General features: G+C 44.9%; 1 protein-coding gene across 1 annotated transcript; it reads right to left on the minus strand.

Annotated features, from left to right (window-relative positions):
- Positions 1-26694: 26694 nt before the first annotated feature.
- Positions 26695-60134, minus strand: LOC143766403 (uncharacterized). The gene is made up of 7 exons (XM_077254069.1): positions 60078-60134; positions 49704-49832; positions 49395-49574; positions 49189-49312; positions 49008-49105; positions 48368-48458; positions 26695-28255 (listed from the first exon to the last, which is right to left on the minus strand). The coding sequence occupies exons 2-7, from the start codon at positions 49779-49781 to the stop codon at positions 27003-27005; spliced, it is 1824 nt and encodes a 607-aa protein (XP_077110184.1). The 5' UTR covers positions 49782-49832; positions 60078-60134; the 3' UTR covers positions 26695-27002.
- Between the last annotated feature and the right edge of the window lie 8368 nt (positions 60135-68502).

The raw sequence follows: 68502 nt of genomic DNA on the forward strand, positions 1-68502 counted from the left end.
GGTCGTAGTGCAACGCTTCCAAACTCAGGTCATCCTGCCTCCATCATTTTGACAACTTTCATCCTATTGTTCAGATGTTTCCGCATCCCTTGATTCAGCCTGTCTCATTCATTTCCTTTCAAGCCAGGACTAACATTGTTCACTTGTCTCAGCTGTTTGAGACAGTTTTGCTTTCTTAGCTTTTTGAATTAATTTGCCCAATAGATGGTGGTTTATTTGGGCGGCATTTAAAAAAAAAAAAACAGTTCTTAGTATTATGACCCTTAGTAATCACCTCACACTGATCAGAGATGTAATAGGTGAATCTATATATAAAGCAGGAAATGTGTCACTGCCTCACAGTCAGACTGTTCCAGTTGTCCATAGCAACCAATCACATCTCAGATTTCACTTTATATCAGTAGCTTTAATGCTGAAAGCTGCAGTGTGGTTGCTACAGGTAACCAGAATGATCTTACTGTGAGGCAATTTTCCTAAATGAGGCCCCAGTTACTTCTACAACAGAATTTGCTCTAATTACAGGCTTTAGATTGGCTTATCAGGTTGCCCACCTTAGCGAATATATGGTTGCTGCCCCTTTAAGAATGACTCTTTGGGCCCTCTCCTTCTAGATCTTTAAGACCTTTTGGGCAACAACTGTCGCATTCAATACACAGTCACCCATTTTATCCTTTATTTCTATAGAGTCTTAATTCTGAGGGCCAAATCTTGTGAAGGGGGATATTTTGAATTTTAATGTTTGCAGTATTTTTAGTCTGGTGTTAAAGACGGGCTGTGCAAAATTTTCCTAAAACCAGGTGAAAAATATAGTTTTGTGTCCCATGGGCTACTGCACACAGATTTTCTGCTATCTATATATATATATATATATATATATATATATATATATATATATATATATATATATATATATATATATATTATGAAAAAGAAAACTAAATACTGTAAAATAATAAATCTCATATGTTTCCCTTATTATCTCCACTAATTGTATTATTACACAGGATTTTTATGATGTTACATCTTCTCATTCAGGTCTCTACAATATCGGATCCTCTCAGTGAAGATCTTCTATATAAGAAAATTTTCCTGATTTACCCATCAAGGATGAATATGGACAGAGACAAGATGGCGGAGAGGATAATACACCTCACCCTAGAGATCCTCTTCCGGCTTACTGGAGAGGTGAGAGATTCTGATGATGTCACATTACATCATTCTTATCTATGGGAATAACAGATGGACAGAACTGGAGAGGTGAGGAGGACTCTGGAAATGTCTGTAGTGAGATTTATTAATGTGTCTCTCCATAACCAGGATTACACAGTGGTGAAGAAGACCTCTAGTGAGCGCTGTCAGGACCCTGTGTCTGAGGGATGGGGAAGACCCCTGAGCCCAATCACGGTGCCTCCACCTCACCCCCCTGTACATGAGGATATAAAAGACCAGAAGATTCTAGAACTCACCTACAAGATGATTGAGCTGCTGACTGGAGAGGTGACACTGCTGGGAATGCTGGGACATTATACAGTAACACTATGAAGGGTTCGGGGGATGACGGTATCATTGTATGTGTCAGGTTCCTATAAGGTGTCAGGATGTCACCGTCTATTTCTCCATGGAGGAGTGGAAGTATTTAGAAGGACACAAAGATCTGTACAAGGACGTCATGATGGAGGTTCCCCAGCCCCTCACATCACCAGGTAATAGACAGGACTAAATACACACGGTCTATAATTATCTGTATGTAAAGAATGAATTCAGTCCCTTGTATGTGTTCCCTCCAGATCTATCCAGTAAGAGGACCACACCAGAGAGATGTCCCCGTCCTCTTATTCCACAGAACTGTAAACAAGATCCCAATGTTCCTCAGGATCATCAGGTAGATGGAGAGAAGGTGTCATGAGATCGCCCCTATGATGTGTAAACGGCTGTGAAGGTCTTGTGCTCAGTGTTGTTTTATCCACCGGTATTATATGTTTTATACCTGTGTAATGAGAACGGTGGAGATGGCAGGATTAGAGCTGATCATAGATGTGACTTCTCCATCTGTCTGTGACTTTTACATTATTTGTTTCAGGGTGAAGATCTGACCCATTTTAATACTACAGAGACATATGTGAGGAGTGATGAGCGGTGTAAAGAGGAGATTCCTACATATGACTACCCAGGTGAGTAGTGACCACTAAATGCAGAGAAGTCACAGATTATTCTCGGTTACCGACTGTGGCTGCTTTATCGGTGTTGTAGTACGTCCGTACCACAATCACCATTTAGCTTTGGAACATGGCATATTCAATTACCCAAAACTGTTCAAATTACTTTGGGTATTGAAAGCCTTCTTCTACAGAACTTGCAACCTGGTGGATCCACCTACTCTATGGGTTTAGAAGATGCTGACCCTTACCTGCCCAGATCTGTAAACTACATAACCAAATGACAGCGTACGTGGAATGTGCTAACAAGTAAAAAAAAATCACTTGAAGAAAAATATTATGATGGGTCCTCTTTCACAATTCCGTCTTTCGGCTCCCGTCGAGATACGTCGATTTTTGAGAGTACAGGATCCTGCATTTTCTCATTGACTTATATTAGCGACGGATTGTGACAGATGGCCATACTTTTCATCCGTCATGCACTGGATCCTGCGTAAAAAAACGGTCTGTCGGGCAGAGAAAACATTCAAAAGAAACGTTTTTTCTGCACGTCAGAAAATCAGTCAGCAACGCATCCTGCGCTGCCCGTCACTGGCTACAATGGAAGCCTATGGGCGCAGGATGCGTTGCTGACTGTGCAAAGCAGGAATCCAGCGACGGATCCCGTCTTTTCAAACTGAGCATGCGTGGAAGAATTTCCCATCAGGGAAATTCTCTCTCGCTCTCTCTCTTTCTACTATTGATGCTGCCTATGCAGCATCAATAGTAACAAGATATAATGTTAAAAATAATAATAATAATAAAAATAAATCGCAATATTCTCACCTACCGGCGTCCCACGCAGTGTTATCGATGCTCCCGGCAGCTAGCATTCCTAGTAATACATTGCAAAATATCGCGAGAAGTCGCGGTCTGCGAGACCGCGACTTCTCGTGAGATTTCGCAATGTATTACTAGGAACGCTAACTGCTGGGAGCATCGGTAACGCTGCGCGGGACGCCGGTAGGTGAGAATATTGATTTTTTTTATTATTATTTTTAACCTGGTTTGTGTTGTGTATGCGTTTTCGCAGATGCATACACAACAGGTGCACATAGCTTCGACGGGTCCGTCAGAAAGACGGGCCCAGTGCACCTATCACATAAGTTTTGACACTATTTTGTTAATGTCCGTTGCTACGTCTCGGCGATGCAGTAGGACGGGAGAGTCCCGACGGAAATGTGAAAGAAGCCTAAGAGAAAGCGGAGAGTAATGATGCTGTTGGCTTCCTAGAACCCTGATATCTTATTGGATGAATCTACCTTCTCCCCCTTCTGTGCTGCTGAATGTGCTCATATGATCCCTACAAGAACAGGTCCAGTCTTTCTGGCCAAACTTTGCTTTTATGATTGACAACATTAAATGTGCAGTGAGGGCCAAGTGTGAATTTCTGTACAATAACAACAGAGTTTCCCTTTATACTGAATTTTCCATTTCTTTTTAAACGGACAAACTTCATGGATGATTGTGATAAACTACATATATCATGGCACAGGTGTAATGTTTTATATCGCTAAGCTGGGTGTGGCTGATGGCTGTAATATACATTTATTCATGCTTGCAGGAGATGTGTTGGCTCAAGCCCTGGTTTCATGGATTCACTCCACGTCATGAATTCCATTATGTTTTCCATCCTAAGGAATTCAGATTACTGCACAATCTCTCCTGAAATGGGGGCACTGATAAGGTTAGAATTTTTTTGTTTGTCATTTAAACTCATTGATGGTGATGTGTGTCAGGGCTCTTTATATCACTGAAAGCAATTGCAGATACCTGTGCAAATTAGTTTGGCAGGTGTGTCCAAATAAAGGCAAGACTACTTAAGAAAGCTGTTCCACATTATTAAGCAGCCTACATTTTTTGCCAAAATGGGAAAGAAAAAGGATGTGTCGGCTGCTGAGAAGCAACAAATTGTGGAGTATTTAGGTCAAGGCATGACAACAATCAACATTGCCAAGACATTTCATTGTGATCATCGCACAATCAAGAAGTATGTAGCTGATTCCCAGCACACACGTGTGCGTGCTGATAAGGAAAAATTGAGGACTCTTTCCAACAGGCAATTGCATAAGGTTAAAAGAGCAGCTGCAAAAATGCCTTGTCATAGCAGCAGACAAGTTTTTGAAGCTGCTGGTGCCTCCAACGTCCCCAGAACAACAAGATGCAGGGTCCTTCAGAAGTTTGCAGCTGTGCGTAAGCCATCCTGTCGACCACCTCTATCCACTGCAACATGCAGAAACGGCTCCAGTGGGCCAAACGATACATGAAGACTGACTTCCAAACTGTTTTGTCCACCGATGAGTGCCGTGCAACGCTCGATGGTCCAGATGGATGGAGAGGAGGATGGCTGGTTGAAGGACACCCCATGAAAACACAGCTAAGGCGCCAACAAGGAGGAGGTGGAGTAATGTTTTGGGCTGGAATCATGGGGAGAGAGATTGTCGGCCCCTTTATGATCCCTGAAGGGGTAAAGATGAACTCCATAATCTATGTGGAGTTTCTAAAACAACACTTCCTGCCATGGTTCAAGAGGAAGAACCGTGCTTTCCGCAGCAAGATCATTTTCATGCATGATAATGCACCGTCTCATGCTGCAAAAAACACATCTGCATCTCTGGCTGCTATGGGCATAAAAGAGGACAAACTTATGGTGTGGCCACCATCTTCCCCTGACCTCAACCCCATTGAGAACCTCTGGAGCATCATCAAAAGGAGTGTCTATGATGGCGGGAGGCAGTTCACATCTAAGCAACCGCTCTGGGAGGGTATTCTGTCCACATGCAAAACAATTGGAGCAAAAACCATCCAAAAACTGACAAATTCAATGGACGAGAGAGTTCAGAAGCTTCTTTGGAACAAGGGGTCCTATGTGCAAATGTAACATCACCTAGAATAAAGTTTTCACTTGAAAACTGTTTGATTTCATTTTGTAATAAGCTGATAATGCTTATAACTTCACAATTGACTATTTTTTTGTTCAAAATATAAAAAAAAGATTGAAAACTCTGCTGTGCATAATAATTTGGAACATGCATTTTGAGTGTTTATTTTTTTAAAAAAGATACTGTTTTCATAGGCAGTTTGTTCCAAAACATTGCAATTATACTAGAATAGTAGATGACTGGAAAATAACAATGACTGCAATTCAGATAGGTAATTTAGAGAAAATATGAGGAAATATTATTTGCATAATAATTTGTAACAATAATTCGTCAGCAGCGAGCGAAACGTGCGTTGGAGTGGTGTGTGCGGGGCAGTGGCATCCCTAACTGGTTAGTATTATAACACTTTTTGGCACCAGGTTACGGTATAATTGGCAGCATTGTGGTATAAATATAATCACATTATGGTGATGGATTTTTTTACTCACCTATTGATTGATTGAATTTCGTATGTTTTGTATAGAATTCAAATATTTTTTCATTGATTGCACTGTTGCACTTTATTATAATTGAATATTTGGTTATTATACACAAGGGGTTTTTGTATATATATATATATATATATATATATATATATATATATATATACATATATACTTTTACACATTTTCATTATATTATTTATTTATCAATATGGTTTATTTTTATCACATATTATATTATTAAAAATTATTTGCTGCATATTAATTTTATAGTATTTTATATACTAATCAGTTTGGATTTGCCCTGTCCTGCACATACAGGGTTTATAAAATTAATAAAATATTAAAAATCCACAGAAAACCTCAATTAAGGAGATAAATATATCTACATGTGTATTTTATGTGTTTTTAATAAAAGTCATTTATTCTAATTTTTTAATTTTTAATAAAGATTTCTATATATTTTTGGTGATATTATTGTGATTGTATTTGAATATAAATAAAATTATATTTTTATGAAATAATTTTTGGTCTGATTAAATTTTTTAAGGGTTTATCTTTATAGTTTTTTTCATTCGACCATACAAGGTGTTATCTCTGGTATCTTTTCTATATAGGTTTTAGTTGTACACTACTGTCTGGGCACATGGCAAGTTGAGAAGAGAAGGAGCGCCATTTAGCTATTTGACTGCAGATCTTTCTGAAATACTTTACAGTCCCAATGAATTGGGGCACTGTTCCTGGTCACCTGGCAGCCCCAAAAATGTCTACCACGAACAGGCTTGGTACTATCTACTCCTTTTCCAGATCCTGAAGATTGCCTTGCTCATCGTCTGTTAACTCCTATACATAATCTGGACTTACACAGAGACCTCTTGGTTTGAGCCACAGTGTTACGTGCTGTTCTGTGGTGTGAGAGGGAAGAAGAATAATCAGGTAGCTGGGTCATAACCAGAGGGGCAGAGATAATACAAAATGAGAAGACACAAGAGTAGGCCGTAAACGGTTAGGGATTACAAGAAGAAACAAACAAGCTGTGAGCTAAGCACAGAGGCCTGAACCAGAAGAGAACAAGGCTGTGTCTGGCAGCTTCCAGACTGGATGGCACTAGAGGTTCCAGGCTGGACAGGGCCTGTGCCACCCAGAGCTTCTGGTTCCAATGTTTCCTACATCACCAGCACCGTCTGCAGAATTAATAAGGTGGCTCCTGGTGACAGAAGCAGATGTTGCAGTAGCAGATCCCAGAGAAGATGGGACACACCATTTGCAGAATCCCTAATATAACAAAATGGCAGAAAACCAGAGCAGTAGATATCCTCATAAAGTGACTCCATTTTGGAAATTATAGCCCTCTCTGAATTAATCTATAGGGAGTAGTGAAAATCTTGACTCCACAGCCACTTTCCAGAAACTAGCATGCGGTGGACATTGGAGGGTGAAAATAGCACATTTGCCATCTTATTACCCAAAACCAAGTGCCCAGATTGTGCTTCAGGAAAGACATACACACCATAAATTAAGTGGCTTTCTCTCCCTGTAGTAAAGCCAAATACATGGATGCTAAATGTAAATTGAGCCAACTGCAAGGCTCTGAAGCGAGGAAGAGATTTGAATTTTGGGATAGCGGATATTGCTGGATAGGTTTGTGGAAGCCATGTTGCTTTTCAAGAGCATTTGAACCACTAATAATTTAGAAACCTCTGGTTTTCTATTGACACATGATGGACTTATTTCAGGGCTATTTTTTGTGAGGTGAGTAAAGTTTTATTGGCATAAGTTTTGCCTACATAACACTGTTGGGTGGATTTTTATTCTAAATTTGAGAGGCAGAATTAATAAACAGTTGAACACCATGCTCCACTGGTTCATGCTATCAGGTTTTCTATTAGACTGTGAACTGTCATTGTCTTGTGTGTAATTCTTTTTTTACATAACTTGCTAATTTTACAGACACTTTAACCCCTTTCTGACATCTGACGTACTATCCCGTCGAGGTGGGGTGGGCCCGTATGACCACCGACGGGATAGTACGTCATACGCGATCGGCCGCGCTCACAGGGGGAGCGCGGCCGATCGCGGACGGGTGTCAGCTGCATATCGCAGCTGACATCCGGCACTATGTGCCAGGAGCGGTCACGGACCGCCCCCGGCACATTAACCCCCGGCACACCGCGATCAAACATGATCGCGGTGTACCGGCGGTATAGGGAAGCATCGCGCAGAGAGGGGGCTCCCTGCGGGCTTCCCTGAGACCCCCGCAGCAACGCGATGTGATCGCGTTGCTCCGAGGGTCTCCTACCTCCCTCCTCGCCGCAGGTCCCGGATCCAAGATGGCCGCGGCATCCGGGTCCTGCAGGGAGGGAGGTGGCTTACCGAGTGCCTGCTCAGAGCAGGCACTGGTAAGCCTGCAGCCCTGCACAGCAGATCGCCGATCTGACAGAGTGCTGTGCACACTATCAGATCACCGATCTGTAATGTCCCCCCCTGGGACAAAGTAAAAAAGTAAAAAAAAAAATTTCCACATGTGTAAAAAAATAAATAAAAAATAAATTCCTAAATAAATAAAAAATATTATTCCCATAAATACATTTCTTTATCTAAATAAAAAAAAACAATAAAAGTACACATATTTAGTATCGCCGCATCCGTAACGACCCAACCTATAAAACTGTCCCACTAGTTAACCCCTTCAGTAAACACCGTGAGAAAAAAAATAAAAAAACGAGGCAAAAAACAACGCTTTATTACCATACCGCCGAACAAAAAGTGGAATAACACGCGATCAAAAAGACAGATATAAATAACCATGGTACCTCTGAAAACGTCATCTTGTCCTGCAAAAAAACGAGCCACCATACAGCATCATCAGCAAAAAAATAAAAAAGTTATAGTCCTGAGAATAAAGCGATACCAAAATAATTATTTTTTCTATAAAATAGCTTTTATCGTATAAAAGCGCCAAAACATAAAAAAATGATATAAATGAGGTATCGCTGTAATCGTACTGACCCAAAGAATAAAACTGCTTTATCAATTTTACCAAACGCGGAACGGTATAAACGCCTCCCCCAAAAGAAATTCATGAATAGCTGGTTTTTGATCATTCTGCCTCACAAAAATCAGAATAAAAAGCGATCAAAAAATGTCATGTGCCCGAAAATGTTACCAATAAAAACATCAAAACGTAACCTTTAATAAGAATAAGTAAAAACTAGGGTCCTAAAAAGACATATATTGACAGTGAAACATGGTGCTCATGTGAACCAGTGCTCAAGATAAAAAATTGGAACAGTCTTACCAATTTGGACGGACAAATGGAGGAAATGTCTCAGTTTCGGTAAGGAAGGTGGCTCCACTTATAGACAGGTAATAATCAAGCAAGGGTAGGGACCAATGTTTTCTGTCTTCCCTGTAACCCCTTTAATAACTCCTGCCCTCACAAGGACAGGCCCCAAGTGAACCCTGCTGTGGGCCCCCACCAACCATGTAAACCTAATTATATCTCTTCTCCCTACGCGTTTCAACTCCTGTCCAGGAGAATCATCAGGGGAGTTATATATAAGGAGTACCGCTAGGTCCCCTTAAAAGTCCATAGAACAAAGTCCATTAAGGTCCATACTGGTCCGTTTATACATCGGGTCCCGCAGTGGCTGGGAGTACCGGTGAAATTCAGCAAATGGTAGCTGTGTCCGCAAACATTGGCATTTATCTGGATGATATCCTCAGACCCTTCGTGCTATCTCTCCCCTCATATGTCAGAGACACGATGGACCTACTCCGGAAATTGGAGGGTATTTCTTTGGAACCTGGTACAATGCTTGCTAGCATTGATGTCGAGGCTCTGTACTCATCAATCCCGCATAATTGCGGGATTGAGGGGGTACGTCACTTTCTGAGCACCAGGGGTTGTCAATTTAGTGCCCACAATCGGTTCATCTTGACCCTCCTCGAGTTTGTACTCACTAACAATTATTTTACATTTGATGGCAAGACCTTCCACCAGCTCAGGGGCACCGCAATGGGGAATCCCTGTGCGCCCACCTATGCAAACTTGTTCCTGGGCTGGTGGGAGGACTGTATTGCCTTCTCTGAGTTACACAGCAATTACCTGGCCCACATTGATCTGTGGGTCAGGTATATTGATGACATTTTTGTCCTATGGAGAGGGACGAGAGATAATTTTGAGGAATTCATTATCTCTCTGAATAACAATGATGTGGGTCTCAGGTTTACATGTGACATACGAGAGACACAATTGCCTTTCTTGGATGTATTGATCTCCAAATCAGAGGATGGAGATCATTTGGAGAGCACCATTTACAGGAAACCTACGGCAATCAACTCCCTACTGAGATGGGATAGTAATCATCCCTATTCTCTCAAGAAGGGCATCCCAAAGGGCCAGTATCTGAGACTGCGGCGAAATTGCTCGAGCAAAAAAGATTTCCTAGTCATGGCGGATGATTTAAGACGGAGATTCTTAGCTAGGGGATACCCCGATCGTATTTTACGAGAAGCATTTCGACATGCCATCCGACAGGAGAGGGAAAACCTTTTAATACCGAGAAGGGAGGAAGTTGAATCTCGTAAGGTGACAAGATTAATTTGCACCTATGATAACGGCGCACCATCAGTGAAAAATATTATACGTAAACATTGGGGCATTCTAAAAATGGATGAGGATCTGGGAGATACGTTGGGAAATGAACCGGTCATTACTTATCGAAGGGCGAAAACGCTAGGCGACAGACTGGTACATAGCCACTTCAGTACACCCAAGGAGACGAGCTGGCTTCCCCAAAGACCAGCAGGGTGCTTTAGATGTGGCGGGTGCATAGCATGCGAATCATTATGCACTGGAAAAGAGTTCTTTAATGAAAATACACAACAGACATTTAAATTAAAGAAATTCATTAACTGTAAAAGCACAGGCGTCATTTATAGAGCCATCTGTCGATGTGGGGTCACCTATGTGGGGAAGACGATAAGAGAACTAAGAAGAAGAGTGGGTGAACACCTAGGTGACATACGAAATAAAAGAGATACCCCAATTGCCAAACATGTCAACAGTATGCATGGGGGAGACCTCAAGGCCATACGGTTTATGGGGATCGACAGAATTGACATGCCAGCTAGAGGTGGCGACCTTGATAGAATGTTACTTCAGAGAGAGGCCAGCTGGATTTTTACGCTCGATACCTGTTCTCCTCAGGGCCTGAATGAACAGATTAATTTTGGGTGCTTTTTATAGAATAATGCTTCTTGTCTTCAACCCAAATAATGGGCTGGAGTTTTTTGCAGCACATCTTTAGGGCCATGTTTTGCTATATATTTGGTGTGGCTAACTACTGCTACATATACACACATGTGACTTTATCTACATGTAGCTACAGTTTTGTGTCCTGACCTACGTCATGGGAACAGCCAAAGGAAACAAAATAAGTCAATTTTATTTCATCACATAGTAAGGGAGCCACTGCCTCCCGCTATTGTCACCCCCAAGATCAATACTTACGTGGATCCCACTTGGGATAATTAGTCCATGTTATATCTTATAGGGGGTATTCTGTCATGGGTACCTAATTTTTCACTAAGTATATTCTCTGATCGAATACAGGCCCCCATTTCCTCTCTTCCCCTTCTTCCCCTCCTCCCTCCCCCTCCCCGCCCTTGCCCTCTACTCCCCCCCTTTGCTCTGCCTATACTCTTACCAGCTATGTGTCTGGCTATATATGTTTATGCGGATAGGATATGGTATACCTATTGATAATTATACATGTGAGTATGGACTGATATAAACATTATGGCCATGAACTGTGGGCGTTGCTCTGTGCCGCAGCATATCTAACATGGTGCCGCCCTATTAGTCAGTTGTATTTTACATATATGCTGGTTTACATCAACAGGTCATTTATATGGGCAGTTATCAGGAGGGAGATTTGCATCACAGCGTGGGTAACACAGGGAGCCACAATAATAACATCGTGGCATTCATGTCCCCTGTTATGGACGGGGGAAACCAAAAATATGGTGGGTGGAAATGACGTCTTTTCTAATATGGCGCCGTAATGTCCGGCAAAGTATCTGTGTCTCTTGTGAGGGATTTGGGATCCAAAAAGATGGTGGGCGGAAATGACGCCCCTTAAAATGGCGTCGCAACTTCCGGTAAGGGGTATCGTAGCGGCCGGAACCACTATTTGGCCGGTGAGGCGGATAACACAGCTGAGGACTGGTATGTAACGTTATCTCTCCTCTGATTAGAGGAACATTGTGTACAGATGTGAGTGTAAGGTATATAAGGGGGACGTTCTGATCAGTATCTTGAGGATTTACTTGCGGACACAGCTACCATTTGCTGAATTTCACCGGTACTCCCAGCCACTGCGGGACCCGATGTATAAACGGACCAGTATGGACCTTAATGGACTTTGTTCTATGGACTTTTAAGGGGACCTAGCGGTACTCCTTATATATAACTCCCCTGATGATTCTCCTGGACAGGAGTTGAAACGCGTAGGGAGAAGAGATATAATTAGGTTTACATGGTTGGTGGGGGCCCACAGCAGGGTTCACTTGGGGCCTGTCTTTGTGAGGGCAGGAGTTATTAAAGGGGTTACAGGGAAGACAGAAAACATTGGTCCCTACCCTTGCTTGATTATTACCTGTCTATAAGTGGAGCCACCTTCCTTACCGAAACTGAGACATTTCCTCCATTTGTCCGTCCAAATTGGTAAGACTGTTCCAATTTTTTATCTTGAGCACTGGTTCACATGAGCACCATGTTTCACTGTCAATATATGTCTTTTTAGGACCCTAGTTTTTACTTATTCTTATTAAAGGTTACGTTTTAATGTTAATGAACATCCTCCATAGCTATTTGCACATTTAATTCTGAGGGTTTAGATACGGCTAGCTTCATTGCAGGCCTTTGCTACTTTTCAATAAAAACATCAACTCGTCCCGCAAAAAACAAGACCTCACATGACTCTGTGGACTCAAATATGGAAAAATTATAGCTTTCAAAATGTGGTAACGCAAAAAATATTTTTTGCAATAAAAAGCGTCTTTCAGTGTGTGACGGCTGCCAATCATAAAAATCCGCTAAATAACCAGCTAGAAAAGTAAATCAAACCCCCCTTCATCACCCCCTTAGTTAGGGAAAAATAAAAAAAAATTTATTTATTTCCATTTTCCCATTAGGGCTAGGGTTAGGGCTAGGGCTAGGGTTATTGCTAGGGTTAGGGCTAGGGTTAGGGCTAGGGTTATTGCTAGGGTTAGGGCTAGGGTTATTGCTAGGGTTATTGCTAGGGTTAGGGCTAGGGTTAGGGCTAGGGTTATTGCTAATGTTAGGGTTAGGGCTAGGGTTAAGGCTACAGTTAGGGTTGGGGCTAAAGTTAGGGTTAGGATTTGGATTACATTTACGGTTGGGAATAGGGTTGGGATTAGGGTTAGGGGCGTGTCAGGGTTAGGAGTGTGGTTAGGGTTACCGTTGGGATTAGGGTAAGGGGTGTGTTTGGATTAGGGTTTCAGTTATAATTGGGGGTTTCCACTGTTTAGGCATATCAGGGGCTCTCCAAACGGGACATGGCATCCGATCTCAATTCCAGACAATTCTGCGTTGAAAAAGTAAAACAGTGCTCCTTCCCTTCAGAGCTCTCCCGTGTACACAAACAGGGGTTTACCCCAACATATGGGGTATCGGCGTACTCAGGACAAATTGGACAACATCTTTTGGGGTCCAATTTCTCCTGTTACCCTTGGGAAAATACAAAACTGGGGGCTAAAAAATAAGTTTTGTGGGAAAAAAAAGATTTTTTATTTTCACGGCTCTGCGTTGTAAACTGTAGTGATACACTTGGGGGTTCAAAGTTTTCACAACACATCTAGATAAGTTCCTTAGGGGGTCTAATTTACAACATGGGGTCACTTGTGGGGGTTTCTACTGTTTAGGTACATCAGGGGCTCTGCAAATGCAACGTGACGCCTGCAGACCAATCCATCTAAGTCTGCATTCCAAACGGCGCTCCTTCCCTTCCGAGCTCTGCCATGCGCCCAAACAGTGGTTTACCCCCACATATGGGGTATCAGCGTACACAGGACAAATTGGACAACAACTTTTGGGGTCCTATTTATCCTGTTACCCTTGTGAAAATACAAAACTGGGGGCTAAAAAATCATTTTTGTGAAAAAATTTTTTTTTATTTTCACGGCTCTGCGTTATAAACTGTAGTGAAACACTTGGGGGTTCAAAGCTCTCAAAACACATCTAGATAAGTTCCTTAGGGGGTCTACTTTCCAAAATGGTGTCACTTGTCGGGGGTTTTAATGTTTAGGCACATCAGGGGCTCTCCAAACGCAACATCGCGTCCCATCTCAATTCCAGTCAATTTTGCATTGAAAAGTCAAATGGCGCTCCTTCCCTTCCGAGCTCTGCCCTGTGCCCAAACAATGGTTTACACCCACATATGGGGTATCGTTGTACTCAGGACAAATTGCACAACAACTTTTGTGGTCTAATTTCTTCTCCTACCCTTGGGAAAATAAAAAAATTGGGGCGAAAATATCATTTTTGTGAAAAAATGATTTTTTATTTTTACGGCTCTGCATTATAAACTTCTGTGAAGCACTTGTTGGGTCAAAGTGCTCACCACACATCTAGATAAGTTCCTTAGGGGGTCTACTTTCCAAAATGGTGTCAGTTGTGGGGGGTTTCAATGTTTAGGCACATCAGGGGCTCTCCAAACCCAACATGGCGTCCCATGTCAATTCCAGTCAATTTTGCATTGAAAAGTCAAATGGCGATCCTTCCCTTCCGAGCTCTGCCATGCACCCAAACAATGGTTTACACCCACATATGGGGTATCAGCGTACTCAGGACAAATTGTACAACTTTTGGGGTCCATTTTCTCCTGTTACCCTTGGTAAAATAAAACAAATTGGAGCTGAAATAAATTTTGTGTGAAAAAAAGTTAAATGTTCATTTTTATTTAAACATTCCAAAAATTCCTGTGAAACACCTGAAGGGTTAATAAATTTCTTGAATGTGGTTTTGAGCACCTTGAGGGGTGCAGTTATTAGAATAGTGTAACACTTGGGTATTTTCTGTCATATAGACCCCTCAAAATGACTTCAAATGAGATGTGGTCCCTGAAAAAAAATGGTGTTGTAAAAATGAGAAATTGCTGGTCAACTTTTAACCCTTATAACTCAATAACAAAAAAAAAATTTGGTTCCAAAATTGTGCTGATGTAAAGTAGACATGTGGAAAATGTTACTTATTAAGTATTTTGCGTGACATATGTCTGTGATTTAAGGGCATGAAAATTCAAAGTTGGAAAATTGCAAAATTTTCAAAATTTTCGCCAAATATCCATTTTTTTAACAAATAAACGCAAGTTATATCGAAGAAATTTTACCACTATCATGAAGTACAATATGTCACGAGAAAACAGTGTCAGAATCGCCAAGATCCGTTGAAGCGTTCCAGAGTTATAATCTCATAAAGGGACAGTGGTCAGAATTGTAAAAATTGGCCTGGTCATTAACGTGCAAACCACCCTTGGGGGTGAAGGGGTTAAGTAGAAATGTAAAAAAATATAAAATTCAACGATATTTTATTCCAAAATAATAATTAGTTTTATTCTTGCCAGATGACTGTACCAGGAGATCAGAGGGACAGCTGACATGTTCAATTTTTAAATCAGATGATGTTGAGATCCCACAGGATACAGTTGAAGTGAATACCATGACTCCAGATCTATCATTATCCCTTTATAGCAAAGACCTGTCATCTGATCCTTTGAAACAGGTCCTGTCTTCTGATTTATTACCGACTACTAAGGAAAATCAAAGTCACAAAATAAGCATTAAAAAACAAATTGCTCCAAAAGCAAGAAAGTCATTTTCACCTTTAGAATATGCAAATAGTTTTCCCCTTGAAAACTCTTTTCTTAAACATCAAAAAATTCAAACAGCAGAGAATAGATTTTCTTGTCCCAAGTGTGGGAAATGTTTTAACCATAAATCAGATTTTGTTAAGCACCAGAGAACTCACATAGGGGAGAAGCCTTTTGCGTGTGCACAATGTGGGAAATGCTTTAACCAGAAGTGCAATCTTGTTGTACACCAAAGATTTCACACAGGGAAGAAGCCTTTTTCATGTTCAGAATGTGGGAAATGTTTTAACCAGAAATCAGATTTTGTTAAGCAAAAGAGAATTCACACTGGAGAGAAGCCTTTTTCCTGTTAAGAATGTGGAAAGTTTTTTAACCGGAAAGCAAATCTAAATATTCATCAAAGAACCCACACACGGTGGAGAAGCATTTTTTCTGTTCAGAATGCGGGAAATATTTTACAAATGAATCAAATTTTGTTAAGCACCAGACAACCCACACAGGGGAGAAGTGTTTTTCCTGTTCAGAATGCGGAAAATGTTTTAACCGTAAAGTGAATCTTAATACCCATCAGAGGAGTCACACAGGGGAGAAACCTTTTTCCTGTTCAGAATGTGGTAAAGGTTTTAACCGGAAATCGAATCTTAATAGACACCAGCGTACCCACACAGGGAAGAAGCCTTTTTCATGTGCTTAATGTGTGAAATGTTTTATCCAGAAATTAATTGTTAATAAACATCAGAGACGTCGCACAGGGAAAAAGTATTTTTCATGTTCAGAATTTGGAAAATGTTTTAACTGAACATTGTATCTTCTTAAAGGGTTTGCCACTACTAGGACAACCTCTTGTCATTCCTCATGTTTAGCCTGGTAAAAATAAAAGCACTCATGCTCACCTTCCTTGCCAATGCCATTGAATCAGTTTCCGTACTCCCGTTCCCGAGGTTCATGAGGTTGTTACATCGCATAAGCACTGCGCCCAATCAGCACCAGCCTCACTGTTCCCACCTTCAGACGTGTTGAACATCAACAGGAAGCCAGGGGTTTGGCTGCTCTCCAATTTCATATTAATGTTCATTTTGCCCAAAGGTGGGGACTCTGACACCATCACTGATTCGGCACAGGGCTCACATGACATAACAACCTCACATGAGCCCTAGGAGTGCAAGTGGCAACACAGCTGAAACGCTGCTGGTATGGAAGGTTTGAATAATTGTTTTTTTTCAACAGGATCAAGCATGAGGAATGAGAAGTGGTTGTACAAGTAGTGAACACCCCTTCTAAACATCAAAAATCCCACACAGCGAAGCCATTATTATACCTAGAGTATGAAAAATGAATTACTGGAAAATTGTATGTTGCTGTCAGGTAGAAACTATACCGTATTTTTCAGACTATAAAACGCACCCAGGTTTTACTGTAGAGGTGGAAAATAGGGAAAAAATATTTGAAGCAAAAAAAGTGGTAAAATATTTAGTAACATAAATAACATACTATTATATGTGGTGTTATTATATATAATAGTATGTTATTATGTTGGAAGCTACGGGCAGAAGATGGTGCTGCGGCACCAGTGTGGTGTCTGTAAAGTACTATATGAAGACACTGGAGGGTGAGTATAAGAATGGGGGCACAGGGCTTATATTTTCCAGCACTGAAAACAAATACTGGAGTGCTGCTTTGAGATCCCATTGGAGAATTATAACTCCCAGCATGTCCTGCAGATGCTATGGCATGCTGGGAGTTAGAGTTCACCACAGGAGTGGCAGAGTGCTTTATTGTGTGTTGTAGTGACTAACCTTTTAATTGTGGCAGCCAGCGACGCTGTGGTGAGGTGAAAAGCTGGAGCATCCCATCACTGCACACACAGAGCTCTCCCTCTTGTTGCCTCTCCACAGCACAGGTCATAACAGGAAGCTTGCAGATTCTAGTACGGTGTCTGAAGGACCTGTGATGACATCAGAAGAGGGAGAGCTCTGTGCTGCCATGTGATGCTCCAGCCCACCCACTTCCTGACATCACACAGGTCCTTATGCCTCAGCATCCAGCACAGCCAGGCTGGTATGCGGCAATCTAGTCTCCCCCTGCCGCTGAAGGAATCCAGCGCTGAGGAAACCATGTGTGTCGCTGCTTAAGTGAAGGATTATTCAATGGCTGCTCCCAGCTCACTGCTTAGCTGACAGGTGGGCGGGGAAGCGGCTAATGAATATTCACTGCACTTTAATCATCAGCATCAGTGGTTTCCCCAGCACTGCAGCCAGGCAGCAGGGACATTTTTCTGCCTCCTGTGACTGGAATCACAGTGGATCCCACTGGCGCTACCACCTCCCCATATAGTACATCCGGACCATAAGACGCACCCACACTTTCCTCCCAAATTGGGAGGAAAAAAAGTGCGTCTTATGGTCCGAAAAATACGGTATATGTTATTGACAAATTGTACAAAAACACATAACAGACAGTCATATAATTTGATGAGAAATTATTACTTTACGACTTACTGAATTTTTTGTACTATAAGACACACTTTTAGCAAGAAAATATCTTCCTAATAAGTGAGTGTGTGTTTATACGCTGAAGGCAGCTTCCTGTGACAGAGGAGAACAATGATCACTGAGAGAACTGATCTCTCTCCTCCAGCCCCACATTTATCTAACTAGTGCAAAGCAGAAAGAAGAGGAAAGTACTGGGACCTGCAGAGTCTGTATGCCCTCAGTGATCAGCTGAAGAACCTTCCACCCGACTAGCTCAAGAACCTGTCAGATCATGTTATCAATCACATGACCTGTAAGGAACTGCAAAATGGGATAATGTATATGTAGTGTATGTGTATGTAAATGTGCATATTTAGCACAGTTGGGTGTATGTAAATATGAATATGTGGCAGAGCTGTGTATATTAGCATATGCATAAACAATCAAGCAAAATGTTGTGAACCAGCTAGAAATGCATTAGACCTACAAATATGATACACAACTAGGGTAATAGAAAGTATTTTATATTTATAATTATAAATCATAACACGAGAAGGGGGAAACAGGAGGGGAAACCCCAAAAGGTGGAAAATAGTACAGGGGGTGCGGGGTAAGTATATGCACAAATTAATAGTGATAAATCACCATAACAAAAATACATACATGATCCAAATAAATATATGATACTGAATAAATCCAGAATATTATGCCTATCTAGCCCAATAAATGAGTAAATAAATAATTGTAATATGGTTAGAAAGGAAAAAAAATATTAGAGTGCATCATGTAAGAGGATCAGTATAGGTAAATGTACAAGGACACCGTTCTCTCCTGGTTCTCCTCCTGTCTCTCTGACCGCTCCTTCACTGTATCTTTTGCTGGTTCCTCCTCCTCTCACCTTCCCCTTACTGTTGTGGTTCCTCAAGGATCAGTCCTAGGCCCCCTCCTCTTCTCTTTGTATACTGCCCCTATTGGACAAACAATCAGTAGATTTGGTTTCCAATACCATCTCTATGCTGATGACACCCAATTATACACTTCTCCCGATATCATGCCTGCCATTTTAGAAAACCCCAGTAATTGTCTTATCGCTGTCTTTAACATCATGTCCTCCCTCTATCTGAAACTGAACCTGTCAAAAACTGAACTCTTTCCCTCTACTAACCTACCTTTGCCATCTCCGTGTGTGGTTCCACCATTACTCCCAAGCAACATGCCCGCTGCCTTGGGGTCATACTTGATTCCAAGCTTTCATTCACCCCCCACATCCAATCACTGGCTCGCTTTTCTTATCTTCATCTCAAAAACATTTCTAGAATTTGCCCTTTTCTTACTTTCCACTCTGCAAAAACTCTCACTGTTTCTCATTCATTCTCGTCTGGACTATTGTAACTCTCTTAATCGGCCTCCCTCTTACCAAACTCTCCCCGCTCCAATCTGTCCTGAATGTTGCAGCCAGGATCATATTCCTCACCAACCGTTACACTGATGCCTCTACCCTGTGCCAGTCATTACACTGGTTACTCATCTACTCCAGAATCCAGTACAAAACTATTACCCTCATCCACAAAGCACTCCATGGCTCAGCACCACCCTACATCTCCTCCCTGGTCTCTGTATACCACCCTACCTGTGCTCTCCGTTCTGCTAATGACCTCAGGTTAGCATCCTCAATGATCAGAACCTCCCTCTCACGTCTCCAAGACTTTTCATGTTCTTTGCCAATTCTTTGGAATGCACTACCCAGGTTAATACAATTAATCCCCAATTCCCACAGTTTTAAGCATGCCTTAAAAACGCATTTGTTCAAACTGGCCTACCGCCTCAACGCATTATCCTAACTATCCCTGTGTGGCCCATTCAAAAAACTTAAACCATAACCAGGTTCCTCGCATCATGTTCTCATACACTTCATGCAGTTAATAGCCCTCTGTGTCTGTACTGCTACATACTTAGGCTGATAACTGGTTCATGCAGCTTTATATAAACACCCGATCCTTACACTATTGCTGGTCCGAACAACTAAAGCAATTGTTACCATCCGCCTCTCGTGTCTCCCCTATTTCCTCATAGTTTGTAAGCTTGCGAGCAGGGCCCTCACTCCTCTTGGTATCTTTTTTGAACTGATTTTTTTATACTGTAATGTCTATTGTCTGTGCAAATCCTCAATAATTGTAAAGCGCTGCGGAATACGTTGGCGCTATATAAATAAAATTATTATTATTATCATATGTGCAAAGTAGAAAAATAACAGGGTCAGCTGCTGGAATAATATTTTTTTGTATATGCCATAAGACAATGGGATACAAATTCATTGATCCAGTAAGTATTGCTGCCACAAGTGTAAAAAATAAATTAATGTATAAGACAACAGAAGTGTTATTAAAAGAGTCATCGTAGTCAAGAACTAGTGGGTGAAGAACTGTGCGGCTCTGCAGGTGAAGGTCGGTGCTTAAGGCTCCATTATTCTCTATGAGGAGTGCGGCTCTGCGGGTGGAGGTCGGTGCTGGAGGCTCCATTATTCTCTATGAGGAGTGCGGCTCTGCGGGTGGAGGTCGGTGCTGGAGGCTCCATTATCATCTGTGTGGAGTGTGGCTCTGCGGGTGGAGGTCGGTGCTGGAGGCTCCATTATTCTCTATGTGGAATGCGGCTCTGCGGGTGGAGGTCGGTTCTGGAGGCTCCATTATTCTCTATGTGGAGTGTGGCTCTGCGGGTGGAGGTCGGTGCTGGAGGCTCCATTATTCTCTATGTGGAATGCTGCTCTGCGGGTGGAGGTCAGTGCTGGAGGCTCCATTATTCTCTGTGTGGAGTGCAGCTCTGCGGGTGAAGGTCAGTGCTGGAGGCTCCATTATTCTCTATGTGGAGTGCAGCTCTGTGGGTGGAGGTAGGTGCTGGAGGCTCTATTATTCTCTGTGGAGTGCGGGTGGAGGTCGGTGCTGGAGGCTCCATTATTCTCTGTGTAGAGTGCGGCTCTGCGGGTGGAGGTCGGTGCTGGAGGCTCCATTATTCTCTATGTGGAGTGTGGCTCTGCGGGTGGAGGTCGGTGCTGGAGGCTCCATTATTCTCTATGTGGAGTGCTGCTCTGCGGGTGGAGGTCGGTGCTGGAGGCTCCATTGTTCTCTATGTGGAGTGCGGCTCTGCAAGTGGAGTGCGGTGCTGGAGGCCCCATTATTCTCTATGTGGAGGGCAGCTCTTCGGGTGTGGGTAACATAGTAGGGTTGAAGGAAGACTTTAAGGCCATCTAGTTCAACCCATAGCCTAACCTAACATGCCCTAACATGTTGATCCAGAGGAAGGCAACAAAATCCCATGTGGCAAAGAGTAAGCTCCACATTGGGGGAAAAAATTCCTTCCTGACTCCACAATCAGACTAGTTCCCTGGATCAAAGCCCTATCAAGGAATCTAGTATATACTGTATAAACTGTAACATTATACTTTATAAGAAAGGTATCCAGTCCCCTCTTAAATTTAAGTAATGAATCACTCATTACAACATCATACGGCAGAGAGTTCCATAGTCTCACTGCTCTTACAGTAAAGAATCTGCATCTGTTATTATGCTTAAACCTTCTTTCCTCCAGACGTAGAGGATGCCCCCTTGACCCCGTCTCAGGTCTATGATTAAATAGATCATCAGAAAGGTCTTTGTACTGTCCCCTCATATATTTATGCATTGTAATAAGATCACCCCTTAGCCTTTGTTTTTCCAAACTAAATAGCCCCAAGTGTAATAACCTATCTTGGTATTGCAGACCCCCCAGTCCTCTAAAAACCTTGGTCGCTCTTCTCTGCACCCGATCCAGTTCAGCTATGTCTTTCTTATACACCGGAGACCAGAACTGTGCACAGTATTCTAAGTGTGGTCGAACTAGTGACTTGTATAGAGGTAAAATTATGTTCTCCTCATGAGCATCTATGCCTCTTTTAATGCATCCCATTATTTTACTTGCCTTTGTAGCAGCTGCTGACACTGGCCACTAAATGTGAGTTTGTCATCCACCCAGGTCTTTTTCATTGACGGTTTTGCCCAGAGTTGTAGAATTAAGCACATAGTTATACATCTTATTTCTTCTGCCCAAGTGCATGACCTTACATTTATCCCCATTAAAGCTCATTTGCCATTTATCAGCCCAAGCTTCTAGTTTACATAAATCCTCCTGTAATATAAAATTGTCCTCCTCTGTATTGATTACCCTGCAGAGTTTAGTGTCATCTGCAAATATTTAAATTCTGCTCTGTATGCCCCCTACAATGTCATTAATAAATATGTTAAAAAGAAGAGGGCCCAATACTGACCCCTGTGGTACCCCACTGCTAACCGCTACCCAGTCCGAGTGTGCTCCATTAATAACCACCCTTTGTTTCCTATCCCTGAGCCAGCTCTTAACCCACTTACATATTTTCCCCTATCCCCATTATTCTCATGTTATGTATCAACCTTTTGTGTGGCACCGTATCAAAAGCTTTTGAAAAGTCCATTGTCAGGACTCTGAACATTTTTTACCTTTTGTGCATTACTGCCCTTTTCCAACATGGCATCTTTGGTCTCATGTGCACTTGTCTTCCTGCAATAAAACTCCACCTCAGCCTTCAGTCTGTGCTAGATTATTCTGCTTTGCATCCAGCTCCTGATTACTCCCTGGCCTTACACCTGCACCTGTGAACCTGTGTTGGAGATCCTGCCACTCTGCTCTGAGTTCCTGCTGCATACACCAGTGTTCAGTAATCCTCCTTCATCTGCTGCTCATGTTACTTCCATCTGCATTTGCTGGACATGTAAGCTGTTTCTGCTCTGCAAAACCTGAGACTATTAACCAGGCCTCCCTGGTTGAGCTAAGATATGATTTGAACTGCCTAATAGCATATCTATCTGTGTCTGGACTAAGTCAAGGATCTATTCGTGTCAAGTTTCCTCAAGAATAACTGTGCTTCATAGACTTTCTGTTTGTTTGCATCTACCTCTGAAGTTTCCTATTGACTCCTAAGCTGCGTTTATTATTTGCACCAAGTGTTATGGACTTGAGTTTCTCTCTGCACCTGCTTGAATCACCGCGTGATAATATAAACTTTACCACTTATAAAACTGTGTCATGTTGTCTTGTTCCACGCAAAGAGTCTCCTGAATTATCCCCTATAATTATTACATCCATATACACTACATCCACTGGGTTCCCTTGGTCCAGTCCGGAACTTACCTCTTCATAGAAATTGATCAGATTAGTCTGACAGGAATGGTCCCTAGTAAACCCATGCTGATATTGGGTCATGAGGTTATTCCTCTTCAGATACTCCAGTATAGCATCTCTTAGAATGCCCTCCAGGATTTTACCCACAGTAGAGGTTAAGCTTACTGGCTTATAATTTCCGAGTTCAGTTCTTGTCCCCTTTTTGAATATTGGCACCACATTTGCTATATGCCAGTCCTGTGGTAAAGACCCTGTTATTACGGAGTCTTTAAAGATTAAAAATAATGGTCTATCAATGACTGTGCTTAATTCCTACAGTACTCGGGGGTGTATCCCATCCGGGCCCGGAGATTTATCAATTTTAGTGATTTTTAGACGCCGCCGTACTTCCTGCTGGGTTAAGCAGGTGAAATTTAATGGTGAATTTTTGTTATCACTGATCATATTGTCTGCCATGGATTTTTCTTGTGTAAATACTGATGAAAAAGTCATTTAGCATATTGGCTTTTTCCTCATCCTCATCCACCATTTCACCTAGAGCATTTTTAAGGGGGCCAACACTTTCATTTTTTTAGTTTCTTACTGTTTATGTAGTTAAAGAATATTTTGGGATTATTTTTACTCTCTCTGGCAATGAGTCTCTCTGTCTCAATCTTTGCTGCCTTGATTAGCTTTCTACAGCATTTGTTTAAATTTCTGTATTTATTTAATGCCTCATTATTATTAATTTATATAGCACCATTAATTCCATGGTGCTGTACATGAGAAAGGGGTTACATACAGAGTTATAGATATCATTTACAGTAAACAAATTTACAATGACAGACTGGTACAGAGGGGAGAGGACCCTGTCCTTGCGGACTTACATTCTCTGGGATAATGGGGAAGAGACAGGTCAGGGGTGCTACAGCTTTGGTGGTGGTGAGGTGGCAGCACTGGTGGTGGTGACGCAGCAGCTCTGGTGGTGGTGAGGTGGCAGCTCAGGTGGTGGTGAGGCAGCAGAATGGCTATTGCAGGCTGTAGGCTTTCCTGAAGAGATGGGTGTTCAGGTTCTGTCTGAAGGATCTGTGGGTGGTGGATAATAATCGAACGTGTTGAAGCGTGGAATTCCAGAGGATGGGGGATATTAGTGAGAAATCTTGGAGGCAGTTGTGCGAGGAACGAATAAGTGTGGAGGAGAGATTATTTCAGAGATATAGGGAGGGGACAGGTTGTGGATGGCTTTGTAGATCAGTGTTAGCAGTTTGAACTGGATTCGTTGGGGAATTGGGAGCCAGTGGAGGGATTTGCAGGGGGGAGAAGCAGGGGAGTAGCGAGGAGAGAGGTGGTTTAGCCGGACAGCAGAGTTGAGGACAGACTGGAGCGGTGTAAGAGCGTTAGTGGGGAGGCCAGAGATGGGTGTTGCAGTAATCGAGGCGGGAGATGATGAGGGCATGAACAAGAGTTTTGGTAGATTGTGGGCTGGGGAAGGGACAGATTCTGGCAAGATTTTTGAGTTTGAGGCGACAGGAGGTGGCAAGAGTTTGGACGGGAGGTTTGAAGGACAGGGCAGAGTCGAGAGTTACCCGGAGGAAGCGCATTTCAGGGGCGGGAGAGAGAGTGATGCCGTTTACCATAATAGACAGATCAGGTAGGGGGATGTGCGAGATGGGGAAAGATGATGAGTTTGATTTTGTCTATACTGAGTTTTAGGAAGCCTCATCACTACATGCTTGCTTTAAACCTCTAAGGGTATGGGGCACACGTTGCAGATTTGCCTCAGGAATTTTTTGTGCGGATTCTGCATCTCTTGGCAGAAAACGCAGGTGCGCACTTGATGCGTTTTTTATGCGTATTTTGTGCAGATTTCATGCGCTTTTACCCCTGCGGATTTCTATAATGGAATGGGTACAAAAACGCTGCAGATCCGCACAAACAATTGACATGTTCCTACTTTTGATCCGCAGCATGTTCTGTACGGAATTTTCCGCACCTTTAGCACAGCAATTTTTTGGCCATTGATTTACATTGTACTGTAAATCACTTGCGGATGTGCAGCATTTCAGGGCGGAAAAACACGCGGCGGATCCGCAGTAAATCCGCAACGTGTACACATAGCCTAAATGCTTTCTTTTTGTCTCTTAGGCCATGTTCACACGTTGCGGATTTTACCGCGGATCTGCAGCAGTTTCCCATGTTATTTACAGTACCATGTAAACCTATGGAAAACCCAATCCGCTGTGCACATGCTGCGGAAAAAAAACATGCGGAAACGCAGCATGTCAATTCTTTGTGCAGATTTGCAGTGTTTCTGCACCCATTGACTTGCATTGAGTCGGGCACATCCGCAGCAAAACGGCAGATGTAAAAAAGATCTGCGGTTTAGCTGCGGATGAAATGCGTGTAGTTTATGTATCTGATAAAACACTGGAGCTCTTTTCTCTGGATCATTAAGTCCTCTGACATTAAATGAGAACATTTTCAGTTATGCCATATTATATGGAAAAACAGGGGAAAAGAAAAAAAGAATAGATTAAGAGCAAGATGGAAGTACAGATGTTAGATAGTAAAGTCTACCTCTCAGCGTCTAAGAGGTATAGATTATGAATATATCGAATACAAGGAAACTGCGAAACAAGCAGATCCCAATGCAAGTCCATAACTGGGGGTTGTCTTTACAGGTGTAAGTCAAACTTTAGTTCTAAGGATGCTATTAAGGGAAACCATGGAATATAAAGCGAGTAAAGTAATACAGCCGGATATTACAGTAATATAATGTGAACTCAACTTACTGTATATGCCATTCTAAAATATGAACTAAGACATTCTATATAGTGGGAGAGAGGAACATAAAACTCTATTTAGCTATATCTAATTATATGCTTCAAGAAATAAGTAATAATCTGCAAACTGTCTCTCTCATCAAGGAAGACTAGATTCATTTATGAATTCCTTTCCAGTCTAGGTGCATCGTCATCAAGTTCTTGATCTATTGAGCTTTTTCTGCAATGTGCTGGAACTCTCTGTGGCAAAGGTGGAGTAGGTGGCCAGACAATATGGATTCTGGGAATGTCCAGGGCATCACAGAATGGTCTCATGTCGCTTGGATCTTTGAAAGTATACAGCTGGTATGGGCACCACCAGAAGTATATCAGGTCATTTTCCTAGAGGGCATCAAGTAGTGGTTTCAGCACCCTTCCTTTAGCAAGTGTCTTTCAGGATAGATCTGTGAGCAATTGTATGCATTTTCCATTTGAATCAAAATGGGTCATGTTTGCGTAGTGTACAGAGCGCCCTGTCAATTTCCAGCGTCTTATCAATAGGATCAACAAAGATATTATTGAATAATGTCCACAGTGTTGGCATAATCGCTTGTGTATTGATGTTTTCAGGTATTCCCCTTATCTGATATTATTGTGATTTTCTTGGTCATCGACCCTATAAAGCACAATGTTTACTTGCTGGCTGTGAAGATCCAGTGTTTGTTTAAGAGCATTATGATGGTCCACACTTTGTATGACATCATCCTCTAATCTCTGTAACTTGTCAGTAAGCTGTGACATGGAATGCGAGTCCCGAAACCGTTGGAACAGAGCCGTAATGGAACACAAGAACAAGTGTTTTTATTTTAACGAGGCCAAACATGAGGAATGACAAAGGGTTGTTCTAGTAGTGGATTATCCCTTTAAGAAAATACAATTTTTGGTTAAAACATTTCCAACATTCAGAAGATGAAAAAAGCTTTGCCTGTGTGTGACCTTTTGGAAGTTTATTAAAAGTTGATTTCCGTGTAAAACATTTCCCACATTAAGAACATAAAAAATCCTTTTCCCCTTTGTGAATTCTTTGACTAATATGTAGATTATTTCTTCACAAAACATTTCTCACATTCTGAACAATAAAAACACTCCTACACTATGTGGGTTCTCTCGTGCCTATCAAGGTCTGCTTTTCGGTTAAAACATTTCTCACATTCTGAACATGAAAAAGGCTTCTCTCCTGTGTGAGTTCTCTGGTGCATAATAAGATGCCATTTCTGGGTAAAACATTTCCCACATTCTGAACAGCAAAAAGGCTTCTCTCCTGTGTGAGTTTTCTGGTGCTTATCAAAATCTGATTTCTGGTTAAAACTTTTCCCACATTCTGAACATGAAAAAGGTTTCTCCCCTGTGTGAGTTATTTGGTGAATAACAAGACCCCGTTTATGGTTAAAACATTTCCCACATTCTGAACAGCAAAAAGGCTTCTCCCCAGTGTGAGTCCTCTGGTGTATAACAACATTTGATTTCCGTTTAAAACATTTCCCACATTCTGAACATGAAAAAGGCTTCTCCCCTGTGTGAATTCTCATGTGTATAACACATTCTGATTTCTGCTTAAAACATTTGCCACATTCTGAACATGAAAAAGGCTTCTCCCCTGTGTGAGTTCTCCAGTGGCTATCAAGATGCGCTTTCCTGTTAAAACATTTCCCACATTCTGAACATGAAAAAGGCTTCTCCTCTGTGTGAGTTCTCTGGTGGCTATCAAGATGCGCTTTACTGTTAAAACATTTCCCACATTCTGAACATAAAAAAGGCTTCTCCCCTGTGTGAGTTCTTTGATGTCTAACAAGAATCCATTTCTGGTTAAAACATTTCCCACATTCTGAACATGAAAAAGGCTTCTCCCCTGTGTGAGTTCTTTGATGTGTAAAAAGAGTTGATTTATCTCGAAAACATTTAAAACATTCTGAACATGAAAAAGACGTCTCCTCTGTGTGAGTTCTTTGGTGGCTATCAAGATGCGCTTTCTGGTTAAAATATTTCCCACACTTGGAACAAGAAAAGCTGTTCTTCGCTGTGTGAATTTTATGATGTTTAAGAAAAGACTTTTCGAGGGGAAAACTATTTCCATATTCTGAACGTGAAAATGGCTTCTTTGCTTTAGAAGCAATGTATTTTTTAATGCTTCTTTTATTACTTTGATTTTCCTTAGTAGTCGGTAATGAATCAGAAGACAAGACCTGTTTCAAAGGATCAGATGACAGATCTTTGTTGTGAAGGGATGATGGTATATCTGGAGTAATGGAATCCACTTCAGTAGTATCCTGTGGGATCTCAAGATCATCTGATTTATAAATTGAAGATTTCAGCTGTACCTCCGATTTCCTGGTACAGACATCTGCCAAAAATAAAACCAATATTTAGTTTTGAATAAAATATCCTTAAATTATATATTTTTGAACATTTCTACTCACACTATCAGTAAAAATAGCAAGTTATGTAATAATGTTAAATTATTCACCAAGGCAATGATAGTTCTCAGTCTAATAGAAAACTTCATAGGATGAACCAGTAGATCGTGGTGTTCAACTGTTTGTTATTTCTGCCTCCCAAATATGCTAAATAGCTACCAAACAATGATATGTGCTGTCCTGATCTGGCTGTACATCACTACAAGGACACTCTGAGAAGTACCCTTCACCAAGTAGCTCCCCTGAACCTCAGAACCTTCAAACACAGAGTAAAAAAGCCCTGACGACTCACATCGCAAACCCAATTTCTCCAGCGAAGCTCTAGGTGTGCTGAACGCTTATGGAGGAAAACTCGCACACCAGAAGACTTCATCCACTTCCAATTTTTGTTAAGAACCTATAATTCTGCCCTTCACCTCACCAAACAGACCTATTACACCACCCTGATCTCCTCACTATCCAAAAACCCCAAGAAACTTTTTGACACCTTTCACTCACTCCTCAGGCCAAAAGCACAAGCCCCTATCACAGACATTTGTGCTGACAACCTGGCCTCCCACTATATAGATAAAATAGATAATATCCATCAAGAAATCCGCTCCCAGCCACCAAGTGCAGTGACTCCCATCCCTCTCTGCATTACCCCTGGCTCACTCTCCACATTTGATCCCATCACAGAAGAAGTCTCCAAGCTTCTCTCTTCCTCTCGTCCGACTACATGCACTACTAACCCCATTCCCTCACATCACCTCCAGTCTCTCTCTCCAGTCATCACAACTCACCTAACTACAATCTTTAATCTCTCCCTATTCTGTCGTTTTCCCCTCCTCCTTCAAACACTCTATTACTCCATTGTTAAAGAAACCCGCCCTCGACCCATCCTGCACAAACAACTACAGACCAATCTCCCCTTCATCTCTAAACTCTTGGAGCACCTGATCTGCTCCAGCCTTACCCGTTAGTTCTCCACTCTTTCCCTCCTAGACGCTTCACAGTCCGGTTTCCACCCCTACATTCGACAGAAACTGCACTCATCAAAGTGACCAACGACTTTCTGACAGCAAAATGTAATGGTGACAACTAGTGTTGAGCATTCCGATACCGCAAGTATCGGGTATCGTCCGATACTTGCGGTATCGGAATTCCGATACCGGGATTCCGATACTTGCCGCGTATCGGATACCGGAATCGGAAGTTCCCAGATTCAAACTGCACAAATTCAGCCAATGACAATGATTTCAAGTGTGGGCACATCCTGTTCAGCATGGAGGGCATGAAACTACTGGCATGGCTGTGATTGGCTGCTGAAATGATGTCATGATGCAGTTTAAAAGTCGCTGGCGCCATTTTTCGCTCACTCTGCTGTGAATTCAGTTAGTGACAGGACGCTGTTTGCTGACTGAGGGCCAGTTTAGAGATAGCGATTTGCTTTTTTGTGCTTTTCAAAGGCTAATTTAGCAACCGCTGTGTTCACCTACTATTCACCTTGCTTTTGCCTTGTAGCGCTGTTTTCACAGCGATCTGCAAGGTCTCTGTGTGTGTGTGTGTGTGAGTGCAGCCCACTCTCTAGTCTGAGTGCAGCCACATAGGCCATCCATAGGTGGTTGTATTCAGTTCAGGGAGGGTGGTTCATTGCCTCATACTGTTCTTTGTTTGTCTTTTTTTTTTTTTTTTTTTTGAAGTAGTGCAGGCTGCTGCACATTTTTTCAAAAAATTCCTATTAGTGTCTTTCCACCCGTCTCCAGCTAATTTGTGGAAAAACACTACATAGGATAACGTAGAGGAGGGTTTTTGGGCCTTGCAGCGCCGTTTACGGCTGTCTGCACGGTCTCCGTGTGACTGCAGCTCGCCCTGTAGTCTGTTTTCAGCCATAGCCTGGTTGTCTCCAGCTCAGGGTTGTTCACTGCGTCATACCGTTAAATCAATTTTCCTTTTCTTTTAAGTAGTGCAGGCTGCTGCACATTTTTTTCAAAAAATTCCTATTAGTGTCTTTCCACCCGTCTCCAGCTAATTTGTGGAAAAACACTACATAGGATAACGTAGAGGAGGGTTTTTGGGCCTTGCAGCGCCGTTTACGGCTGTCTGCACGGTCTCCGTGTGACTGCAGCTCGCCCTGTAGTCTGTTTTCAGCCATAGCCTGGTTGTCTCCAGCTCAGGGTTGTTCACTGCATCATACCGTTAAATCAATTTTCCTTTTCTTTTAAGTAGTGCAGGCTGCTGCACATTTTTTTCAAAAAATTCCTATTAGTGTCTTTCCACCCGTCTCCAGCTAATTTGTGGAAAAACACTACATAGGATAACGTAGAGAAGGGTTTTTGGGCCTTGCAGCGCCGTTTACGGCTGTCTGCACGGTCTCCGTGTGACAGCAGCTCGCCCTGTAGTCTGTTTTCAGCCATAGCCTGGTTGTCTCCAGCTCAGGGTTGTTCACTGCGTCATACCGTTAAATCAATTTTCCTTTTCTTTTAAGTAGTGCAGGCTGCTGCACATTTTTTTCAAAAAATTCCTATTAGTGTCTTTCCACCCGTCTCCAGCTAATTTGTGGAAAAACACTACATAGGATAACGTAGAGGAGGGTTTTTGGGCCTTGCAGCGCCGTTTACGGCTGACTGCAGCTCTCTCTGTTGCCAGTTCAGCCCCCCCCAAAAAAATAAATAATAAAGTTCACCAAACACACCAGTGACACCACTTTACATTTGTGTAGGCCACATTAGCTCATATTAAAGTCTAGTCCACACTTTAGCAAATTAGTGTTTCTTATACCTGTTAGGAGTTGTTCAGGAATAAGCACACAAAGCCGTTAGTACTTTTCTGCTTATCTTTATCTGTCAACCACGATGAAGAAGGCAGTGAGTAAGGCACGTGGGCGTGGGCGCGGAGCAGGGAGGGGACGTGGGGATTCTGTGCCTGCTGCGGGCACCGGTGACTCATCAGCACCCACTTTCACAAGGGAACAGTCGTTCATGCGCAGCTTTGTCGCAGAGCGCCGTACACCGCTGCTGCGTGAAGACCAAATTGAAGCCGTTGTGGGATGGATGGCAGCTAATGCATCAACGTCAATTAGTGCCACATCCTCTCAGACACAGAGCACTGGAGAGCAGCCATCTGTCTCTTCACCACCTGCAAAATTGCCCAGGCAGACAGAGATCCCAGGACAGGAGCCGTCTCTACTTCTGTTCTCTGAATCATCTCTTGGCTTGGAAACAGGGGGCCAGCCAAGCAGCATTGGAGAAATGGAAGAAGAGGCAGGGTGCAGTGATGCCCAACAGCTTTTTCTCTCTTCCTCTGAAGAGGCGGGTGGGCCAGTGCCTCCGGTCACTACATCGCAGGCCGCATCCGCTGATGATGACACTCAGGTGCCACTTACTGGTGCGTGCTCTGCTGCTGAGACTACCCGGGAGGAGCAGTTGGGGGCAGAGGGTAGTGTAGATGATGAGGTCCTTGACCCATCTTGGCGTGAGGGACAGGAAGGTGGTGGGAGCAGCTCTGAGGAAGAGATTCCCCGTACGGCCCAAAGAGGGAGAGGGAGGGGGAAGACTGCGGATCCTGCAGCCTCCGCTTTGGCACCCGTTAGGAGCATGTCTCTTCCAAAAGCCAAAAGGGGCGCTCCCAAGACTTGCAGTGCCTGGTCCTTTTTTGACACAGTTGCAGATGACATTTGCTATGTCAAATGCAAGGTGTGTCATCACAAAGTAAAAAGAGGTCGAAATGTCGGCAACCTCAATACCTCCAACATGTGGAAACATGTGCGCAACAGGCACGCGGCGGAGTTACAAAAACACACTGAAGAGCTAGGCCAAACAACAGCGGCAGCTACCACCTCTTCAGCTCGTGTTGCCTCTTCCTCCAGCTCACACGCAGCTGGTTCGGCTTCCTCCCAGGATCGCCGTGGAAGAACCTCTGGCCCTGTTGTCCAGAGACCCGCTGTAATTCCACCCGCAGCACCACTTTCCCAGTCATCCACACACTCCCAGCCCAGTCTACAGCCATCGGTAGAACAGGCATGGGAGAAAAGGCGGCCTTTCTCGTCAAACCACCCACGAGCACAGGCTCTGACTACAGGCATTGCCAAACTGCTGTCACTGGAAATGCTGTCATTCAGGCTGGTGGAGACTGACAGCTTCCGTGACTTTATGTCATTGGCAGTCCCACAGTACAATGTGCCCAGCCGCTTTTATTTCAGCAGGCAAGCCGTCCCTGCCCTGCACAAGCATGTAGAGGGACACATAAAACACGCGCTACTGAACGCCGTCAGTAGCAAGGTCCACCTCACCACCGATGCGTGGACCAGTCAACATGGACAGGGGCGATACCTTTCCCTCACTGCCCATTGGGTTAATGTCGTTGAGCCGGGTACAGACCGTGCGAGTGGCGCAGGATGTGTCCTGCCCACTCCAAGGATTGCAGGAATCCATTCTGTACGCATTGACTCCTCCTCTTACACCAGTTCCTCAGAATCATCGCTGCAGGAGCCGTCACGGTCCACCACCACATGGACCCGTGATGAACGTTTACCTGTTACGACCGACATGAGCACAGCCGTGGCCAAACGTCAACAGGCCGTCTTGAAATTAATTTATTTGGGGAATCGAAGCCACACAGCGCAGGAGCTCTGGAATGCCATCAAGCAGGAGAGCGATGTGTGGTTTGTCCCAGCGAATCTCCAACCAGGCATGGTAGTGTGTGATAATGGCCGCAATCTGGTGGCAGCTCTGGGCCTCGGCAACCTCACTCACATCCCATGTCTGGCACATGTGCTCAATTTGGTCGTGCAGAGTTTTTTGAGGGACTATCCGGATCTTGATGCGCTGCTGCACAAGGTCCGCCTAGAGTGTGCTCACTTGCGGCGTTCCAGCACGGCAAAAGCGCGCATTGCGGTCTCCAGCGCCGACACCACCTGCCGGAACATCGCATCATATGTGACCTACCTACCAGGTGGAATTCCACGTTACATATGTTGGAGCGGTTGTGTGAGCAGCAGCAAGCTGTAATGGAGTACCAGCTGTATCAGGCGCAAAGAAGTCGCACTCAGCGCTGTACAGACTTCACAACCACAGAGTGGGCCACTATGAATGACGTCTGCCAGGTTTTGCGTCCCTTTGATTATTCCACGCGGATGGCGAGTGCAGATGATGCACTAGTCAGCATGACTGTCCCCCTTATCTGCCTGCTTGAAAAATCACTGCAAGCGCTAAGGGATGATGTTGTGGAAGAGGTGGAGGATGAGGATTCACCACTTCCATCATCTTCTGGACAGTCAGCGCCACGTGGTTCCTCACAAACGCGTAGGCAGGGGACAGTTTGTGAGGAGGATGAGGAGGAGTCAATGGAGGAGGAAGACATCCGTCCAGAGGAGGGAGTTACACAATCGTCCAGTACTCAGTGTGTACAGCGAGGGTGGGGTGATGACGAGCGGGCAGAGATCACGCCTCCAGCAGGGGACAGCGTTTCTTGGGCAGTTGGCAGTCTGCAGCACATGGTGGATTACATGCTGCAGTGCCTGAGAAACAACCGCCGCATCGCCCACATTCTCAACATGTCTGAGTATTGGGTGTTCACCCTCCTCGATCCTCGCTACCGGGACAATGTAGAAAGCCTCATCACACCTTTTAAACGGGAGCGAAAAATGCGGGAGTACCAAGACACACTGGTGAATTCCATCATCTTCTCCATTCCAAGTGAGAGAAGTGCTGCTAGTGCATTCCAAAGCAGCTCAGTGCGTCCAGTCAGTGGTGGAGGCTCTGCACAAAGAGGGAGCAGAAGCAGTGCCTCTGCCCAAGGCAAGACCAGTATGGTTCCTCCTCCTCCTGTCCCTGGGCTCCAACACCGCTAGTTGTTGCCTGGTAGTGCTGTACGCACAGTCCCAACAGTCCCTCCTCTGTTATTGGGGTTCAGTAACGCCTGCTGTTCCCCTGCTGTGTGTGTGGCAATCCCTCCTATCTCCTCCACCTCCTCCTCCTCCTGTCCCTGGGCTCCAACACCGCTAGTTGTTGCCTGGTAGTGCTGTACGCACAGTCCCAACAGTCCCTCCTCTGTTATTGGGGTTCAGTAACGCCTGCTGTTCCCCTGCTGTGTGTGTGGCAATCCCTCCTAGCTCCTCCACCTCCTCCTCCTCCTGTCCCTGGGCTCCAACACCGCTAGTTGTTGCCTGGTAGTGCTGTACGAACAGTCCCAACAGTCCCTCCTCTGTTATTGGGGTTCAGTAACGCCTGCTGTTCCCCTGCTGTGTGTGTGGCAATCCCTCCTATCTCCTCCACCTCCTCCTCCTCCTGTCCCTGGGCTCCAACACCGCTAGTTGTTGCCTGGTAGTGCTGTACGCACAGTCCCAACAGTCCCTCCTCTGTTATTGGGGTTCAGTAACGCCTGCTGTTCCACTGCTGTGTGTGTGGCAATCCCTCCTATCTCCTCCACCTCCTCCTCCTCCTGTCCCTGGGCTCCAACACCGCTAGTTGTTGCCTGGTAGTGCTGTACGCACAGTCCCAACAGTCCCTCCTCTGTTATTGGGGTTCAGTAACGCCTGCTGTTCCCCTGCTGTGTGTGTGGCAATCCCTCCTAGCTCCTCCACCTCCTCCTCCTCCTGTCCCTGGGCTCCAACACCGCTAGTTGCTGTCCAGAAGTGCTGTCCGCACAGTCCCAACAGTCGCTCCTCTGTAATTGGGGTTCAGTAACGTCAGCTGTTCCCCTGCTGTGTGTGTGGCAATCCCTCCTAGCTCCTCCACCTCCTCCTCCTCCTGTCCCTGGGCTCCAACACCGCTAGTTGCTGTCCTGAAGTGCTGTACGCACAGTCCCAACAGTCCCTCCTCCGTTATTGGGGTTCAGTAACGCCTGCTGTTCCCCTGCTGTGTGTGGCAATCCCTCCTAGCTCCTCCACCTCCTCCTGTCCCTGGGCTCCAACACCGCTAGTTGCTGTCCTGAAGTGCTGTACGCACAGTCCCAACAGTCCCTCCTCCGTTATTGGGGTTCAGTAACGCCTGCTGTTCCCCTGCTGTGTGTGTGGCAATCCCTCCTATCTCCTCCACCTCCTCCTGCTGCTGTCCCTGGGCTCCAACACCGCTAGTTGCTGTCCAGAAGTGCTGTCCGCACAGTCCCAACAGTCGCTCCTCTGTAATTGGGGTTCAGTAACGTCAGCTGTTCCCCTGCTGTGTGTGTGGCAATCCCTCCTAGCTCCTCCACCTCCTCCTCCTCCTGTCCCTGGGCTCCAACACCGCTAGTTGCTGTCCTGAAGTGCTGTACTCACAGTCCCAACAGTCCCTCCTCCGTTATTGTGGTTCAGTAACGCCTGCTGTTCCCCTGCTGTGTGTGTGGCAATCCCTCCTATCTCCTCCACCTCCTCCTGCTGCTGTCCCTGGGCTCCAACACCGCTAGTTGCTGTCCAGAAGTGCTGTCCGCACAGTCCCAACAGTCGCTCCTCTGTAATTGGGGTTCAGTAACGTCAGCTGTTCCCCTGCTGTGTGTGTGGCAATCCCTCCTAGCTCCTCCACCTCCTCCTCCTCCTGTCCCTGGGCTCCAACACCGCTAGTTGCTGTCCTGAAGTGCTGTACGCACAGTCCCAACAGTCCCTCCTCCGTTATTGGGGTTCAGTAACGCCTGCTGTTCCCCTGCTGTGTGTGTGGCAATCCCTCCTATCTCCTCCACCTCCTCCTGCTGCTGTCCCTGGGCTCCAACACCGCTAGTTGCTGTCCAGAAGTGCTGTCCGCACAGTCCCAACAGTCGCTCCTCTGTAATTGGGGTTCAGTAACGTCAGCTGTTCCCCTGCTGTGTGTGTGGCAATCCCTCCTAGCTCCTCCACCTCCTCCTCCTCCTGTCCCTGGGCTCCAACACCGCTAGTTGCTGTCCTGAAGTGCTGTACGCACAGTCCCAACAGTCCCTCCTCCGTTATTGGGGTTCAGTAACGCCTGCTGTTCCCCTGCTGTGTGTGTGGCAATCCCTCCTAGCTCCTCCACCTCCTCCTCCTCCTGTCCCTGGGCTCCAACACCGCTAGTTGCTGTCCTGAAGTGCTGTACGCACAGTCCCAACAGTCCCTCCTCCGTTATTGGGGTTCAGTAACGCCTGCTGTTCCCCTGCTGTGTGTGTGGCAATCCCTCCTAGCTCCTCCACCTCCTCCTCCTCCTGTCCCTGGGCTCCAACACCGCTAGTTGCTGTCCTGAAGTGCTGTACGCACAGTCCCAACAGTCCCTCCTCCGTTATTGGGGTTCAGTAACGCCGGCTGTTCCCCTGCTGTGTGTGTGGCAATCCCTCCTATCTCCTCCACCTCCTCCTCCTCCTGCCCCTGGGCTCCAACACCGCTAGTTGCTGTCCAGAAGTGCTGTACGCACAGAGCCAAACACCTCGCCAATGTGTTAGTGGGGTTCAGCACCGCCAGCTGTTCCCCTGCTGTGTATACGGCAACGTGTTATGCGACCGCCACGCAGGCACAACAAGTAAAATTTAAGGGAACCTGTCCCCCCCCCCCCAGGCGTTTGTTACTGAAGGAGCCACCTTGTGCAGCAGTAATGATGCAAAGGGAAAAAGTGCCTCTTTTCGTGGTGCTCCTTGTACATGCTGAACCTAACACTTATGAAATGTGTCCCCTCACACCGTTAAACCGTCCGGTAGGTGGAACTTTCCTTTGTCATGTGACGCAGCACAGCCGTCATACTTACCCCCTTGGCGCCGTGTGCCGCCTCCTCAGCGTTATTTGAATCTGTCCAAGAGCCTGCGCTGTTAGGTTAGCCCTTGGCCATGCACACATTTTGCGCTGCCCGTCTTCTGACATCATTTGGTGTCAGGCTGGCTGCGCCTGTGCGGCCGCGCTGGCCGAGAGCCCGCCTCGCAGTTTCGTCTAATGTAATCCCACCGCGGGCCTGGGATCCGTGGCCATACGCAGTGCATATCCTCGCCTCTCGCTCCCCTCCCTACGGCTTCTTCAGACTGTGCGGTGTCAGCTGATCCGTAATAGCATGCCACGGCCGTGACACCGCACAGTCTGAAGAAGCCGTAGGGAGGGGAGCGAGAGGCGAGGATATGCACTGCGCATGGCCACGGATCCCAGGCCCGCGGTGGGATTACATTAGACGAAACTGCGAGGCGGGCTCTCGGCCAGCGCGGCCGCACAGGCGCAGCCAGCCTGACACCAAATGATGTCAGAAGACGGGCAGCGCAAAATGTGTGCATGGCCAAGGGCTAACCTAACAGCGCAGGCTCCGGGACAGATTCAAACAACGCTGAGGAGGCGGCGCACGGCGCCAAGGGGGTAAGAATGACGCCTGTGCTGCGTCACATGACAAAGGAAAGTTCCACCTACCGGACGGTTTAACGGTGTGAGGGGACACATTTCATAAGTGTTAGGTTCAGCATGTGCAAGGACCATAATTAAAAGAGCTAAGTTTACCATTTCCAGCATTAGTGCTGTACACGATGGCTCTTTCAGCTACAAACGCCTGGGGGGGGGTTAAAGGTTCCCTTTCAACTTGCTCCAGTGCAGGCTTCGGCCTACACTCCACTCCCCCTGCTTCTCCTGCTGACCCTGGGCTCCAACAAACCGCCAGTTGGGGCCCAGATGTGCTAGCTGCACAGAGAAAAACACCAGCCAATGTGTCAGTGGGGTCCAGCACCGCCAGCTGTTCCCCTGCTGTGTAGCCGGCAAAGTGTCCTGCGACCGCCACGCAGACACAAGAACTGAAATTGAAGGTAACCTGTCCCCCCTCCCCCAGGTGTTTCTATGTTTTACAGCCACCTTGCACGGCAGTAATGCTGCATGTGTGCAAGGTGGCTCGGAAAATTATTCTCCTTGCCCATGGGGAACTGAACACGTCTAAAATGTGTCCTCTGTGACCATTTAACCGTCCCGGAGGTGTGACTTTCCTTTGTAATGACACGCTGCAACCCCCTTGGTAGCGCTGCCCGTCTTCTGGCATCATTGTTTGGCTGGCTGCGCCTCTGCGGCCGCCCTGACCCACACAACGCCCCTCGGTGTCTTATTTATTGGGACTGCGAGGGTGTGATTGATGGGCATGAGCAGTGCCTATGTTCGCCTGTCCTTCATCTCCTTCCGCCTTCTTCAGACTGTGCGGCTTCATGGCCGTGGCATGCGATAAGGGATCAGCTGACGCCGCACAGTCTGAAGCGGGTGTAAGGACCCGAGTGTGAGAGGCGAACATATGTACTGCGCCAGGCCATGAATCCCAGCCCCGAAGTGTTTTAACTATGTAAAGACACTGCGGGCCTGGGATTCATGGTCATCGCAAAGCGCAACGGCCGACATTAAATGAGGTCAGAAGATGGGCAGCGATAACAGCGCAAGGCCAAGGGATAACACGACAGCGCAGACTCCTGTACAGCAAATAACGACGCTCAGGAGGCCGCGCCCAGCACCAAGGTGGGATTCTTGACATCTGTGCTGCGTCTCATTACGAAGGGAACTCTCGCCTCCAACACAGTTTGACTGTATAAAGGGCTAAATGTTATACGTGTTTCATTCAGCGTGTGCAAGGAGAAAAACTAAAAGAGCAACCTTTGACTTGTGCAGCACTACTGCTGCATAAGCTGTGGCTCTTCTAGTTTGTAACCCCTGAGGGGGGGTTAAAGGTTACTTTTGAAATCGGTTCAATTAGGCTTCGGCCTACACTCTGCTCCACCAGTAGAGCCCGGGCTCCAACAACGCTAGTTGCTGTCCGTAAGTGCTGGCTGCACAGAGCCAAACACACCTCGCCAATGTGTCAGTGGGGTCCAGCAACGCCAGCTGTTCCCCTGCTGTGTAGCCGGCAACGTGTCCTGCGACCGCCACGCAGGCACAACAGACCCAAAGCTGCCGCCAGTGCAGGCTTCGGCCTACACTCCCCTCCCCCTGCTCCTCCTCCTCCTCCTCCTGCTCCTCCTCCTCCTGCTGACCCTGGGCTCTAACAAACCGCCAGTTGGGGCCCAGATGTGCTAGCTGCACAGAGAAAAACACCAGCCAATGTGTCAGTGGGGTCCAGCACCGCCAGCTGTTCCCCTGCTGTGTAGCCGGCAACGTGTCCTGCGACCGCCACGCAGACACAAGAACTGAAATTGAAGGGAACCTGTCCCCCCTCCCCCAGGTGTTTCTATGTTTTACAGCCACCTTGTACGGCAGTAATGCTGCATGTGTGCAAGGTGGCTCGGAAACTTATTCTCCTCGCCCATGGGGAACTGAACAACACGTCTAAAATGAGTCCTCTGAGACCATTAAAACGTCCCTCAGGTGTGATTTTCCTTTGTATTGACACGCAACAAGCTCCTTGGGAGCGCTGCCCGTCTTCTGGCATCATTGTTTGGCTGGCTGCGCCTCTGCGGCCGCCTTGCCCCACACAACGCCCCTCGGTGTCTTATTTATTTTGACTGCGAGGGTGTGATTGACGGGCATGAACGGTGCATTTCTTCGCCTATCCCTCATCTCCTTCCGCCTTCTTCGGACTGTGCGGCTTCATGGCCGTGGCATGCGATAAGGGATCAGCTGACGCCGCATAGTCTGAAGCAGGTGTAAGAACCCAAGCGAGAGGCGAACATATGTACTGCGCCAGGCCGTGAATCCCAGCCCCGCAGTGTTTAAACTATGTAAAGACACTGCGGGGCTGGGATTCATGGGCATCGCGAACCGCACCGGCCGACATCAAATGTTGTCAGAGGACGGGCAGCGCTAACAGCGCAAGGCCAAGGGATAACACGACAGCGCAGACTCCTGTGCAACAAATAATGATGCTCAGGAGGCCGCGCAAAGCACCAAGGTGGCATTTTTGTCAGCTGTGCTGCGTCGAATTACGAAGGGAACTCACGCCTCCAACACAGTTTGACTGTATAAAGGGCTAAATGTTATACGTGTTCCATTCCGCGTGTGCAAGGAGAAAAATTATTAGAGCAACCTTTGACTTGTGCAGCACTTCTGCTGCCTAAGCTGTGGCTCTTCTAGTTTGTAACCCCTGAGGGGGGGTTAAAGGTTACTTTTGAAATCGGTTCAATTAGGCTTCGGCCTACACTCTGCTCCACCAGCAGAGCCCGGGCTCCAACAACGCTAGTTGCTGTCCGGAAGTGCTGGCTGCACAGAGCCAAACACACCTCGCCAATGTGTCAGTGGGGTCCAGCAACGCCAGCTGTTCCCCTGCTGTGTAGCCGGCAACGTGTCCTGCGACCGCCACGCAGACACAACAGACCCAAAGCTGCCGCCAGTGCAGGCTTCGGCCTACACTCCCCTCCCCCTGCTCCTCCTCCTGCTGCTCCTCCTCCTGCTGACCCTGGGCTCTAACAAACCGCCAGTTGGGGCCCAGATGTGCTAGCTGCACAGAGAAAAACACCAGCCAATGTGTCAGTGGGGTCCAGCACCGCCAGCTGTTCCCCTGCTGTGTAGCCGGCAACGTGTCCTGCGACCGCCACGCAGACACAAGAACTGAAATTGAAGGGAACCTGTCCCCCCTCCCCCAGGTGTTTCTATGTGTTACAGCCACCTTGTACAGCGGTAATGCTGCATGTGTGCAAGGTGGCTCGGAAACTTATTCTCCTTGCCCATGGGGAACTGAACACGTCTAAAATGTGTCCTCTGTGACCATTTAACCGTCCCGGAGGTGTGACTTTCCTTTGTAATGACACGCTGCAACCCCCTTGGTAGCGCCGCCCGTCTTCTGGCATCATTGTTTGGCTGGCTGCGCCTCTGCGGCCGCCCTGACCCACACAACGCCCCTCGGTGTCTTATTTATTTGGACTGCGAGGGTGTGATTGATGGGCATGAGCAGTGCCTATGTTCGCCTGTCCCTCATCTCCTTCCGCCTTCTTCAGACTGTGCGGCTTCATGGCCGTGGCATGCGATAAGGGATCAGCTGACGCCGCACAGTCTGAAGCGGGTGTAAGGACCCGAGTGTGAGAGGCGAACATATGTACTGCGCCAGGCCATGAATCCCAGCCCCGCAGTGTTTTAACTATGTAAAGACACTGCGGGGCTGGGATTCATGGTCATCGCAAAGCACAACGGCCGACATTAAATGAGGTCAGAAGATGGGCAGCGATAACAGCGCAAGGCCAAGGGATAACACGACAGCGCAGACTCCTGTACAGCAAATAACGACGCTCAGGAGGCCGCGCCCAGCACCAAGGTGGGATTCTTGACATCTGTGCTGCGTCTCATTACGAAGGGAACTCTCGCCTCCAACACAGTTTGACTGTATAAAGGGCTAAATGTTATACGTGTTTCATTCAGCGTGTGCAAGGAGAAAAATTAAAAGAGCAACCTTTGACTTGTGCAGCACTACTGCTGCCTAAGCTGTGGCTCTTCTAGTTTGTAACCCCTGAGGGGGGGTTAAAGGTTACTTTTGAAATCGGTTCAATTAGGCTTCGGCCTACACTCTGCTCCACCTGCAGAGCCCGGGCTCCAACACCGCTAGTTGCTGTCCGGAAGTGCTGGCTGCACAGAGCCAAACACACCTCGCCAATGTGTCAGTGCGGTCCAGCACCGCCAGCTGTTCCCCTGCTGTGTAGCCGGCAACGTGTCCTGCGACCGCCACGCAGACACAACAGACCCAAAGCTGCCGCCAGTGCAGGCTTCGGCCTACACTCCCCTCCCCCTGCTCCTCCTCCTGCTGCTCCTCCTCCTGCTGACCCTGGGCTCTAACAAACCGCCAGTTGGGGCCCAGATGTGCTAGCTGCACAGAGAAAAACACCAGCCAATGTGTCAGTGGGGTCCAGCACCGCCAGCTGTTCCCCTGCTGTGTAGCCGGCAACGTGTCCTGCGACCGCCACGCAGACACAAGAACTGAAATTGAAGGGAACCTGTCCCCCCTCCCCCAGGTGTTTCTATGTGTTACAGCCACCTTGTACAGCGGTAATGCTGCATGTGTGCAAGGTGGCTCGGAAACTTATTCTCCTTGCCCATGGGGAACTGAACACGTCTAAAATGTGTCCTCTGTGACCATTTAACCGTCCCAGAGGTGTGACTTTCCTTTGTAATGACATGCTGCAACCCCCTTGGTAGCGCCGCCCGTCTTCTGGCATCATTGTTTGGCTGGCTGCGCCTCTGCGGCCGCCCTGACCCACACAACGCCCCTCGGTGTCTTATTTATTTGGACTGCGAGGGTGTGATTGATGGGCATGAGCAGTGCCTATGCTCGCCTGTCCCTCATCTCCTTCCGCCTGCTTCAGACTGTGCGGCTTCATGGCCGTGGCATGCGATAAGGGATCAGCTGACGCCGCACAGTCTGAAGCGGGTGTAAGGACCCGAGTGTGAGAGGCGAACATATGTACTGCGCCAGGCCATGAATCCCAGCCCCGCAGTGTTTTAACTATGTAAAGACACTGCGGGGCTGGGATTCATGGTCATCGCAAAGCGCAACGGCCGACATTAAATGAGGTCAGAAGATGGGCAGCGATAACAGCGCAAGGCCAAGGGATAACACGACAGCGCAGACTCCTGTACAGCAAATAACGACGCTCAGGAGGCCGCGCCCAGCACCAAGGTGGGATTCTTGACATCTGTGCTGCGTCTCATTACGAAGGGAACTCTCGCCTCCAACACAGTTTGACTGTATAAAGGGCTAAATGTTATACGTGTTTCATTCAGCGTGTGCAAGGAGAAAAATTAAAAGAGCAACCTTTGACTTGTGCAGCACTACTGCTGCCTAAGCTGTGGCTCTTCTAGTTTGTAACCCCTGAGGGGGGGTTAAAGGTTACTTTTGAAATCGGTTCAATTAGGCTTCGGCCTACACTCTGCTCCACCTGCAGAGCCCGGGCTCCAACACCGCTAGTTGCTGTCCGGAAGTGCTGGCTGCACAGAGCCAAACACACCTCGCCAATGTGTCAGTGGGGTCCAGCACCGCCAGCTGTTCCCCTGCTGTGTAGCCGGCAACGTGTCCTGCGACCGCCACGCAGACACAACAGACCCAAAGCTGCCGCCAGTGCAGGCTTCGGCCTACACTCCCCTCCCCCTGCTCCTCCTCCTGCTGCTCCTCCTCCTGCTGACCCTGGGCTCTAACAAACCGCCAGTTGGGGCTCTAGGAAGACAAGCTTGAATAGGTCCCCATCCTGGTTCCAGTACCGTCAGCTGGTTCTCGGCAGTGTCTTTTGCTCTTGTACCTTCTGCTCCCCATCCTGGTTCCAGTACCGTCAGCTGGTTCCGGGCAGAGCCTTTGGCTTAGGTGCCTCCCTCTGGGTATCCGAGTTCCACCAACGTCAGGTGGTCCTTGGTAGTGCTTTCAGGCACGGGTACCTCCTGCTTAGTAACCGGGTTCCAGTAATGTCAGCTGGTCCTCGGTAGTTCCATTGGCTCTTGGACCTTCGGCTACCCATCCGGGTTCCAGTACCGTCAGCTGGTTCTCGGCAGTGTCTTTTGCTCTTGTACCTTCTGCTCCCCATCCTGGTTCCAGTACCGTCAGCTGGTTCCGGGCAGAGCCTTTGGCTTAGGTGCCTCCCTCTGGGTATCCGAGTTCCACCAACGTCAGGTGGTCCTTGGTAGTGCTTTCAGGCACGGGTACCTCCTGCTTAGTAACCGGGTTCCAGTAACGTCAGCTGGTCCACGGTAGTTCCATTGGCTCTTGGACCTTCGGGTAGCCATCCGAGTTCCAGTTCCATCAGCTGTTTCTCGGCATTTTCTCAGCCTTCTTGTACCTTCTGCTACATTTCCAAGTTCAAGACCCTAAAGACGATGACCCGGGAGACCACCCCTAAGATGATGACGACACCAGAGACGACAACCACCGAGATGACGACGACCCTGGAGACGATGACCCTGAAGACGACCCCGATGACGACGACCCCGGAGACGACGACCCTGGAGACGACGACGACCTGGAAGACCGAGAAGCAGAAGAACAAGAGGCTGCAGAACAAAGAGCAGAAGAACATTAAGCATAAGACTAAATATCAGAGCAAAAGATATTATCTAAATTATAAGCAGAAGAAGACTAAGCAGTGTATGGGGGTGAGTCCGTTCCTCCTCGTGGTGCCCCTGGATAAAGCCTGATGCTGCAGGCCAAACTGAACGCGGACAAATGTAACTCTTTTGTGACAGGCAGAACGGAAGGTGTAATCTTCAAACTTTTATAGATAACAACTACGGGAATGCCTGTCACAAATAAGAATATGATGAAGAAGTTAAATACAAAAAAGATAATAGTTAAATAAAAAGAATATGAACAATGTAAAAAAAAAAAAAATTATACGTAGAAGAAGATGAAGAATAAGATGAATAAGGTGATGATAGTTGATGTCAAAGAAGCTGATGATGAGGATAATGAAGAAGAAAGTGTGGGAGAAGTAAAAAAGAAGGTGAAGGACGTGGAAGTAGTGAAACATCAATATCTGACAAAATAAAAAAAAAAAATTGTCAAAATCTTTCTAACGCCGAACGTCATAAAAAAAAAAAAAAAAAACTGCTATTCTATTTGTTTGGGCTAAACCTCTGTGCCTTTAATGTCTCCGCCACGTCCCCCAATACATCCTACATTATTCTTAGTTGTTTTCCTTCATGTAGAATGAACCTACAAGTTTATAAAGGGTTTATTTTAATTCCGATATTTTCGTCCCATTGACTTGCATTGGGATCGGGTATCGGTATCGGATTAGATCCGATATTTTGACGGTATCGGCCGATACTTTCCGATACCGATACTTTCCGATATCGGAAAGTATCGCTCAACACTAGTGACAACTCTCTGCTCATTCTTCTCAACCTTTCTGCAGCTTTCGACACTGTTGATCACCCTTTCTTACTCTCTAGGCTCCAGTCACTAGGCATTAAGGACACTGCTCTCTTCTGTTCTCTTCCTATCTTTCTGACTGCTCCTTCAGTGTTCTGTTTGCTGGCTCCACTTCATCTCCTCTTCCTCTCAGTGTTGGGGGAGCCTCAGGGCTCAGTCCTTGGCCCTCTTCTCTTCTCCCTCTACATGGCCCCCATTGGACATACCATCAGCAGATTTGGCTTATAGTACCATCTTTATGCTGATGACAACTTTACACGCCATCCCCTGACCTTACCCCACTGTACTACAGAATGCCAGTGACTGTCCGCAGTCTCCAACATCATGTCCACTCACTATCTGAAACTCAACCTTTCCAAAACCGAACTTTTACTCCCTACTTCTAGCCTCCCAAAATCTGACATTTCCCTCTCTGTGGGCGGCACCATAATAACGCCCCGGCAGCAGGGGCGCTGCCTGGGTGTTATGTTTGACACCAATCTCTCTTTCACCTCCCATATACAATCTCTAAAGACTATCTCTAGAATCTGCCCTTTTCTCGCCATGGAAACAACAAAAACCCTCACTGTTGCCCTGATCCACTCCCACCTGGACTACTGTAACGCTCTACTAATTGGCCCCCCCTTATTCAACTTTTCCCTCTCCAGTCCATCCTTAATGCAGCAGCCAGGGTCATCCACCTGGCTAATCGTTACTTGGACGCGTCCGCTCTTTGCCAGTCGTTGCACTGGCTACCTATTCATTATAGGATCCAATTCAAAGTACTTGTTCTCACCCACAAAGCTGTCCATGGTGCAGCACCCCCTTACATCTCCTCCCTCATTTCTGTCTGTCGGCCTAGCCGATCGCTGCACTCTGTAAACGACTTTCGACTAACCTCTGCACCTCCCACTCCCGACTCCAAAACTTCTCCCCCGTTGTGCCAAATCCTCTGGAATGCTCTACCCCAAGAAATTTGGACCATTCACAATTTGCATAGTTTTAAGGGCTCCCTCAAAACAAATTTGTTCACAGCGGCCTATCACATGCCTTAATCAAAGTCATTTTATTTGTAAGTGTGCATGTGTAGCCCATACACTATCTCCACCTATCCCCCACCCCCTGAAGATGGCTGGACCATCATTGTAAATACACACCTGTACTTTGTATCTCCCCCCACCTCATTGTAGATTGTAAGCTCTCACAAGCAGGGTTATTTTATTTTGCTTTAATCATTATATTATTGTTATCAATGTTACTTATGACTGTTGTGTTTGAAACTGTTTAACTGTGAAGCGCTGCGGAATATGCTGGCACTATATAAATAAAGATTATTATTATTATATGTAGGGAAAAATATTATGAATAAAAATTCCTACTTATCTCATAAAAAATAAGTCACCACTCAGGTCCTTCACTGTCAGTGGAAAAACAGAAGTTTCCACAATAGTAGTGGCTAAAAGGCTTTTGAAAAGCAACATGGCTTCCATAAACCAATCCAGCAATATCCGCTCTCCCAAAGTCAAATTCCCCCCGACTCCCTTGCTTCTGAGTCTTTCAATGTTCCCAAACCACATTTAGCATGCATGTGTTATAGTGAGAAGAACCCACTTAATTTACGGTGTGTGCTATCTCCTGGAGCACAATCTGGGCATTATGTGTCAGGTAATAAGACTGCAAATATGCAATTTTCACTCTCCAACATCTACTGTGTGATAATATCCGGAAAATGTCTGTTAAATCAAAATATTCCCTACTTCTAAAGATTAATTCATTTGGAGTTACAATTTCCAAAATAGAGTCAATTTATGGGGATTTCTAATGCTCCAAAAGGGTTTTCTGCCCTTTTGTCACATTAGGTCTTCTGTGTTTCAGTGTTTCACATCTCTTCTTGGATCTGTCACCAGGAGCCGCCTTATTCATGTTGCAGGAAACACTGGTAATGGAGTAGACATCGGAACCAGAAGATTCAAGAGAATTTTGAAAATAATTTGTAAGGTCCACTTGTTTCCTATTATCCTTTGTGAACAATTCCAAAGTTATCACCACATAAAGTGACACACGTTAGATTGGAAAAATGGACCCTGATTAAGATAAAAAACTGAGTGCGGGAAATGGTCAAATAAGATTATTTTGGACACTTACTACTGTAGTCAAAAACTGTCGAGTATAGACAACAACACATCTACTGACATGATCAAACGCAACAGTCTTCATCAACAAAAAATGAGTAACTAGTGGTAAAACCCCTTGGGGCAATTTGAGTATGTGGCTAAGTGGCTCTTAATCTAAACTATCGTAAGGGCCAATATTTTCTGTCAGAGGAATTTCAAGAGGAAATCTCAGGCATTTGGCAGAAGAAATTGAGACTTGTTTTAAAGACTACCAGACTCATAGAAGAGAGGCAGACCAATCCAAATTATCAGACAGAATGAACCTGTAAAAAAGATGTTTTTTTTTAATTTAACAACAACATATGTTTGAGGGGAGAACGCCAACTCTAAACCGGAGTAGCACTCATTTATGGTTGACTACTGGAGTTACTGACCAGAAGAGTAGAGAAAGTATTAGCGCCCCCCATTTCAGGAGAGATTGTGCAGTAATCTGAATTCATTATGATAGAAAACATAATGGAATTTATGACGCAGAGTGATTCCATGAAACCAGGGCTCGAGCCATGCCAACACATCTCCTGCAGGCGTGAATAATGTATATTACAGCCAACAGCCACACACAGCTTAGAGATATATCATGGCACAGGTGTAATGTTTTTTATGTAGTTTGTCACAATCCTGTTTGAAGTTAGTCAGTTTTAAATGGAAATGAAAAGTCAGGATAAAGGGAAACTCTGCTGTTATTGTACAGAAACTCACACTTGACATTCAATGTTGTCAATCATAAAAGTGAAGTTTGTCCAGAAAGTCTGGACCTGGTCTTGTAGGGACCATATGAGCACATTCCGTAGCACAGAAGAGAAGGGAGATTCATCAAATAAGATATCAGGGTTCTAGGAAGCCAACAGCATCATTACCCTCCACTTTCTCTTAGAGATCCATCACAATGTTTTTCTTCAAGTGATTTTCTAACTTGTCAGCACATTCTATGTACGCTGTCATTTGGCTTTGTAGTTAACAGATCTACGCAGGTAATGGTCAGAATTTCCAAATCCTAGAGGGTAGGTGGATCCTCCAGGTTGTAAGTTCTATAGAAAAGGGCTTTCCATACCCAAAGTCATTTGTGCAACTTGGGGTGAAGGATAATGTTGTGGTCTAGAGGCAAAATGGTGATCACATGATTGTGACATGACCGGAATAGACAATCGATAAAGCAGCCACAGCCGGTGACTAGGAAGAATCAGTGACTTCTCTGCAGTTATTGGTCACTACTCACCTGGGTAGTCATATGTAGGAATTTCCTTCTTACACCACTCATCACCCCTCACATATGTCTCTGTAGTATTAATATGGGTCAGATCTTCACCCTGAAACAGATATTGTAAAAGTCACAGACAGATGGAGAAGTCACATCTATGATCAGCTCTAATCCTGCCATCTCCACCGTTCACATTACACAAGTATAAAACATATTCAATGTCTTACGAAAGTATTCGGCCCCCTGGAACTTTTCAACCTTTTCCCACATATCATGCTTCAAACATAAAGATACCAAATGTACATTTTTGGTGAAGAATCAACAAGACGTGGAACACAATTGTGAAGTAGAAGTAGTTTATTGGTTATTTTAACCAATTTTTCAGTTTTAGAATTTCCACAAAAATTTAAAATAACCAATAAATTTCGTTCAACTTCACAATTGTGTTCCACTTGTTGTTGATTCTTCACAAAAAAATTTACATTTGGTATCTTTATGTTTGAAGCATGATATGGGGGAAAAGGTTGAAAAGTTCCAGGGGGCCGAATACACTCACAAGGCACTGTAATACTGGTGGATAAAACAAGACTGAGCACAAGACCTTCACAGCCGTCTACATATCATAGGGGAGATCTCATGACACCTTCTCTCCATCTACCTTATGATCCTGAGGAACATTGGGATCTTCTTCTTTACAGTTCTGTGGAAGAAGAGGAGGAGGACATATCTCTGGTGTTGTCCTCTTACTGGATAGAACTGGAGGAAACACATACAGGGACTTAATTAATTCTTTACATGCAGATAATTATAGGCCGTGTGTATTTAGTCCTGTCTATTACCTGGTGATGTGAGGGGCTGGGAAACCTCCATCATGTCATCATTGTACAGATCTTTGTGTTCTTCTAAATACTCCCACTCCTCCTTGGAGAAATAGACAGCGACATCCTGACACCTTATAGGAACCTGACACATACAATGATACCGTCATCCCCTGATCCCTTCACAGCGTTACTGTGTAATGTCCCAGCATTCCCAGCAGTGTCACCTCTCCAGTCAACAGCTCAATCATATTGCAGGTGAGTTGTAGGATCTTCTGGTCATTGATGTCCTTATGTACCAGGATATAAGGTGGAGGCCCCGTGATTGGGCTCAGGGGTCTTCCCCATCCCTCAGACACAGGGTCCTGACAGCGCTCACTAGAGGTCTTCTTCACTACTGTATAATCCTGGTTATGGAGAGACACAATAATAAATCTCACTAAAGACATTTACAGAGTCCTCACCTCTCCAGTTCTGTCCATCTGTTATTCCCATAGATAAGAATGATGTAATGTGATGTCACCAGAATCTCTCACCTCTCCAGTAAGCTTGAACAGGATCTCTAGGGTAAGGCGTAATATCCTCTCCGCCATCTTGTCTCTGTCCATATCCATCTTTGGTAAATCAGGAAAATTCTCTTATATAGAAGATCTTCACTGAGAGACCTGTATGAGAAGAAGATGAGCCAATGTAACATCATATAAATCCTGTGTAATAATACAATTACTGGAGATAATATGGGAAACATACTGTATCTGGAGGAAGAACGTGTATTCTTTAGTCTTGATTGGACTGGAACATAAGCTGAATTGCTGACCAAAACATCTATTCCATGATCCCAATCACTGCCTATGTTACTCACTGCTTCGGCAGCTGATTAGCTTTAGGAATTACAAGTTCGTTAGGATTGACAAGGAAATACAGAGAATGGCGGGAACCCAAGCAGCAATAAAATTATTATTTTACAACATTCTGTTTTTTTCCCTGACATCTACTAATAAAACCTATATATTTAGTCCACAGACAACAAGCAGTTTCTCCTTCGGAGTCGGCAGCTGAATACGTTTCTCATAGACTCATCTTCCATAACGCTAATTCTCGTCTCATTTACTGGAATCGGCATTAGCAATACTGCAGGAGATATTCATTACACGTGACAGGAGAAATAACTACTTCAGGATGAGGATGACATCTTCATCTTCTACTATGGCTCTTGAACCACATTTGGCTAGAGTCCGTCACTGACTCCATCACCACAGGCCGTCTATATGAATGTTTCCTGTCTTCTCCGTACTGTAATGTTCTGTCAAGTTAGATCTCATCTCTGATTCACACACAAAAGTTTGAGGCTTTTATAAACGCTTGTTTGTAAGAACAACAAGACAGGAGTTATTTGATGCCAATGTCTCCATGTAGGCTTCCATATAGTAAATGTGTAGCACCCCAGGTGACCGGTTGCTACAGTGATGTTCGGGGAAGGTAATGTCATGCTCAGAGGCAATGGAGTTCTCTTCACGAGGTAAGGCACACACATGCAACACATTCTGAATCCAGGCCAGGAGGGGGAGCTCAAGACACAGATTCAGGGGAGCTTCCCTAAGCTATATGTATCCTGACCTGGAGGAGGAGCTAGGCAGTTGGTCCTAGGAGACCAAGGAGGCTAGTTGGACAGAGAGACTGAAGTGGAAGGACGTCTGGAGCAGACGTGAGACGCCTGGCAGCCACGAGGGAGCTGCAGCCTCTGAAAGGACAGATAACCTGGAAGGGTTGTATGTGGAGTAGCCGGAAGGGAAGGAGCAATGGAGAGGAACAGGGATCAGTGGGGAACAGTGAGAGAACACCCTTAGAGCCATAGGGCAGAAGCCGGGTACAGCGGGCCCGAGGCCTGAGTGGTACTGTACAACACTTGGCAAAACCGGAGGGCATAAGATCATACAGACATTGCCCACACCACACCTGAAACGCAGCAGCACCTGAGGAGCCCGGGGCATGATAGAGACTCTGTAAAAAGGCTCAAGCTGCCCGTCATGCAGGTACCTGTCTCAGGACAGGGGGAATAGAGGACTCTGCAGAAAGCTTCAGGCAGCAGGAACTTCATATACAGCAGGCGCTAGTTGGAAAGGCTCATGGACCTCTATTGGAAAAGGGAACCCTCCATTGCCTCTGGGCCGGCCAGACCACCATCATCCATGCCTGGTACCCTGCACTGTGGCCTGCCAACTACAGTAAACCAGGTAAAGACTTACAACTTGTGTCCTCCACTTATTCGTCGGCATTCACCATCTTGCCACACACTTTAGGACCCCTGGGGACCCCACTTCACCTGTGGGAAGTGTACCATCAGTGCTGCAGTAACATCCCCCAGAGAACCCCTTTAACGCAGCGTCGGTCCCACTATTGACCAAAAACCACAGGTGGCATCATGAATAGACTACATCATTCCAAACCCTTTAATTGAGTCCCAGGGCCACGGACCAGGTCGCAGCCACCATGACATCCCCTTTAAGACCAAACCCAGTACAGAGTACCCCAGGCCCTGGTAGGGCGACTCACATGAAAAACACCCCCAAAAAAGTTGGGAAAATATTACAAAAATAATTATAGTGAAGTGTTGAGGCACCAAATAGAAAGTTTTTACCCAGTATATGGACACCTAGAACCAATGTTACAACCTCCACTATAATAAATCTGCAGAGTGGTGCATAGACGTGAGACTACTTATAATCAAGAAAACGGAATGATGAAAGTCAGCACTCTAATTTTCATTTGATTCAGGCAATAAACAAAAAGTGCAACAGTGCTCGCAGCGTGGCAGCAGGCGCAGTGATTTTGAAAAAACAGAAATTGTGGAGAAATTATAATTTCTAATTCTGTGTTTCCAGGATTCTTCTTGTGGGAAATGGTTGCAATTTTCCCTTTGACAATCACTATATGAGGAACACCTAAGGGATATGACACATGCTTAAAAAAGGCACCCAACCCAGAAACATCGCAAAAGGTGACTTTTCACACTTTAAAGGGAACCTGTCACCCCCAGAATCGAAGGTGAGCTAAGCCCACCAGCATAAGGGGCTTATCTACAGCATTCTGGAATGCTGTAAATGAGCCCCCGATGTATCCTGAAAGATGAGAAAAAAAGGTTAGATTATACTCACCCAGGGGCAGTCCCGGTTCGATTGGCATCACGGTCCGTTCCGGGGCCTCTCATCTTCTTACGATGATGTCCTCTTCTTGTCTTCAAGCTCCGGCGCAGGCGTACTTTGTCTGCCCTGTTGATGGCAGAGCAAAGTACTGCAGAGTGCAGGCGGCGTGCCTCTCTGACCTTTCCCTGCGCACTGCAGTACTTTGCTCTGCCCTCAACAGGGCAGACAAAGTACGCCTGCGCCGGAGCCGCAGCGTGAATACAAGAAGAGGACGTCATCGTAAGAAGATGGGAGACCTGGGACCAGACCGTGAGGCCCATCGGACCAGAACCGGATCGAGACCACCCCTGGGTGAGCATAATATAACCTTTATTTCTTATCTTTCAGGATACATCGGGGGCTTATCTACAGCATTACAGAATGCTGTAGATAAGCCCCTGATGCTGGTGGGCTTAGCTCACCTTCGATTTTGGGGTGACAGGTTCCCTTTAACTCCCTTTCTATGCTGTGTCCATGAAACGCTGCTTATGCTGCCAGCTGATGAATGTCACATCAAGTTTCTGACAAGATCTTCTCCTGGATTGTTTAAGAGGATTTACAGGAGGAACTAGTCCAGAAAGCAGAAGATCCAGCGAGTATTCGCCACATATTCCTGCAAATTCCGTGAAGTCTTATCAATTGTATCCACTAGTGATGAGCGAGGACTAAAATGCTTGAGTGCTCGTTATTCAAATCAAGCAGGTCGGGCGCTTGGAGTCAAGTACCAACTATAATGGAAGTCAATGGGAAGCATTTTACCAGAAGACCCTAAAAGGAGGGCTGGGAGGGCAGGAAAATTGCTGAAATGGATGGAATCAGCACTCAAATGGAATGGGAACAGCATGGTGAAGATGCCTGGACGCATATCAGACTCCAGGGTCGCTGATGGGTAATGAATAAATAAATAATTTAAAATAATTAAGTTGGGTCCCTTCCCATTTCTGATAACTACACTACACAGCTGACATCAACCCTCAAAAACATTACCCCGATGGCTCATGGACCCAAAAAGAGCCAGGCAAAATGCCAGAATTGGTGCATCTAATGTGATGTGCCAATTTTGGGGCTGCTACCGGTTGGTATTTTTAGGCTGGAAAGGGAACAATATCCATCGTCCTTCTTATCAGCCCCAGCTATCTGCTTTACCTTGGCTGGTTATCAAAAAATAGCCGGTCCCATGTCAGTTTTTTTTTATTAGTTATTTAATAGGTTTGAAAAAGTTAACCCCTTCCCAACATGTGCTATATATATATATATATATATACTGCTGCACAAAGTGAAGTATTATGTAGCGCCGCTATTTCCGGTCACTGCGCTGCACTGTGCAGTGACCGGGTTAAGATGGGATAGCAGGCCATCTCTGCACGTTTCCCGGGGGTCAGTACAAGCCCCCCGCATCGGCATTGTGTCAATAAAGGACTTTTTAGTTAGTTAGTGTAGCAGATGTTGCAGTGTAATCGGCTTCTGAATTTTTTTCGTAGGAAAAAAAAATAATAGTAGTTAGTACAGTGTAGTTTTAGAGAAAAAACAAATTGCACAGAATAGTTTCATAGGTAGCGTGTTAGTGTAGCAGAAGTCACAGTATTTGTTGACGTCCAATTTTGTTTTAGAGAAAAAAAATGTACAGAGTACCTGTATAGATACGGAGGTAGCGTCTTTCTTTTGCATAAAAAAAAATTGTTATCACCGGGTAATTTCTAGTGCATTAGTGGAGCGTACGTCACATTGTTGGTGACGTGCATTTTCTTTTTGCAAACAAATAATTATTTGCGTCAAGTAAATTTTTATGTAGTGCATTATGGGAGTGTACGTTGTATTGCTACTGATGTCCGATTTTATTTAGCGTAAAAAAAGAATAGTTAGTGCCGGGTAAGTTTATAGGGAAGGCATTAGTGTAGTGAACGTCTCTAAAAAAATTTTATACAAACTTTTTTTTTACATCTATTTTTTTCTTTTCAATTTTTTCTTCTAAGTGCTTCTTCTAAATTTTTTCTCTTTTTTAGAATAAATGGTATCATACACAAGCCCCACACATTATACGTATAAAGTACTACTTACAAACACATTCCCGGGGTTTTGGAAGATAAAATAAAAATGGCCCATTCGTAAAGACGCTATTTCACCTGAGGAGGCATATGCTTTGCTTCCCTACAACACGGATTCAGCCAGTGAGGAAGATCCCACATTCCTTTAGTCCTCCTCATTTAGTTAGGAAGGACCCCTAGCAAGGCGCCCTAGTTCCCAGACAACCCCTCCAACAATCGATACCATATAGATTGCACCCCCCGAAAATTTTATCAGCCCGTCATTCCGGATTTCATTGGCAGCTCAGGAATCTAGTTTGACACCACTGGCCTCACTGACACTAACTTTTTCAAATTCTTTTTCAGGGAGGAGATAATAAATTTATGGTGGCCCAGACAAACTTTTATGCCCATCTATTTTACACCCAAAATCCCACGTCATCATACACCAGATGGACGCCTGTAACTGCAGCAGAGATGATGACATTTTGAGGTATTGTGCTGCATATGGGCATAGACAGAAAACCAGAGCTTCAGCAAAACTGGAGTACTGATATTCTCCACAAGTATACCTGAATTCCGTATGACCATGACAAGGACATGATTTGAAGAGATCCAAAAATGATTGCATTTTAGTGATAATGCGTAGTGTCCTCCCTGAGACAATCCGAGCTTTGATCGTCTATATAAAATTCGGCCAGTGCTTGAACACTTCATCCTGGGGGTGAGTGGTAAAATTGTGTGGGAATTGCTGCACTCACTGCTGGATAAGGGTTATCACCTCTACATTAATAACTTTCATACCAGCATCCCCCTCTTCAAGACCCTTTCTGTCAGAAGTACAGTTGCCTGTGGCACCATGTGAAAAAAATCAGAGAGGCCTGCCTAAGCCATTAATTGGGCAAATGCTGAGAAAGGGCGAAACTCGAGCCCAATGCAGCGACAACATGCTGGTGGTCAAGTATAAGGACAAAAGGGATGTACAAAAGGGATGTTGTTATCATGACCACCATACATGGTGAGAACAGCTCCCTTGTCACTGTTCGTGGTACCACAACACAAGTCCCAAAGCCAGATTGGATCTTGGATTACCATCGGTACATGGGGTGTAGATCTCAGATCAGGTCCTCCATCCATACAGTGCCATGCAAAAAGCTAAAGCAAACAATGGGCTATGCACATTGTATTGATGGCACTGTACAATGCTTTTGTGCTATTCTGATCTGCAGGTGATACGGGGACCTTCCTTTAGTTTCAGGAGGTAGTCATCAAAGTTCTAATGTTTGGCACTCAGGAAGGTGAGGGTTCCGGTACTTCTGAAACTGATTGTGCCATATTGTCCCAGGACAACATTTTCCAGGACCGGTTCTCCAAACAGCGAAGAAAGGAAGGGTTAGGGTTGTCGGATTGCACTAAATAAAATATAAAATAAAGTGCAATTGCAACCCGGGGTCCACCGTACAGAGATTATCCTGCTGGTAGAGTGAACAATGATGGAACAAAAGAGTGAGTATTACCTTAAACACACTGAGTTAACGCCACACAGAGTGATCGGAACACTGAGTACCAAGCTCAGTTACATCACAGAAAGGTACTGCATTAGGAATGCCAAGTACTATACCCTGTTAGGGAAGGGAGCACGTGGGTTGAGCTTGCTCTGTAACTGAACTGTGCTAACCACACACATGAAAGAAACAGATGCAAAGCCAAGCGGCTAGTTACCCCAGTCCTGACGCTACCGAACTTGTGCCTGACCGGCACCCTAAGCAAGTAGCAAACTACACTGTGTTCCAAATTATTATGCAAATAATATTTCCTCATATTTTCTCTAAATTATCTATCTGAATTGCAGTCATTTTTATTTTCCAGTCATCTACTATTCTGGTATAATTGCAATGTTTTGGAACAAACTGCCTATGAAAACAGTATCTTTTTTTAAAAAAATAAACACTCAAAATGCATGTTCCAAATTATTATGCACAACAGAGTTTTCAACCTTTTTTTTATTTTGAGCAAAAAAATGGTCAATTGTGAAGTTATAAGCATTATCAGCTTATTACAAAATAAAATCAAACAGTTTTCAAGTGAAAACTTTATTCTAGATGATGTTACATTTGCACATAGGGACCCCTTGTTTGAAAGAAGCTTCTGAACTCTCTCGTCCATTGAATTTGTCAGTTTTTGGATGGTTTCTGCTTCAATTGTTTTGCATGTGGACAGAATACCCTCCCAGAGCTGTTGCTTAGATGTGAACTGCCTCCCGCCATCATAGACACTCCTTTTGATGATGCTCCAGAGGTTCTCAATGGGGTTGAGGTCAGGGGAAGATGGTGGCCACACCATACGTTTGTCCTCTTTTATGCCCATAGCAGCCAGAGATGCAGATGTGTTTTTTGCAGCATGAGACGGTGCATTATCATGCATGAAAATGATCTTGCTGCGGAAAGCACGGTTCTTCCTCTTGAACCATGGCAGGAAGTGTTGTTTTAGAAACTCCACATAGATTATGGAGTTCATCTTTACCCCTTCAGGGATCATAAAGGGGCCGACAATCTCTCTCCCCATGTCTCCAGCCCAAAACATTACTCTACCTCTGCCTTGTTGGCACCTTAGCCGTGTTTTCATGGGGTGTCCATCAATCAGCCATCCTCCACTCCATCCATCTGGACCATCGAGCGTTGCACGGCACTCATCGGTGAACAAAACAGTTTGGAAGTCAGTCTTCATGTATCGTTTGGCCCCTGGAGCCGTTTCTGCTTGTGTGCAGTGGATAGAGGTGGTCGCCAGGATGGCTTACGCACCTCTGAAGGACCCTGCATCTTGTTGTTCTGGGGACGTTGGAGGCATCAGCAGCTTCAAAAACTTGTCTGCTGCTATGACAAGGCATTTTTGCAGCTGCTCTTTTAACCTTACGCAATTGCCTGTTGGAAAGAGTCCTCAATTTTTCCTTATCAGCACGCACACGTGTGTGCTGGGAATCAGCTACATACTTCTTGATTGTGTCATGATCACGATGAAGTGTCTTGGCAATGTTGATTGTAGTCATGCCTTGACCTAAATACTCCACAATTTGTTGCTTCTCAGCAGCCGACACATCATTTTTCTTTCCCATTTTGGCAAAAAATGTAGGCTGCTTAATAATGTGGAACAGCCTTCTTAAGTAGTCTTGCCTTTATTTGGACACGCCTGCCAAACTAATTTGCACAGGTATCTGCAATCGCTTTCAGTGATATAAAGAGCCCTGACACACATCACCATCAATGAGTTTAAATGACAAACAAATTTTTTTTTACCTTATCACTCCTAAACTCTTTGTGCATAATAATTTGGAACACAGTGTAGAGACTCAGGCGTAGAGCCAAGGGTACGAAACCGCCTAAATGTGCTACCTGCCTGCCAACATGTACAGTCCTTGAGCACAGACAGACTCACACAAACATGCAGTCAGAGTGGTAGAATAACCACCCACTATCACCAAAACATAAATTACACTAGCGTGACCGCTTGCGCCACTGAGAGCCTTTTATACGCTGGACTCCACCCCAAACACTCATGCCCAGTCGGTCAAGACATCACCCGCGGGCCAATCTGGAGCTGCCACATCACCAGAGCAGCTAACGTCTGACTGCCAATAAGAAGATGCTACATCAGAGACATGCTCAGTAAGGTCATCTCTGGACTTAGACTCCAGAGCGCAAGGTTGCACCTGCATATCTCTGATTACCACAGACTTGGCAGAAGAGCCACCAGTAACCAAACATATACCACGAGCCTGAGCAAGACACTGGCACCAACGCCTGTGCTGAGCAGCACTAGGAGCGGCTGGACCTGAATGGGATACCATAGTACCAGATAATACTTGGGATCTATCCCGCGCAGCAGAAGAAACCCAAAGCCTAGCCGGAAGATCACAAAAACAGTGCAGAGTATGCTCAAAGAGGGGAATCCAAAAGAACACAATTTACCATTGTAAAACCTGCCCTCAGAATCCAGGTCTTTGAATTAAGCATTGATTCAAAGTGTACAGTGATTTTACTCCACATATGGAGTATCGGCATACTCAGGAGAAACTGGACAACATTGGTTGTGGTTTATTTTCTCCTGCTATCCTTGTGAAAATGAAAAATTCCGGGCTAAAAGATAATTTTTGCAGAAAAAAAATTGATTTTTTTTTTAATTTTCATGGCTCTACGTTGTAAATGCCTGTGAAGTACCTGGGGGTTCAAAGTGCTCCCTACATATCTAGATAAGTTCCTTTAGGGGTATAGTTTACAAAATGGGGTCACTTGTGGGGGGTTTCTACAGTATAGGCACATCAGGGGCTCTTCAAATGCGACATGGCATCCCTTCTCAATTCCAGGCAATTTTTAGTTCAAAAAGTCAAACAGTGTTCCTTCCTTTCTGAGACCTGCTGTGCACCCAAACAGTAGTTTTCCCCCACATATGGGGTATCAGCGTACTCAAGAGAAATTGCACAACAAGTTTTGTGGTCCATTTCTCCTTTTACCGTTCATTTTTTACTTCCACATTGCTTCAGTACCTGTGCAGCACTTGAAGGGTTAATAATCTTCTTGATTGTGGTTTTGAACACCTTGAGGGGTGCAGTTTTCAGAATGGTGTCACTTTTGGGTACTTTATGTCATATAAGCCTGTCAAAATCACTTCAAATGTGAAGTGGTCGCTAAAAAAATGGTTTTGCAAATTTTGCTTTAAAAATGAGAAACAGCTGGACAACTTTTAACTCTTACAACTTCCTTACAAAAAAATATGAAATTGTGCTGATGTGAAGTAGACATGTGGGAAATGTTATTTATTAACTACTTCGTGTGACATGACTCTGATTTAAGGGCATAAAAATTTAATTTTGAAAATTGCAAAGTTTTCAAAATTTTCACCTAATTTCTGATTTTTTTCACAAATAAATGAAAGTCACATCAAAGAAATGTTACCACTATCATGAAGTACAATATGTCATGAACAACAGTCTCAGAATTAGTGGGATCTGTTGAAGCTCGAGTTATTACCTCATAAAGTGATAATGCTCAGAACTGAAAATATTGGCCTGGTCAGGAAGGTGAAAACAGGCTTCGGGGTGAAAGGGTTAAATATACCTTGCACCACATGAAAGACACTAAAGAACACAACTTTATAATCCTTAGGGGGCTGACAATAATCTAAGCGCTCCCTCCTATAACAGCTCTCCCTGAGCGGCTTCCTGAGGACGGTGTGCTGAGCATCGCGTCACTGGGTCTTCTATAAACCCGATAACGTGATGCAGCCGGACAGTCACAGTAATACCAGGGGCCAACATGGCTGCAGCATCACCGTGTATGGCGGGCAATCCCCGCATGTTTATTGGCTGGGAACTCGAGCACGGCGCTCCATCACCTGCGATACCCCAGTAACAAGCTTGTCCGAGCCCCCGATGCCGGATCGAGTAGTGGAGAGCGGCTCCCTCATCACTAGTATCTACATTATTGTGCTGGAGCCAGGAGAGGAATCATCGCATTGTGGGAGAACTTCTCTGGGCTTCTGTCCTCTCATCCTGCAGGTGTCTGAGTGGGGCTAATGTGGAACCAGCGAAGCCGCATTCTGTCCACAGCTGTTATGTCACTGCTCACACCACACAGGGACCCCAAAAGAATCTCAGTGCTGAAGGGTTAATGTCCCCCACACCCAGTAATGGAGAATCTCCTGCACCTACCTCCACCCCCAGAGCCACACACCACATATATGGCTTTTCTGTGCACACAGGACCTGTGATGAGGTCACAGGAGGGGAGGAGTCAGGGGTCACATGATCAGGGGCCACAGTGTATGCAGGACTCTGCTGTGCTGACATGTATTCTTCTCATCTGCTTAAAGGGACTCTGTCACCTGAATTTGGAGGGAACAATTTTCAGCCATAGAGGCGGGGTTTTCGGGTGTTTGATTCACCCTTTCCTTACCCGCTGGCTGCATGCTGGCTGCAATATTGGATTGAAGTTCATTCTCTTTCCTCCGTAGTACATGCCTGCACAAGTCAATCTTGCCTTACGCAGGCGTGTACTATGGAGGACAGAGAATGAACTTCAATCCAATATTGCAGCCAGCATGCAGCCAGCGGGTAAGGAAAGGGTGAATCAAACACCCGAAAACCCCGCCTCTATGGCTGAAAATTGTTCCCTCCAAATTCAGGTGACAGAGTCCCTTTAAGAACAGGTAACGTTGCAAACAGTAGACCAATTCCCCCCATTGAGTGATTGGATCCCCCCCAGATCTTTCATAGACCTTAGTGATATTACAGACGGGAGATTCCAAGAGCGCTAGATTCAGGGGTAATCCTAGTGCTGACTGAGCCGTGCGCCTCCATCTAAGAGAGCGGCCACAACCCCAGACGATGCAGCGGCCGGAGCAATGTTATTGGTGGAGGGAATTTCTGAGAGCAGCAAATTAATGAAGAATGTTTTACCGGAACCTCCTGGGGCATCAAGGAAAAACAGTCTCCCATTTCCACCTGGAATCTGAGCCATAATTGCCAAATCCCCCGATCTGTGGTCATCAACCAGAAGAGGCTTATTTACTGGGACAAATCCTCTCATCTTTCCCAAATCCTGGCTTTTCTCTCCCAGAATATCTCTCCCATAACACAAAGGCTGGTGGAGCTGGTGCCGGTGACCTGATGCTATTAGAGGGTCACTACTGACACATTGGCTCCTTTCTTCTAGAGTCAGGAGGACTGTGGTGGATCTGTCGGCAGTGACATTTCTGGCTAAGTCCGGATGACCTCTCCTGTGCTCTCTATGGATATCTCCTCTAGGATATTCTGTGTATTTGTCCCACAGAGCCCGGGGATTGGAAGGTGCACAGGTTGGAGGTATTATAGGGAGCAGGTTAGAAGATGAGGTGGAAAGCGAGTGAGGGACGTCTCCTGCAATGTCAGGTCCCGGTGTGGACCATCCTCCATCAGACCACGCTTTTGGCATGGCCTCCCTGTAAGTGTTTGTTGGTTCAGTTGTATATACAGAAGACGCTCGCTCTCCACCTTGGCATACAGATCTACTACACATTGATGAGAAAGTTGCCTCCATTGTTGTCTGGTCATTATTTGGTAGGTGTAGAAGTCCATAGCTGATATGTTATTGGATGGTTTATTGGTCGGCCTCGCAGTGTTGGGATCAGTCTGTGTTAGATTATAGTGATCGCCATCTTGGCCATTCCACAATATTATCGGATATTGCAGAGCATCATATGATCTATGTGTTTCTGTAATACGCTGAACATGTTCTCTCCGTCGCTGAATAATTATATCTCGGCTTAGAAAGTCCCGTCCAACCATTACAATAGCTCCTTCACTAACACTGGGAGAAGTAAATCTCCTTTTGTGCCACCAACCGGTGTCTTGTCTGCTCTTATTACACCCTGATATTCCGCACTTGGCATTCTTTATAAGGCTGTATTATAAAGGTTTACTAACTGATTGTGTTCATAGAAAAATCTGTGCAAATTCAAAGCAATCTCTTTTTGTCTCAGGTATAACTTCACAATGTCGATCAACTTGCATCTGTTCATCTCCCAAACAATAAATTTGTAAAGATGTTGGGTCTTGATTTTCTACAGGAAGCATCAAATATATTTTGTGATATATTTGTCTCGGGACTTTGAAAGTCGGCATAAATCCTGCTTCCTTGAATCCAGCTGTCCTGCCAAAGGATGTCATCTGGAAAGATGAATTGTACTACTAATACTTAACAGTAAATGCTTAGACTCATGTTTTGTTCCTGATATGTATGAAAGATGTGGTTCGAGAGATAGACTTAAAAGTGCCAAACTGACATTACCATTGACCACCACATACCAGGCGGTTTAAAGATAAACATTTTTGCTTGACAATGTTCTCATATTACGTCCATTTTGCTTATTATGACTTTCAGATGTGACCTATAGTCCTGAATTTGGTCGTAGGGACACGCTTCCAAACTCAGGTCAGCCTGCCTATGTCATTTTGACAACATTCGTCCTTTTGTTCAGATGTTTCCGCTGCCTTTGATTCAGCCTGTCTCTTTCATTTCCTTTCAAGCCAGGACTAATATTGTTCACTTGTCTCAGTTGTTTGACAGTGTTGGTTTCTTAGCTTTTGGATTAACTTGCCCAATAGATGGTCGTTTTTTGGTCGGCATTTTAAAAAACAGCTCTTAGTATTATGACCCTTAGTAATCACCTCACACTGATCAGAGATGTAATAGGTGAATCTACATATATATAGCAGGAAATGTGAGACTACCTCACAGTCAGACTGTTCTAGTTGTCCATAGCAACCAATCACATCTCAGCTTTCACTTTATATCAGTAGCTTTAATGCTGAAAGCTGCAGTCTGGTTGCTATAGGTAACCAGAATGATCTTACTGTGAGGCAATTTTCCTAAATGAGGCCCCAGTTACTTCTACAACAGACGTTGCTATATTTACAGGCTTAAGGCTATGTGCACAGGTTGCAGCTTTGACTGTGGAATTTTCTGTGCAGATTCTGCATTTCTTGGCAGAAAACGCAGGTCAGAATCTGCACCTTTTTTTGGTATGTGCACACGTTGGAGATTTTTGTGCAGATTTCTTCCCTTTTTTACCCCTGCAGATTTCTATAATGGAATGGGTGCAGAAACGCAGCAGATCTGCACAAAGAATTGACATGGTCCTTTTTTGAATCTGCTGCGTTTTCCTTGCAGATTTTTCCACACCATTAGCACAGCATTTTTCTTTTGCCATTGATTTACATTGTACTGTAAATCACTTGCAGATCTGCAGCGTTTCGGCGCGGAAAAAAAAGCTGCAGTTCTGCAACGTGTACACATAGCCTTAGAGTCACTTATCAGGTTGCCCACCTTTGCGAATATATGGTTGCTGCCTCTTTCATAGCGACTCTTTGGACCCTCTCCTTCTAGATCTTTAAGACCTTTTGGGCAAGAACTGTTGTTTTGCATTCAACACACAGACACCCATTTTATACTTTATTTCTATAGAGTCTTAATTCTGAGGGCCAAATCTTGTGAAGGGGGGATATTTAGAGTTTTACTGTTTGCAGTATTTTTAGTCTGGTGTTAAAGAGGGACCGTGCAAAATTTTCCTAAAACCAGGTGAAAACCACACACAGATTTTCTGCTTTATATATATGGATTATAAAAAAGAAAACTAAATACTGTAGAATAATAAATCTCCTCATATGTTTCCCTTATTATCTCCACTAATTGTATTATTACACAGGATTTTTATGATGCTACATCTTCTCATTCAGGTCTCTACAATATCGGATCCTCTCAGTGAAGATCTACTATATAAGAAAATTTTCCTGATTTACCCATCAAGGATTGATATGAACAGAGACAAGATGGCGGAGAGGATATTACACCTCGCCCTAGAGATCCTCTTCCGACTTACTGGAGAGGTGAGAGATTCTGATGACGTCACATTACATCATTCTTATCTATGGGAATAACAGATGGACAGAACTGGAGAGGTGAGGACTCTGGAAATGTCTGTAGTGAGATTTATTAATGTGTCTCTCCATAACCAGGATTACACAGTAATAAAGAAGACCTCTTCACCACCAATCACGGTGCCTCCACCTCACCCCCCTGTACATGAGGATATCAAAGACCAGAAGATTCTAGAACTCACCTACAAGATGATTGAGCTGCTGACTGGAGAGGTGACACTGCTGAGAATGCTGGGACATTATATAGTAACGCTATGATGGGATCGGGGGGATGACGGTATCATTGTATGTGTCAGGTTTCTATAAGGTGTAAGGATGTCGCTGTCTATTTGTTCATGGAGGAGTGGGAGTATTTAGAAGGACACAAAGATCTGTACAAGGACGTCATGATGGAGGTTCCCCAGCCCCTCACATCACCAGGTAATAGACATGACTAAATGCACACGGCCTATAATTATCTGTATGTAAAGAATGAATTCAGTCCCTGTATGTGTTTCCTCCAGATCTATCCAGAAAGAGGAAGTCACCAGAGAGATGTCCCCATCCTCTTCTTCTTCCACAGGACTGTAAACAAGATCCCAATGTTCCTCAGGATCATCAGGTAGATGGAGAGAAGGTGTCATGAGATCTCCCCTATGATGTGTAGACGCCGGTGAAGGTCTTGTGCTCAGTCTTGTTTTATCCACCAGTATTATATGTTTTATATTTGTGTAATGAGAACGGTGGAGATGGCAGGATTAGAGCTGATCATAGATGTGACTTCTCCATCTGTCTGTGACTTTTACAATATTTGTTTCAGGGTGAAGATCTGACCCATATTAATACTACAGAGACATATGTGAGGGGTGATGAGTGGTGTAAAGAGGAGTTTCTTACATATGACTACCCAGGTGAGTAGTAACCACTAAATGCAGAGAAGTCACAGATTCTTCTCGGCTACCGACTGTGGCTGCTTTATCGGTGTTGTAGTACGTCCGTACCACAATCACCATTTTGCTTTGGAACATCAATCACCCAAAACTGTCCAAATTACTTTAGGTATTGAAAGCCTTCTTCTATAGAACTTGCAACCTGGAGGATCCACCTATTCCCTGGGTTTAGAAGATGCTGACCCTTACCTGCCCAGATCTGTAAACTACATAGCCAAATGACAGCGTACGTGGAATGTGCTCACAAGTGAAAAAAAAATCACTTTAAGAAAAATATTATGATGGGTCTGTAAGGCCTCTTTCACACTTCCGTCTATCAGCTCCCGTCGAGATACGTCGATTTTTGAGAATACAGGATCCTGCAAAAAGATTCTGCGTAAAAAAAAAGGTCCGTCGGGCAGAGAAAACGTTCAGAGGAACGTTTTTTCTGCATGTCGGAAAATTGGTCAGTGACGCATCCTGCGCTGCCCGTCACTGGCTACAAAGGAAGCCTATGGGCGCAGGATGCTGCCTGTGCAAAACAGGAATCCAGCGACGGGTTTCTTCTTTTCAAACTGAGCATGCGTGGAAGAATTTCCCGTCAAGGAAATTCTCTTCCGCTCGCAATATTTCTCTTTTTACTATTGATGCTGCCTATGCAGCATCAATTGTAACAAGATATAATGTTAAAAATAATAAAAAAAATAAAAAAATCGCAACATTCTCACCTACCGGCATCCCGCACAGCGTTACCGATGCCCCCGGCAGCTAGTATTCCTAGTAATACATTGCGAAATCTCGCAAAAAGTCGCGGTCTCGCAAGACCGTGACTTCTCGCGAGATTTTGCAATGTATTACCAGGAACGCTAACTGCCGGGAGCATCGGTAACGCTGCGCGGGACGCCGGTAGGTGAGAATATTGATATATTTTTTTTTTAATTATTACTTTTAACCTGGTTTGTGTTGTGTATGCGTTTTCGCAGCGGAAAACCGCTGCAAAGATGCATACACAACAGGTGCACATAGCCTTGACGGGTCCGTCAGAAAGACGGGCCCAGTGCACCCGTCACATACGTTTTGACACTATTTTGTTAACGTCCATCGCTACGTCTCGGCGACGCAGCAGGACTGGAGAGTCCTGACGGAAATGTGAAAGAAGCTTAAGAGAAAGCGGAGGGTAATGATGCTGTTGGCTCCCTCGAACCCTGATATCTTACTGGATAACTCTACCTTCTCCCCTTCTCTGCTGCTGAATGTGCTCAAGACCAGGTCCAGTCTTTCTGGCCAAACTTTGCTTTTATGATTGACAACATTAAATGTGCAGCGAGGGCAAGTGTGAATTTCTGCACTATAACAGCAGAGTTTTCCTTTGTACTGAATTTTCAATTTCTTTTTAAACCGACTAACTTCATGGAGGATTGTGATAAACTACATATATCATGGCACAGGTGTAATGTTTTATATCTCTAAGCTGTGCGTGGCTAATGTACATTTATTCATGCTTGCAGGAGATGTGTTGGCTCAAGCCCTGGTTTCATGGATTCACACCACGTCATGTATTCCATTATGTTTTCCATCCTAAGGAATTCAAATTACTGCACAATCTCTCCTGAAATGGGGGCACTAATACTTTCTCTTCTCTTCTGGTCAGAACTCACAGTAGCTCCAATGGTCCATTATAAATGAGTGCAACTCCAGCTTTACTTTGGAGCTCTCCCCTTAAACTATGTTGTTGTTAAAGATGCAACATAGAATAAAAAAATGTATTTTTTTTTTATAAGTTCATTCTGTATAATAGTTTAATTTGTGGTGGGATCGGTCCAAAAAGTCCATAAACGGTCAGGGATTACAACAAGAATCAAATAAACAAGCTGTGAGCTGAGCACAGAGGCCTGAACCAGAAGAGAACAAGGCTGTGTCTGGCAGCTTCCTGACTGGATGGTACTAGAGGTTCCAGGCTGGACAGGGCCTGTGCCACCCAGAGTTTCTGGTTCCAACGTTTCCTACATCACCAGCGCCATCTGCAGAATTAATAAGGTGGCTCCTGGTGACAAGCAGATGTTGCAGTAGCAGATCCCAGAGGAGATGGGACACACCAATTGCAGAATCCCTAATTTAACAAAATGGCAGAAAACCAGAGCAGTAGAAATCCTCATAAAGTGACTCCATTTTGGAAATTATAGCCCTCTGTGAATTAATCTATAGGGAGTAGTGACAATCTGGACTCCACGGCCACTTTCCGGAAACTAGCATGTAGTGAATGTTATAGAGTGAAAATAGCACATTTGCCATTTTATTACCTAACACCAAGTGCCCAGGTTGTGCTTCAGGAGAGACATACACACCATAAATTAAGTGGCTTTCTCTCCCTGTTGTAAAGCCTAATACATGGATGCTAAATGTAGTTTGAGCCAAATGCAAAGCTCTGAAGCGAGGAAGAGATTTGAATTTTGGGATATCGGATACTGCTGGATAGGTTTGTGGAAGCCATGTTGCTTTTCAAGAGCATTTGAACCACTAATAATTTGGAAACCTCTGGTTTTTCATTGACACATGATGGACTTAATTCAGGGCTATTTTTTGTGAGGTGAGTAAAGTTTTTATTGGTATAATTTTTGCCTACATAACACTGTTGGGTGGATTTTTATTCTAAATTTGAGAGGCAGAATTAATAAACAGTTGAACACCATGCTCCACTGGTTCATGCTCTCAGGTTTTCTATTAGACTGTGAACTGTCATTGTCTTGTGAGTAATTCTTTTTTTACATAGCTTGCTAATTTTTTTGGACAGTTTAAGTAAGAATGTTAAAAAATATAAAATTCTACGATATTTTATTCAAAAATAATAATTAGTTTTATTCTTGTCAGATGACTGTACCAGGAGATCAGAGGGACAGCTGACATCTTCAATTTTTAAATCAGATGATCTTGAGATCCCACAGGATACAGTTGAAGTGAGTACCATGAATCCAGATCTATCATTATCCCTTTACAGCAAAGACCTGTCATCTGATCCTTTGAAACAGGTCCTGTCTTCTGATTTATTACCGACTACTAAGGAAAATCAAAGTCACAAAATAAGCATTAAAAAAACAAATTGCTCCAAAAGCAAGAAAGTCATTTTCACCTTTAGAAAATGCAAGTAGTTTTCCCCTTGAAAACTCTTTTCTTAAACATCAAAAAATTAAAACAGCAGAGAATAGATTTTCTTGTCCCAAGTGTGGGAAATGTTTTAACCATAAATCAGATTTTGTTAAGCACCAGAGAACTCACACAGGGGAGAAGCCTTTTGCGTGTGCACAATGTGGGAAATGCTTTAACCAGAAGTGCAATCTTGTTGTACACCAAAGATTTCACACAGGGAAGAAGCCTTTTTCATGTTCAGAATGTGGGAAATGTTTTAACCAGAAATCAGATTTTGTTAAGCACAAGAGAATTCACACTGGAGAGAAGCCTTTTTCCTGTTCAGAATGTGGAAAGTTTTTTAACCGGAAAGCAAATCTAATTATTCATCAAAGAACCCACACAGGGGAGAAGCCTTTTCTCTGTTCAGAATGTGGAAAATGTTTTAACCGGAAAGTGAATCTTAATACCCATCAGAGGAGTCACACATAGGTAGAAGCCTTTTTTCTGTTCAGAATGTGGGAAATGGTTTAACCAGAAATCAGCTTTGGTTATGCACCACAGAACCCACACAGGGGAGAAGCCTGTTTCCTGTTCAGAATGTGGGAAATGTTTTAACCAGAAATCAGC

This window comes from Ranitomeya variabilis, chromosome 4 (assembly GCF_051348905.1).
Source record: "Ranitomeya variabilis isolate aRanVar5 chromosome 4, aRanVar5.hap1, whole genome shotgun sequence".
NCBI lineage: Eukaryota > Metazoa > Chordata > Amphibia > Anura > Dendrobatidae > Ranitomeya > Ranitomeya variabilis.

Excerpts from the sequence above, each read along its gene's own strand:
- LOC143766403 (XM_077254069.1), bottom strand. The coding sequence starts at position 49,781 with ATGGATATGGACAGAGACAAGATGGCGGAGAGGATATTACGCCTTACC. Across the intron at positions 49,575-49,703 it reads TGTTCAAGCTTACTGGAGAG|GATTATACAGTAGTGAAGAA; the intron begins GTGAGAGATTCT and ends CTCCATAACCAG. Across the intron at positions 48,459-49,007 it reads ATGTTCCTCAGGATCATAAG|GGTGAAGATCTGACCCATAT; the intron begins GTAGATGGAGAG and ends TATCTGTTTCAG.